At 49.2% G+C, this 64,318-nt stretch overlaps 1 long non-coding RNA gene across 1 annotated transcript; it reads right to left on the reverse strand.

Moving 5' to 3' along the window:
* Positions 1–24,832: 24,832 nt before the first annotated feature.
* Positions 24,833–51,991, reverse strand: LOC120638353. Its single transcript, XR_005659974.1, has 4 exons — positions 51,914–51,991; positions 51,566–51,682; positions 32,859–33,013; positions 24,833–25,331 (listed from the first exon to the last, which is right to left on the reverse strand). It is a non-coding gene; the product is annotated as an uncharacterized LOC120638353 (long non-coding RNA).
* Between the last annotated feature and the right edge of the window lie 12,327 nt (positions 51,992–64,318).

Raw genomic sequence — 64,318 nt, forward strand, 5'->3', positions numbered from 1 at the left:
GCAGCTAGAGCAACAGCTGCGGGGAGGAAAATACAAAAAAAAAAAAATCAAAACAAAACATGTGAGCAGACTTTAGTGAACTGAAAAAGCAAGTCATCTGAAAGCAAGGTTTAACTGATTATCTAAATATTCATGTTTGGGTGAGTGACTAAACTTTTCCTTAAGAACCTAATTCTTCTCACTAATGGGATTAGTGGAGTTTTTCACATCATGCCCCAAAATGGAAATATTTATGTTCATTTAATGACAAACAGGCATTTAGCAGAGTGGGAATGGAGTTTTACTCGATCTGTAAGAAGTGCCCAGCAGAGCATCCTAGGCACAAGGGAGTTCTTGGAAGAATTTTTTTTAACAAATGGTATTTTTTTTAAGCACTTACTATGTATCAAACACTGTTCTAAACTCTAGGGCAGGAGCGAGTTCATTAGGTCCCTGTCCCCTGTGGAGCTCACAGTTTAAGAAGGATGGAGAATGGGCATTGAATCCCCATTTTAAAGCTGAGGTAGCGGAGGTCCAGGGAAGTGAAGTGGCTTGCCCAGGGGTGCCCTGCAAGCAAATAGCAGAGCCTGGATTAGAACCCAGGACCTTCTGACTCCCAGGCCCAAGCTCTATCCACTAGGCCTTGCTGCCTCTCCATTGATTCTTGATAATGGCAACCCATTCTATGACTTTAAAGCACCATTTCGATCACTAGTATCTATAGATACTAGTCATTAGTATCTTCTGAAGTTTTCTGGGTCGAGCATCAACTACCAGTGAGTAGCTTGACGCACAGTAAGCACTTAAACACCAGAACTATTATAATTATCGTCTCTCCACTGATGATTCCCAATTCTGCCTCTCCAGCCCTGCCCTCTCTCCGTCTCAGTAGTCATATTTTTCTCCCTGCCTTCAGGACCATCTCTACTCGGCTCTGTAGCCGACACTTCGATCAATCAATCAATTGATTGACATCATTAAAATCTGCTTTTTCCTCGCCAACCTGCTACCACCTTGATCCAAGCACTTATTCCATTTCACCTTGATTACGGCATCAGTCTCCTCGCTGATTTCTCTGCCTCCTGGCTCTTCCCAGCCACTTTTTAATAATAATAATAATAATGATGGTATTTGTTAAGCACTTACTATGTGCCAAACACTGTTCTAAACAATGGGGTAAATACCAGGTGATCAGGTTGTCCCCCGTGGGGCTCACAGTCTTCATCCCCATTTAGCAGAAGAGGGAACTGAGGCACAGAGAAGTGAAGCAACTTGTTCAAGATCACACAGGAAGCAAGTGGCTTCTAATCAATCCCTAGAAACAAGGTTTCTAATCCCGGCTCCACCACTTGTTTGCTGTGTGGTCTTGGGCAAGTCACTTCACTTCTCTGTGCCTCAGTTACCTCATCTGTAAAATGGAGATTAAAAACTGTGAGTCCCATGTGGGACAGGAACTGTGTCCAACCTGATTTGCTTGTATCTACCTCAGCTTTTAGTACAGTACCTGGCACATAATAAGCACTTAACAAATACCATTATTATTAAGTGGCAGAACCAGGATTAGAACCCAGGTCCTTTTGACTCTCAGGCCCGAACTCTAGCCATTAGACTATGCTGCTTCTACTAATAGCATATATTAAGCTCTTACAATATGCCAAACACTTTAAGTGCTGGAGTAGATACAAGGTTATCAGATTGGACACAGTCCCTTAATATTAATTATGGTATTTATTAAATGCTTACTATGTGTCAGATACTGTACTAATCACTGGAGTGGATACAAGCAAATCAGGCTGGACACGGTCCCCGCCTCACATGGGGCTCACAGTCTCAAGCCCCGTTTTACTCAGGAGGGAACTGAGGTCCAGAGAAGTGAAGTGACTTGCCTAAGATCACACAGTAGATAAGTGGAGGCCTCTCAGTCTAAAGAGGAGTATAATTTAATCCCCATTTTACAGATATGGAAGTTTACTCCCAGAGAAGTGAAGTGACTTACGCAAGGCCACACAGCAGATGTGTGCAGATGTGTGACCTTCTCCACTGATGGCCCAGCCTTATAAAAATTCCTCCTGCTTCTGGCTGCTGAGCCACCAATTACCTCAGTAAGCTGTGGTGCAGACTTGGGGGAAAGCATCTTGACTGAACAAACTAACAATATTATAATAATAATTGTGGTATTTGTTAAGCACTTACTATACACCAGACATTGGTGGTATAGTGGTTAGCATAGCTGCCTTCCAAACAGTTGACCCGGGTTTGATTCCTGGCCAACGCAGTTGAGGACCTTTCCCCCCCGTTCTAGACTGTGAGCCTGTAATAGGCAGAGATTGTCTCTCTTTGTTGCTGAATTGTACTTCCCAATCATTTAGTTCAGTGCTCTGCACACAGTAAGCGCTCAATAAATACAATGAATGAATCAGACACTGTTCTAATCGCTGGGGTGGATACAACCAAATCAGGTTGGACACAATCTTTATCCCACATGGGGCTCACAGTCTTAAAACCAACTCGACGGATGACGTAACCGAAACCCAGAGAAGTGAAGTGACTTGTGCACAGTCACACAGCAGACAAGTGGCCAAGCCGGAATTAGAACCCAGCTCCTTCTGACTCCCAGCCTGGGGTTCTAGCCACAAGGCCACATTGCTTCCCGACAAATTCCAGGGCCCATGTGAAGTAAGCTTGTTGTAGGTAGGGAATGTGTCTGTTTATTGTTCTATAGTACTCTCCCAAGTTCTTAGTTCAATGTTCCGCACACAGTAAGCGCTCAATAAATAAGACTGAATGAATGAGGACTGCAGCCCAGATTTTGGCCTTTGTCATTCAGAAAAGTACGCCAGGGGTCAAAAGTTCAGGTCTTGCTATATAACTGTCCTGCTTGAGTTACTATGCTTTTACAATAGAGTTTATTTAAATCCATGAAATTCAAGTTGGCCGGTACCTTGACAATGTGTATATTTTACAAACCTAATAATCTCATCTAAAAATAAGCTCACATGCTGGTGGTTGATTCCAAAAGGGTCTTTTTCCATTGCAAGGGTCAAAGGTTTTGGAATATTAAGCTCAGCCCCATCAGAATACAGGGCTCATCACCTCAATATTCACACCGTGAAATTACGGCCACCCACCAAAGCAAATTTTTCCAAATGAACACGATTGGCTAAGATCGAGGAATTTCCGTCGCACAAGCAACTCTGCAGTTCTAAAAATCTGCAAAGTCAAATCTCTATTTGTTCTTATTTCTGGTTGACTGTCCCCTCCTGTAGATGAAAAGCAGTTTTGTCACTTTATTTATTTAGGAAGGTCAAGGCTATAAGATCAGAGGTCTAAAGTGCGAGACAGAGTTCCAATCTGTCTCAACCATCATGGTTTTCAAACCAAAGGGTTTTCTTTCCTGTTCGCTCCATCACCATTTCTAAAAGCAGAAGCGGAGTGTGGGGGATGTTATAAAGGGATAAGAATCGAATACACTCTGTCAGTTGTGTAAATATAAACCCACAAAGCCTCACTTCATCTGTGTATAACTTGGAAGCTAGAGAAAACCTGATCGTGCAATAATTTTGCTAAGTTGGCAAAAGAAAGGCGGAAGATTTCTTCTACTGGAATTAATGGTATTCATTAAGCATCTACTGCATGCAAAAGGCTGCATAAAGTGCTTGGGGGAGGTGCAATAGAGAGGGAACCCCCCCCCCCCCCACAATGTGGCTTAGTGGAAAGAGTCAGATGAGCTGGGTTCTAAACCCGGCTCTGCCACATGCCTGCCATGTGACTTGGGGCAAGTCGCTTCTCTTGGCCTCGGTTCCCTCATCTGCAAAATGGGGACTAAGACTGTGAGCCCTGTGTGGGATAGGAACTGTATCCAACCCAATTATCTTGGATCTACAAGCTGGCAAATATTAAATGCTTAAATACCACAAATATTATTATTATTATCATCATCATGACCTTCCCTTTCCTCTTCATCCGAACTGCTACTATGCTGATCCAAGCACTTATCCTACCCCGCCTTTTTTACGGCATCTGCCTCCTCGATGACTTCGATGATGAAGGTATTTGTTAAGTGCCCTACTATGTGCCAAGCACCGCTCTAAGCCCTGGGGTAGATACAAGTCAGATTGGACGCAGTCCCTGTCCCATGCGAGGCTCTTACAGTTTTACAGAGGAGGAAACTGAGACCCAGAGAAGTGGAGTGACTTGTCCAAGATCACCCGGCAGAAAAGTGGTGGAACCGGGATAAGAACCCAGGTCCTTCGGGCTCCCAGGCCCGGGCTCCATCCACAGCACCACGCTGCCTCTCTCGAGCTGCCTCAGAGCCTTGCTGGAAAGCGGCGAGAGGAATTCTTGCTGGCAGTCACCCAGAGCCTTAATGTAACAGAGCCTTTTTCTAAGCACGAAACTCTATTCTGCAGGACCCGAGGAGCGTACCGACTCTCCCCACTCCCGTCCATACTTCAGTAAGCCTGCTGTGGGCAGGGGTTGTCTCTCTTTATGGCTGAATTGTACTTTCCAAGCGCTTAGTACAGTGCTCTGCACACGGTAAGCGCTCAATAAATACGATTGAATGAATGATTTCAGCTGACCAGTTGGTTTTTCTACAAAACGTTCAGTCCATGTCATCCCCCCTCCTCATCAAAAACAAACTCCTCACAATTAGCTTTAAAGCAGTCCCTCACCTCGCCTCCTCATTCATTCATTAATTCGTTTCTATTCATTGAGCACTTACTGTGTTCAGAGCACTGTACTAAGCACTTGGAAAATACAATTCGGTAATAAATGGAGACAATCCCTACTCAACAGGCTCTCTCTTTCTACATCCCAGCCCGCACACTCTGCTCCTCCAATGCCAACCTTCTCACTAGGCCTCTATTTTGTCTATCTCATCACCAGCCTCTCACTCACATCCTGCAGGTCCCTTCCCTCTTCATTATTATTATTACTGTGGTATTTAAGCACTTACTATGTGCCAATCCCTGGAGTAGACACAAGATAATCAGGTTGTCCCACATGGGGTTCGCAATCTTAATCCCCATTTTACAGATGAGGTAACTGAGGCACAGAGAAGTTAAGTGGCTTGCCCAAGGTCTCACAGCAGTCAAGTGGCAGAGCTGATATTAGAACCCGTCAAACGGCAGGGACCGTCTCTATCTGTTGCCAACTTGTTCATCCCAAGTGCTAAGTACAGTGCTCTGCACATAGTAAGCGCTCAATAAATACTATTGAATGAATGAACCCATGTCCTCTGACTCCCAAGCCCGTGCTTTTTCCACTAAACCACGCTGCTTCTCCATATAACGTGAGCCGTCATTGGGCAGGGATTGTCGCTATCTGTTGCCGAACTGTACGTTCCAAGCACTTAGTACAGTGTCTCTGCACATAGTAAGCGCTCAATAAATACTGTTGAATGATTGAATCTCTTCATATCTGACAGATCATTCTCTCCACCTTCAAAGCCTTACTAGAAGCCCACCTTGATTAAAGTTCTCATTTCCCCTACTCCCTCTCTTTGCTGCAGCTAGATTTACACTCTTAATTCGCCCCAACTTTAGCCTCACAAGACTTTTGCACATATCCATAATTTCATATGTCTGTCTTTCAAGACTGTATTCTTCGTGTAGGCAGAGAACATGTTTACCCACTCGGTTATAATGTATTCTCTCAAGAGCTTAGTACAGTTCTTTGTACGTAGTAAGCGCTCAATGAATAATCGATTGATTAATGGCATCTGCAAGCTCTAATGGTTAGTAATAAGAATAATAATGTTGGCATTTGTTAAGCACTTACTATGTGCCGAGCACCGTTCTAAGTGCTGGGGTAGACACAGGGGAATCAGGTTGTCCCACGTGGGGCTCACAGTCTTAATCCCCATTTTACAGATGAGGTAACTGAGGCCCAGAGAAGTGAAGTGACTTGCCCACAGTCACACAGCTGAAAAGTGGCAGAGCTGGAGTTCGAACCATGGAGAAGCAGTGTGGCTCAGTGGAAAGAGCACGGGCTTGAGAATCAGAGGTCATGAGTTCAAATCCCAGCTCTACCACTTGTCAGCTGTGTGACTGTGGGCAAGTCACTTAACTTCTCTGGGCCTCAGTTCCCTCATCTGTAAAATGGGGATTAACTGTGAGCCTCACGTGGGACAACCTGATTACCCTGTATCTACCCCAGCGCTTAGAACAGTGCTCGGCACATAGTAAGCGCTTAACAAATACCAACATCATTATTATTATTACCCATGACCTCTGAGTCCCAAGCCCGGGCTATTTCCACTGAGCCACTCTGCTTCCCATTCAACCCGAATTTGTGTAAATTCTTTGAGGCAGATATCAGTCAATCATATTTATTGAGTACCTGCTGTGCTCAGGGCACTGTTTTAAGTACTTGGGAGAGTAATAATCATGATACTTGTTAACAAGCACTGTTCTAAACGCTGGGGTGGATACAAGTTAATCAGATTGGACAGAGTTGCTGTCCCACATGGAACTCATACTCTTAATTCCCATTTTGCCATTAAAGTACCTGGGGCCCAGAGGAGTGAAGTGAGTAGCCCAAGGTAACACAGCAGATGTGATAGAACTGGGCTCTAGCCACTGTGCCATACTGCTTTTCACTACAATATAGCAACTGAGTTGAAAATGATCATAATACTAATGATGGCATTTGTTAAGCACTTACTATGTGCCAAGCACTGGGGTAGATGAAAGGTTAGCAGGTTGTTGCACGTGGGGCTCACAGACTTAATCCCTATTTTACAGATGAGGTCACTGAGGTACAGAGAAGTGAAGCGACTGGCCCAAAGTCACACAGCAGACAAGTGGTGGGGCCGGGATTAGAACCCACGATCTCTGACTCCCAAACCCACAATCCCTGCCCACAGGAGTTTACAGTCTACTGGGGGAGACAGACAATAAATTAGAGGGGAAATGGCAGTGGATAAGGATATGGACAAAAATGCTGTGAGTCTAGAGGGGTATATCGAAGTGACATGGGTCCCTGTCCCTCAGGGGGCTTCACAATCTAAAACAACAACATTCCATCCCATCTAAGAGGGAGGGACTGCAGGAATTTTATTCCATTTTACACAGGAGGAAACTGATGGCTTTGTATATAGAGCCTGGGCCTGAGTGTCAGAAGGACCTGGGTTCTAATTCCGGCTCCACCACTGTCTGCTGGGAGACCTTGGGAAAGTCACTTCACTAGTCCTCAGTTACCTCACCTGTAAAATGGAGATTAAGACTAGGAGACTCATGTGGGTCAGGAACTATTGTCCAACCTGATTAGCTTATATCTACCCCAGTGCTTAGAACAGTGCTTGAAACATAATAAGTGCTTAACAGATACTGTTATTGCTATTAAGTGACTCACCTACAGTCACCCAAACAGCAAGTGGCAAAGCTAAGATTAGAGAAGCAGCGTGGCTCAGTGGCAAGAGCCCAGGTTTGGGAGTCAGAGGTCATGGGTTCTAATCCCAGCTCCGCCACTTGTCTGCTGTGTGACTTTGGGAAAGACTTCACTTCTCTGTGCCTCAGTGATCTCATCTATTCAGTGGGGATGAAGACTGTGAGCCCCATGTGGGACAACCTGATTACTCTGTATCTACTCCAGTGCTTAGAACAGTGCTTGGCACATAGTAATAATAATAATAATGTTGGTATTTGTTAAGCGCTTACTATGTGCCGAGCACTGTTCTAAGCGCTGGGGTAGACACAGGGGAATCAGGATGTCCCACGTGGGGCTCACAGTCTTCATCCCCATTTTACAGATGAGGGAACTGAGGCCCAGAGAAGTGAAGTGACTTGCCCACAGTCACACAGCTGACAAGTGGCAGAGCTGGGATTCGAACTCATGAGCCCTGACTCCAAAGCCCGTGCTCTTTCCACTGAGCCACGCTGCTTCTCCAAGTGCTCAACAAATGCCATCATTATTAAATCCGATCTTCAGTCGCTGTATATTATCTCAGTACAATTCATTCATTCATTAGTATTTATTGAGAGCTTACTACGTGCAGAGCACTGTACTAAGTGCTTGGAATGGACAATTGGGCAACAGATAGAGATAATCCCTGCCCAATGACGGGCTCATAGTCTAATCGAGGGAGACAGACGGTAGAGCCAAACAGAACGAAACAAAAACAAGACAACATTATCACCACAAATAGAATCAAGGGGATGTACACCTCATTACCCAAATAAATAGGGTAATAAATAATATATACAAATGAGCACAGTGTTGAGGGGAGGATCAGAGGGTGGGATGGGGAGGAGAGGGGAAGGGAGTAAGGGGAGGAGGAGAGGGTGGAGGAGGAGCAGAGGGAAAAGGGGAGAGCTCAGTCTGGGAAGGTCTCCTGGAGGAGGTGAGCTCTCAGTAGGGCTTTGAAGAGGGGAAGAGAGTTAGTTTGGTGGAGGTGAGGAGGGAGGGCGTTCCGGGACAGCGGTAGGACGTGGGCCGGAAGTCGACGGTGTGACAGATGAGAAGGAGGCTCAGTGAGGAGGTGAGCGGCGGCAGGGGAGCGGAGTTTGTGGGCTGGGATGGAGAAAGAAAGAAGGGAGGTGAGGTAGGAGGGAGCAAGGGGATGAACAGCTTTGAAGCCAAGAGTGAGGAGTTTTTGTTCCGTGTGGAAGTTGATAGCAACCACTGCAGGGTTTTGAGGGGAGTGACAGGCCCAGAGCCTTTTTGTAGCAAGATGATCCGGGCAGTGGAATGAAGAATAGACTGAAGTGGGGAGAGACAGGAGGAAAGGAGATCAGAGAGAAGGTTGACACAATAATCCAGTCAGGATATTATGAGAGCTTGTACCAGCATGATAGCCGTTTGGGTAGAGAGGAAAGGGCGGATCTTGGTGATATTGTGCAGGTGAGACCGGCAGGCAGGTGACAGATTGGAGGTGTGGGGTGAATGAGAGACAAGAATGACACCAAGGTTGTGGGCCTGAGAGACGGGAAGGATGGTCGTAAAGTCCATACTGGTAGGGAAGTCAGAAAGAGGACAGGGCTTGGGAGGGAAGATAAGGAGCTCAGTTTTGGACATTTTGAGTTTTCAGGTGGCGGGCAGACATCCAGGTGGGGACATCCCGGAGGCAGGAGGAGATACGAGCCTGGAGGGAGGAGGAGAGAACGGGGGAGGAGATGGAGATTTGGGTGTCATCTGCATAGAGATGACAGTTGAAGCCATGAGAGCGAATGAGTTCACCAAGGGAGTGAGTGTAGATGGAGAACAGAAGAGGGCCAAGAACTGACCCTTGAGGAACCCCTACAGTTAGTGGATGGGAGGGGGAGGAGGAGCCCGCGAAGGAGACCGAGAATGAGCGGCCAGAGAGATGAGAGAAGAACCGGGAGAGGATGGAGTCCGTGAAGCCAAGGTGTGGAGGAGAAGGATATGGTCAACAGTGTCAAAGACAGCTGAGGGGTCAAGGAGGATTAGGATAGAGTAGGAGCCATTGGATTTGGCAAGAAGGAGGTCGTGGGTGACCTTTGAGAGGGCGGTTTCGATGGAGTGGAGGGGACGGAAGCCAGATCGGAGGGGGTCCAGGAGAGAATTGGAGTTGAGGAATTCAAGGCAGTGAGTGTAGACAATTCATTCCAGGAGTTTGGAAAGGAAGGGTAGGAGGGAGATGGGGTGATAATTGGAAGGGGAAATGGGGTCGAGAGAGGAGTTTTTTTAGGATGGGGGAGACATGGGCACGTTTGAAGGCAGAGGGGAAGAAGCCATTGGGGAGTGAGCGGTTAAAGATAGAAGTTAAGGAGGGGAGGAGGGCAGAGGTGATGGTTTTTATAAGGCAAGGGGGAATGGGATCCAACACATAGATGGAGGGGGTGGCACTTGAGAGGAGGGAGGACATCTCCTCTGAGGATACTGCAGCGAAGGATGGGAAAGTAAGGGAGAGGGTTGGGGTGGAGGGGAGGGGAGGAGAAGAGGGAGGGGTGACTTTGGGGAGCTCGGACCTGATTGTGTTAATTTTCGTGATGAAGTAGGTGGTCAGATCGTTGGCGGGGGAGGGATGGGGGTGGGGAGGAACAATAATGAGCACTTACTGTACGCAGAGCACTGAACTAAGTTCTTGGGAGTGTACAATTCAACAATAAACAGACACATTCCCTGCTCACAATGAGCTTACAATTCAACTAGTCCAATAAATACCATTGATGATGATAAACCCAATTACTGTTATGCTGTTCCTAGTATAGTATTTTAGGACTTACCAAGACATTAATAGTGGAAGCAGTGTGACCTATCAATTAATAGTATTTCTTGAACACTTCCTGTGTGCAGAACACTGTACTAAACACTTGGGAGAGTATAACAGAGTTAGTAGACACATTCCCTGCCCACAAGTAGCTTACTAGTGGAAAGAGTATGGCTCTGTGAGTCAGAGGACCTGGGAATCACAGCTCTGCCATTTGCCTGCTGTTTGACTTTAGGCAAGTCATTTCACTTTTCTGTGCCTCAGTTTCTTCATCTGTAAGAGATTGGGGGCCATAGTTAACACCTGTTCTTCCTCCTGCTCAGACTCTGAGTTCCTTATAGTAAAGGGACTGTGTCTCACTTGATTATCTTGTCTCTACCCCTGGGTTTGGGGCAAAGTTCATACTTCACAAATACCACAGTCATTATCGTCATTAATATATAATAATAATAATAATGTGGCCTTTCTTAAGTGCTTACTATGTGCAAATCACTGTTCTAAGCTCTGGGGAGGATACCAGGTGATCAGGTTGTCCCACATTGGGCTCACAGCCTTAATCCCCATTTTACAGATGCGGTAACTGAGGCACAGAGAAATTAAATGACTTGCCCAAAGTCACACAGTTGACAAGTGACTGAGCGGGGATTTGAACCCATGAGCTCTGACTCCCAAGCCCGTGCTCTTTCCACTGAGCCACGCTGCTTCCAATAATAATGTTGGTATTTGTTATGTACTTGCTATGTGCAGAGCACTGTTCTAAGAGCTGGGGTAGATACAGGGTCATCAGGTTGTCCCACATGAGGCTCACAGTATTAATCCCCATTTTACAGATGAAGTAACTGAGACACAGAGAAGTGAAGTGACTTGCCCACAGTCACACAGCTGACAAGTAATGTTGGTATTTGTTAAGCGCTTACTATGTGCAGAGCACTGTTCTAAGCGCTAGGGTAGATACAGAGTAATCAGGTTGCCCCACGTGAGGCTCACAGTTAATCCCCATTTTACAGATGAGGTAACTGAGGCACAGAGAAGTTAATGACTGGCCCACAGTCACACAGCTGACAAGCGGCAGAGCCGGGAGTCAAACTCATGACCTCTGACTCCGAAGCCCAGGCTCTTTCCACTGAGCCACGCTGCTTCCCAAGTGGCAGAGCCGGGATTTGAACCCATGATCTTTGACTCCCTAGCCCAGGCTCTTTCCACTGAGCCACGCTACTTCTCACTCTGAGTACCATGCAACAGGGTTGGTATGATAGCCAGAACTACTCTAAACCAATATGAAATTATTTTAATTACATATATAAAGAGGATCAGAGTCCTTGAGAATGTAAGCTCGCGGTGGCCAGGGAAAGTATCTGCTGATTCTGTTCTGTTGTGGTCTCCCAAGCACTCAGTACAGTGTTCTGCACACAGTAAGGGCTCAATAAATACCACTGATTGATTAAACTCACAACGTCGTTTTTCTGGTTAGTTCAAAATGAGTGAGTAGGCTTGGTAGAGATTTAAAATTTTCTATGCGATTTCCTCCCTACCCCCCAAAAATCCATTTCTGCCTAGGGAGACCTACAGGAGTTCATTTTTGTCTTTAGTTCAAGTGCAGGGGTTTCTCAGAATTTTTCTCTAAAAGATGTAAACGGGGTAGGCGTCAACCTACAGGTAATTTATGGGTCGTGAGGAGAGCAGGCCAAAAACCAAAGCAAAATCAGTCACTCTTTTTTTTAAAAAAAATCTATAAACAACAGCTCAGAACAATGACACACCTGACTTAGCACAGCAACCATCTTTCATCAATGTTCCTCTCACTCCTCCCGCCCATGACCACCTTTTTATTTCATGTGAGGAGAAAGCAGATTTTTCCAAGGGAAAAATAGTAGTGGGGAATCAGAAGAAGAGCACACCATATTGTCCTTTCCCAAGTGCTTAGCACAGTGCTCTGCACACTAAGTGCTCAATCAATACAATTGAATAAACCAATCAATACAATTGAATGAACAAATCAATAAATTTTAAGTCAGTGGTATATATTACACAAATTTTCAGCATCCTAGAAGTGAATATAAAACATCCACCTCCATTCATTCAATTGTATTTATTGAGTGCTTATTGTGTGCAGAGCACTGTACTAAGAGCTTGGAATGGACAATTCGGCAACAGATAGAGACAATCTCTGCCCAGTGACAGGCTCATGTATAGGTAGCCTGGTGGTCTTCAGTCAAATACGATAATCGTCTTCGGCAAAGGGAAATCTTAAATCCTGCCAATGAAATAACTAGTCAGCTAACAGAAACGTTGAAGAAGAGTTCTGGAGGGTTTTTTGTTTGTTTGTTTAATGGTACTTGTTAAGTGTTTACAATGTGTCAACACTGCCCTAAGCACTAGGGCAGGTAAAAGTAACTAGGTTGGACACAGTCCCTAATCCACATGGGGGCTCACAGTCTTAAGTAGGAGTAAGAAACAGATATTAAATCCCCGTTTTACAGTTGAGGGAACCGAAGCCCAGAGAAGTTAAGTGACTTACCTAAAGTCACACAGCAAGCAAATAGTAGGACCGGGATTAGAACCCAGATCCTCTGACTCCCAGGCCCATGTTGTGTTATTTATTCATTCAATCATATTTATTGAGCACTTACTGTGTGCAAGATCACTGGAGTAAGCATTTGGAAAGTACAATACAGCAATAGAGAGAGAGAGAATCCCTGCCCACCCCGGGCTTACATTCTAGAATGGGGAGGACCCAGATATCAAGACAAGTAAACAGGCATCAGTAGAAATAGAATTATAGATGTATACATATATACACACACACGTTTTTTCCACTAAACCACGCTGCTTGAGTGTTGTAGTTATATAGCTCAAGAGCTAAGACAGCACTGCAATAAACAGGTCCTGCTTCTACGCTGGGTAGTTTACATTAGGCAAGGATGGCTTGTTAACAGCCTCCCCACATTCTCTGCTGCGCCTCTGAAATTTTCCTTTGAAGTAGGGAGTCCTCCTAATGTTCTGTCCAAAATTCAAAAATCAAGCAGCCCTACTGATCCACACCAAAGGTCTAAAAATATCCTGAGGGCTTCAGTTCCTCAATCATTACCCCCCCGGCTCTTCCTCCCACCCTTGACAATCTATAATCGCGAACGTGGCTGGGCCGCCGTAGTGGGTGTGGAGGATGTCACTGGTTTTATCCTTTTTTTGGTATTTGTTAGGGGCTTACTATGTTCCAGGGCACTGAACTAAGCACTGGGATAGATGCAAGCTAATCGTGTAGGACACAGTCCAAGTCCAACAGGGCGCTCAGTCTTCATCCCAATTTTACAGATGAGGTCACTGAAGCTCAGAGAAGAGAAGTGACTTGCCCGAGGTCACACAGCAGCAAGCGGCAGAGCAGGAATTAGAACACATGACCTTCTGACGCCCAGGCCCGGGCTCTAGCCACTACACCAGGCTGCTTCTCTACTTGGGTTCTAATCCCAGCTCTGCAACCACGAACAATTCAATTCAGTGCGGTCAATGTGTTCTCTGCTCAAGAGTCCCAAAATTTGTGAAAATTTCTCCTTAGAAACATCTTCCCCATAAACTGGAAGTTTGGGGCCATTTAATCCAGCCCTGGATCACTGAGGAACCAAGGAAGCTGAGGAGTAATCTCTTTAGGCAGTGATCAACTGCTATACTTGGGGTTTTTTTAGATTGTTTTTATAGTTTTAAAATGCCAGCTCTATTAAATTTGTACTCTCCCACTTTGGCCAGCGCTCAGCAATAAGTGCTCCAGAAGTACCACTGCTTGACTACGTCAAAAGAATAAATGACAATTAGTGTGATTAAAAATTAAGCACTTACAATGACTAAGCGTAGACATGGATTACGATCTTAAAAACGAGTTCTCGTACACAGGTAGAGCTCGCAATCTATTTTTCTCCATTTTACATATGAGGAAACTATGGCCCAGAGAGGTTATATGACTTACCCAAGGCCACAGAGCGAATGGAGTAGATGCTAGAACTTGGATGGTCTGCCCTCCCACTCCTGTGTTCTTTCCACTAGACCACACTGTTCATGGATAATAATATTTATGGTATTTTTTAAGCGCTATGTGCCAGGTACTGTACTAAGCGCTGGGGTGAAATCAAGAAAATGGGGTTGGACACAGTCCCTGTCCCATATGGGGCTCACAGTCCCAATCCCCATTTTCCAGATGAGGGAACTGAGGCCCAGGAAAGCAAAGTGACTTGTCCAAGGGCACGCAGCAGACACGTGGCAGATTCGAGATTAGAACCTTTGACCTTCTGACTCCCAAGCCTGCGTGCTATCCACTTCACCAAGCTGCTTCCCTAGTGATTCAAACAATGATGACGTTGGTATTTGTTAAGCGCTTACTATGTGCAGAGCACTGTTCTAAGCGCTGGGGTAGACATAGGGGAATCAGGTTGTCCCACATGGGGCTCACAGTCTTAATCCCCATTTTACAGATGAGGTCACTGAGGCCCAGAGAAGTTAAGTGACTTGCCCACAGTCACACGGCTGACAAGTGGCAGAGCCGGGATTCAAACTCATGACCTCTGACTCCAAAGCCCGTGCTCTTTCCACTGAGCCACGCTGCTTCTTATTGAGCCCTTACTGTGTGCAGAGCATTGTACTAAGCACTTGGGAGAGTACAATATAACAAAGTTGATAGACACGACCCCTAGCTCACAGTCTGGAGGGGGAAACAGACAATATAAATGTAAAGAAAGACTAGTCAAATATGTGGGTTGAGAGATGCTCGTGAACTGCTCAGGTTTGAGCGTGGACAAATGATTAACTAAGCCAGGTGCAAACCATTCAATTGCTCGGTTCATTTGAACCCAAATCCTTTGCACAAAATACCTTCTTGCCATATTTGGAGAAGAGAGGTCAATCCTAGACTTTGGTTCAAATTAACTATCTTCCTTTGAAAGCAGAGATCAGGGAGGATTTTGCAAAATGTGTAAGTTTCTTCAAAATATAAACTTTTTTGATGACTTCTTATTTCTCCGTTTCCACCCCCAAGTGTAACCATCCTAAATTCCTCCTCAATCAAACTTGCAGGAGACATTTTAAAGGCTGTTTGGAAAAGGTTTCTTTTCTTTTTTTTTGACACAACCGCATAGAGGATAATCCATCCACTGAACTCATTTTCAGAAAATCAGATTTTTGGAACAGCTTGCCAAACGTATACACCAGTGAAAGTTTCCTTAGAAAGGTTCTTTTTAAGAGTGAATTAGCAGGCAGAAGATTCAGGAGCTGGCTCTCCACCCAAAACCTATCTCCCTCATTCCCACATGCCTTCTCCTCCACAAATCCAGGAGCAGGGAAAAGCCTTGCCTTTCCACAGACAATTCAAACTGCTGAACCCCAGCAGAAACCAAAGAAAACAAAGAACTAAAAGCCAGGTTTGGGTTCATAGTGGTTAAACCCTGGGCCTGGGAGTCAGAAGGATCTGGGTTCTAATCCCAGCTCCAAAACTTGTCTGCTCTGTGACCTTGGAAAAGTCACTTTCCTTCTCTGGACCTCAGCTTCCTCCTCTTTAAAATGAGGATGGGGACTGTGAACCCACGTGGGACAGGGACTGTATCCACCCCTATTTGCTTGTATCCACCCCACTGCTTAGTACAGTCCCTGGCACATACTAAGCACTTAAATATCACAATCATTATTATTATTGAATCTTGGAACTCACCTCTCTGTCCACAATTCTTGTGGTGTGGTTGCTTTTGTCAGCTGATTCTTGGAGGGGTGGAGAAGAACCATTTTTCCTGGTACACATCCAACTAGGCACTGCAACAAGTTTGGTTCAGTACCCATCTTCAGGAAACCCTCCTTTCCCAGAGCTTGAAGGAGGAATTTGTGGAAGACTGTGACCTTCCTGGAAGTCATAGGAAGAGCCGATCTGGCAGCTGGGTGGAGCTTTTAAAGGGGGTGGGAGGGGTTTGACAGGTGCTAGGATGTCTTCAGTGATGAGCTGTTAGTGGTAGTAACATTAAGCATTTACTGGGCAACAAATGTGTCTTCCAACTCTGTTGTACTGTCCTCTCCCAAATGTTTATTAATAATAATAATAATAATTGTGGTATTTGTTAAGCGCTTACTATGTGCCAGGCACTATACTAAGCACTGGGTGGATACAAGCAAATCGATTTGGACACAGTCCCTGTCCCACGTGGGGCTCTCAGTCTCAATCCCCATTTTACAGATGAGATAACTGAGGCCCAGAGAAGCGAAGTGACTTGCCCAAGGCCACGCAGCAGGCAAGTGGCGGAGCTGAGATTAGAACCCATGACCTTCTGACTCCCAGGCCCGTGCACTAGCCAATCTGCCACCTCAGTACAGTGCTCTGCGTAAAGTGTTCAGTAAATACCATTGATTGATTGTGTGCAGAGCACTGTTCTAAATACTGGGAAAGAATACACCAGGGAGAGTCAGCGCTTAGAACAGAGCCAGTGCTTAGAACAGTGCCAGGATTTAGAACAATGCTCAGTACTTAGAACAGTGCTTGGCACATAGTAAGCACTTAAGTACTGGACTAAACTTCTTGCAGTACCGAGATGGATGTGTATCAGGAAAAACGGTTCTCCACCACTCCAAGAATCAGCTCACAAGTAAGAAAGGATCTGGGTTCTAATTCCAGTTCCAACACTTGACTGCTGTGTGACCTGGGGCAAGTCACTTCCCTTCTCTGGACCAATAGAGCTTAATAGTAAGAAATACCATTATAATCATGATTATTATTATTCTCCTACTTCTTTCTGCATCACCTTGAATTGCTCCCTTTATTCATCCCCCTGTCCCAGTCCAGCAGCACTTCTATACATATCTGCCATTTTATTTCTATTAATGTCTCTCTCCCCTTCTAGATTGTCAGCTCCTTGTGGGCAGGGAATATGTCTGTTATATTGTTCTATTGTATGCTCCTAAGTGTTTAGTACAGTGATCTGCACACCGTAAGTGCCCAGTAAATACGACTGACCGACTGACTGAGTTAGATGCGTTCCCGGTGCTTCAAGGGGCTGACGATCTAAAAATATGATTGAGGAGCGGAGAGTAATGACAGACAAATCAGAGATGAAACAGGAGAAACAGCCTGGCGTAGTGGCTAGAGCCTGGAAGTCAAAAAGGACGTGAGTTCTAATCCTGACTCCGCCCCTTGTCTGCTGTGCGACCTTGGGCAAGTCACTTCACTTCTCTGGGCCTCAGTTCCCTCATTTGTAAAGTGGGGATTGAGACCTTGAGCTCCCCATGGGCCAGGGACTGTGTCCAACCCGATTTGCTTGAATCCACTCCCAAGCAGCATGGCATAGTGGATAGAGCCCGGGCCTGGTATTGAGAAGGACCTGAGTTCTAATTCCAGCTCGGCCACTTGTCTGCTGTGTGACCTTGGGCAAGTCACTTCACTTCTCTGTGCATCAGTTCCCTCCTCTCTAAAATGGGATGGAGACTATGAGCCCCCCATGGGACAGGCAACCTGTCCAACTTGATTTGGTTGTATCCCCCTCAGCGCTTAGTACAGTGCCTGGCTCATAGAAAGCACTTAACAAATACCATTATCATTATTATTATTATTATCATTACAATGCCTGGCATATAGTAAGCAATTAACAAATACTACAGTTATTATTAGATGAAAGAAAACACTAAGAAGGAAGAAAGACATGGACAAATACATAAAATTAGACCCAATTCAGTAGGGGATGTGTAAGGAGGAGCAGAGTTTCAGGCTCCTTGTGACGTAGAGTCCAAAGTCACCGGATTATACATTCCAAGCGCTTAGTACAGTGCTCTGCACACAGTAAGCGCTCAATAAATACTACTGAATGAATGAAGTCACCGCGTGGCCACGGCCACAGCGATTGCTCCGGGAGGAGCCCGCCCAGTCTCCCGAAGGTTTAGAGGCGGCTGCTTCTCCCCACCCTCCGGGGTGGTGGGAGGTGGGTGAGGAAGGGGGCTCCTCAGTGATACAATCAATTAATCAATCAATTGTATTCACTGAGCGCATACTGTGTGCAGAGAACTGTACTAAGCACTTGGGAGAGTATAATAGAATAATAAATAATAATGTTAAGCGCTTTCTATGTGCCAGACACTGTTCTAAGCGTTGAGGTGGATGCAAGCGAATAGGGATGGACACGGTCCCTGTGTCATGTGGGGAGAAGCAATGGAGCCGGGAATAGAACCCATGACCTTCTGACTCTCAAACCCTTGTTCTATCCACTACACCATGCTGCTTCTCATAGACCCATTCCCTGACCACAATAAACAGACACTTCCCTGCACGACGAATTTACCGTCTAGCCGGGGAGACAGACATTATAGAAATAAATAAATGACGGATGTGGACATAAGTGGTGTGGGGCTGGAAGGGGGGATGAGTAAAGGGAGCGAGTCAGGGTGACGCAGAGGGAGCAGGAGAAGAGGAAAGGGGGGGATTAGACCGGGAAGGCCTCTTGGAGGAGATGGGCCTTCAACTGGGATCTCATTGAGCAGCTATAGGGTCTCAGGCTCCCGGAGCCTCTTTGTCACGGAATGCTAGGAACTCGCCTAGTTGGTTTCAATTTCAGGTAAAATCGGGGGTGTAAGACTTCGTCGGCAGTTGGAAACAAATGGAGACGTGTCCAAGGTCCACTTCTCTGTCATATAATGCACTCTTCACTTTTATTTATTAATAATAATAATAACAGTGATGGCATATGTTAAGCACTTACTATGTGCAAAGCACTGATCTAAGCACTGGGAGGATACATGGTGATCAGGTGGTCCCACGTGGGGCTCATAGTCTTAATCCCCATTTTACAGATGAGGTCACCGAGGCACAGAGAAGTGAAGTGACTTGCTCAAGTCACCCAGCTGACAAGCGGCGGAGCCAGGATTAGAACCCATGACCTATGACTCCCAAGCCTGGGCTCTTTCCACTGAGCCACGCTGCTCATTCAGTTGTATTTATTGAGTGCTTACTCTGTGCAGAGCACTGTACTAAGGGTTTGGGAGAGGACAATACAACACTAACCAGTCATATTCCCTGCCCACAGCGAGCTTGGGCGGGGTCGACTTCCCAGCTGATCCGCGTGGCTTGGTAGAAAGAGCTCAGGCCTGGGAGTCAGAGCACCTGGGTCTAATCCCAGCTCTGCCACTTGTCTGCTGTGTGACCTTGGGCAAGTCACTTCACTTCTCTGGGCCTCAGTTTCCTTATCTGCAAAATGGGGATTCAATAGCTGTTCTCCCTCCTACTTGGACTCTGAGCCCCATGGGGGACCTATCTTGTATCTACCCCAGCGCTTAGTCTGGTGTGTGGCACCTAGTAAGAACTTGAAAATTAAGCAATCAATCAGTCATATTTATTGAGCCCTTACATATTCCCTGTCCACAATGAGCTCAGCGTTTAGAAGGGAGACAGATATTATAATTATATCAAGTTATAATAATTGGGGATGAAGACTGTGAGCCTGATGTGGGGCAGGGATTGTGTCCAACCTAATAATAATAATGTTGGTATTTGTTAAGCGCTTACTATGTGCAGAGCACTGTTCTAAGCGCTGGTGTAGACACAGGGGAATCAGGTTGTCCCACGTGGGGTTCACAGTCTTCATCCCCATTTTACAGATGAGGGAACTGAGGCACAGAGAAGTGAAGCGACTTGCCCACAGTCCCACAGCTGACAAGGGGCAGAGCTGGGATTCGAACTCATGACCTCTGACTCCAAAGCCCATGCTCTTTCCACTGAACCACGCCAACCTGAAATGCTTGTATCCACCCCAGGGCTTGGGACACCCCATCCACCTCTACATCAAACAAAAACTCCTGACCATTGGCTTCAAATCCGATCATCCCCTGGCCCCCTCCTCCCTCCCCTCCTCTCTCTCCTTCTCCATCGCAGCCCGCAACGCTCCGCTCCTCTGCTGCCGCTCACCTCCTCGCTGAGCCTCCTTCTTACCTGTTCCACCATCGACTCCTGGCCCACGTCCCGCCTCTGGCCCGGAAGGCCCTCCCTCCTCAAATCCCACAGACAATGACTCTCCGCCCCTTCGAAGCCTTACTGAAGGCCCATCGCCTCCAAGAGGCCTTCCCTGCCTAAGCCCCACTTTTCCTCATCCCCCACTCCCTTCTGCATCACCCTGACTCACTCCCTTTGCTCTTCCCCCCTCCCAGTACCACAGCATTTACGTCCACGTTTGTCATTTTATTGATTTGGATTGATGTCCGTCTCTCCCCTTTTAGACTGTAAGCTTGCTGTGGGCAGGGAATGTCACTGCTTATCGTTGTGTTGTACTTTCCAAGAGCTTAGTTCAGTGCTCTACATTCAGAAAGTGCCCAATTAATACGACTAACTGAATGAATGAATACAGTGACTGGCACATAGTAAGCACTTCACAGATACCACTATTGTCTTTAAAAATAATAATCATTAGTATTATCGTTAGTGTTATTGTCTGTCCCCTGCCCAGTGTGGATTTACCACCGGATATGCACATGCCCAGAGCCTTTATTTAGCCACCCAACCCCCTTCCCTCTCCATGCCCCAGTTACGGAGCTTTACAACCCTGAATAATTATAATAATGATTATGGTATTTGTTAGGTGCTTACTATGTGCCAGACATTGTAGCAAGCACCAGGGTGGATATTAGCAAACCAGGTTGGACATCGAGTTAATAATAATCGTGGTATTTTTGAAACACTCTGTGCCAAGCACTGTTCTAAGAGTAGGGGGAGATCCAAGTTAATCGGGTTGGGCACAGTCCCTGTCCCACATGGGGCTCACACTTTTAAACCCCATTTGAGTCCCCTTTCCTTCTCTCCCCCTGCCTGAACGCCGCTCAGCGTGGCTCAGTGGAAAGAGCATGGGCTTGAGAGTCGGAAGTCATGGGTTCAAATTTTGGCTCAGCTGCTTATCAGCTGTGTGACTTTGGGCAAGTCACTTAGCTTCTCTGTGCCTCAGTCACCTCATCTGTCAAATGGGGATTAAGACTGTGAGCCCCACGTGGGACAAGCTGATCACCTTTTATCCTCTCCAGCACTTAGAACAGTGCTTTGCACATAGCAAGCGCTTAACAAATACCATCACTATTATTATTATTTCTGGGTTGAGTCATTTTGTTTAGTCTGGAGGATGTAAACTGCGTGGGATTGGGGTGAGCAGCAGCCGTGACAAACAATGACTCGGAGACACGGGATTACAATCATGCTCATTGTGGTATTTGCTAATCAAACAGTCCATGGCGCTTTGTGAGTGATCACTGTGTGAGGAGCATTGAACTCAGCACTTGGGAGGGCATAATACAGTAGAGTTGGTAGACAAGTTCCCTGCCTCAAAAAGAGCTTCTGGTCTAGAGGGGGAGACAGACACTAATGTAAATAAATACGTTTCTTAAGCGTTTACTATGTGCCAAGCACTGTATAATAATGTACTAATAATGTTGGTATTTGTTAAGCGCTTACTATGTGCTTACTTACTAAGCACATAGTAAGCGCTTAACAAATACCAACATTATTATTACTATGTGCAGAACACTGTTCTCAGCGCTGGGGTCATCAGGTTGTCCCACGTGAGGCTCACAGTCTTCATCCCCATTTTACAGATGAGGTCACTGAGGCACAGAGAAGTGAAGTGACTTGCCCAAGGTCCCACAGCTGACAAGTGGCAGAGCGGAGATTTGAACCCACGACCTCTGACTCCCAAGCCCGTGCTCTTTCCACTGAGCCATGCTGCTTCTCTGTATGAGGAGCTGGGGGTAACAACACTAGAGTCAGATTAGAAACAGCCTAAGGTCTGTCTCCCCATAATAGTAATAATAATAATGGTATTTGTTAAGCGGTCACTATGTTCTAGGCACTGTACTGAGCGCTGGGGATGGATACAAGCAAATCGGGTTGGACACAGTCCAATGCGGGCTCGCAGTTTCAATCCCCATTTTACAGGTGAAGTTTCTGAGGCTCGGAGAAGTGAAGGGATTTGCCCAAGGTCACACAGCAGACAAGAGGCGGAACTGGGATTAGAACCCATGACCTTCTTATTCCCAGACCTGTGCTCTATCCTCTACGTTATGCTACCTCCCCCTCTAGACTGTAAGCTCACTGTGGGTAGGGAATGCATCTGTAATAATGACATATCGTACTCTCCCAAGTGCTTAGCACAGTGCACTCAGTAAATACGACTGATTGCAATAAATACAACTGACTGATTGACTGAAGGGGAGAGAGAACAGGTATTTCAACACCATTTTACAGATGGGAAACCGAGGAACAGAGAAGAAATATGACTTGGCTAAGGTCATACAGAGCGGACAAGTGACAGACCTGGAATTAGAAAGGAAGTTTCATTCATTCAGTAGCGTTTATTTCATTCAAGCGTATTTACTGAGGGCTTACTGTGTGCAGAGCACTGTACTAAGCGCTTGGAATGTCCATTTCAGCAACAGATAGAGACAATCCCAGCCCAACAACGGGCTCACAGTCTAAAAGTCTTCCCGCTGCCATAGTCCTATGTACGTATCTGTAATTTATTTTTTTATATCAATAAAATAGAGCTCCCCCTCTAGACTGGCAACTCGTCGTGGGCACGGAATGTGTCTGTTCTGCTGTTCTGCTGTCCTCTCCCAAACGTCTCACACAGTGCTCGGCACAGAGGAAGCACTCAGTAAATACGATCGAATGAATGAAAGGCGTGAGAAAGGGGACAACGAGAAGAGAGGAGAGAGGGATTGGTGTTAGAGGATTTTCAGTGAGTATTCATTCGTTCATTCGATTATATTTATTAACCGCTTACTGTGTGCAAAGCACTTGGGAAAGTACAATAAAACAATAAACAGACACATTCCCTGCCCACAGAGAGCTCACAGTCTAGAAGCGGGGAGACAGACGTCAATACGGATAAATAAATGACAGACATGGGCATAAGTGGGGTGGGGTTGGGAGGGGGGAAGAGCAAAAGGAGCGAGTCGGGCTGACGTAGAAGGGAGTGGGAAGATGAGGAAAAGTGGGGCTTAGTCTGGGAAGGCCATTAAATCTTGAAGGTCGTAGGGTCAAGGGAGTCCGAGAGCCTGGGTTCTAATCCTGGCTCTGGGGTCCAGGTCAGAGGCCGGATGGGGGCAAGGGGATAGATGGATAGACTGAGGACACTGAGGTGCAGTGTCAAACACTGTTCTAAGCACTGGGGGAGGTACAAGCCCTCAGAGGAGTGAAGTGTGTGGGCTGGGCTGAATTAGGAGATCTGAGGTAATGGAAGAGGGGGCAAGCTGGTGTAGCGGATGGAGTCCGGGCCTAGGAGTCCGAGGTCATGGGTTCTAATCCCGTCTCTGCCACTTGCCTGCTGTGTGACCTTGGGCAAGTCACTTGACTTCTCTGGGCCTCAGTTCCCTCATCTGTAGAATGGGGAATGAGACTGTGAGCCTCATGCGGGACAGGGACCATGTCCAACCCGATTTGCTTGTATCCACTCCAGCGCTTAGTGCTTAGTACCGTGCCTGGCACATAGTAAGCACTTAACAAATAGCACAGTTATTATTGTGGGGGTTATTATTATTATCACCATGTGCTTCCAAACTGATGGTAGGGAGCTTCTGTTTGAGGCAGAGGTGGCTGGACAAAGGGACAGAATTAGGTCTCCCTATGGGACAGGAACTGTGTCCGACCCGATAGCCTCCGATCTCCCCCAAGGCTTAGCACGGTGCTTGACACATAGGAAGAGCTCAATCAATACTATTATTTTTATGATCGTCATTATGATTATATCATTGCCATTAGTATTCTACTCCTATTTCCACTCCTTAAGGGTGAAGACAAGATGCTCTTCGGTCTGTAGCGTCTTTGAGAACGTTCCCTGCCCAGCCTTGCTCTCAAACCTCAGATCTGAAAATCTGATCTGGATATCCTGTATCCACCCTATCTAGGTTCTAATCCCTGCTCCTCCATTTCCCTGCTATGAGACCTTGGGCAAGTCAGTAGACTCTTCAGTGCCTCAGTTTCCTCATCTGTAAAATGGGGATCAAGCCTTATGTGGGACGGGGCTGCCTATGATAGGATTACAGCGTATCTTCTTGGGCACCTAGCTTGGGCCTTGGCCACAATGCACGTTATTAGTATTATCATTAATAATAGCATCGTATTATTCTCATCATCATCAATAATACTAGTATTGCTTAATAATAACAACTGTGGCATTTGTTACGCACTTACTATGTGACCGACACTGTACTAAGCACTGGGGTGGATACAGGCAAATCGAGCTGGACAGAGACCCTTTCCCACGTGGGGCTCTCGGTCTCAGTCTCCATTTTACAGATGAGGGAACTGAGGCCCAGAGAAGTGAAGTGACTTGTCCAAGGTCACACAGCAGACAAATGGAGGAGCCGGGATTAGACCCCATGACCTTCTGCCTCCCAGTCTCGTGCCCTATCCACTACTCCATGCTGCTTCTCCCCACGCAGCTGAGTTCATCAGGTTGAACACCATCCCTGTCTCACATGGGGCTCACTGTCTTAATCCCCATTTTTCAGATGTGATAACTGAGGCACAGAGAAGTGAAATGACTTACCCAGGGTCACCCAGCAGACAACATGCCACAAATCAGTGGATCTCCTGCCACTCATTCTTTAGCACCTGTGTATATATGTACATATTTATTATTCTATTTGTTTCATTAATGATGTGCGCATATCTATAATTCTATTTATTCATATTAATGCTACTCATGCCTGTTTATTTGTTTTGTTGCCTGTCTTTCCGCTTCTATACCATGAGCCCATTGGTGGGGGGGGGGGTTGTCTCTATTTACTGCCGAATTGTAATTTCCAAGCGCCTAGTACAGCGCTCTGCACACAGAAAGCGCTCAACAAATACGATTGAATGAATGAATAGGAAATCAGAGGGAGATCAGCTGCCAGGTCTTAATAAGACTCTCGAAATTAAAGCCACATGTCCTGGACTGTGTTTCACGCTTCCTCTCCAAACACTTAGCCTGTTTACCGAGCAAAAATATTTGCAGCCTTCTCCTCGGGTTGCAGGATCAATACCCTGTGCATTTGTCGGTGCCAGGAACTGGAAGAAGATGATAAGGTTTTCCCCGAAAAGCCATGATGGGAATCTAACTCAGGCACCAGATGGAAACCATGTGAAGTCTTCAGGGCTCAGGCAACTTAGATAAACGATGACGAAGGCAGGGTGGGTGTGGGGAGATGAGATCTAGGGAAGAAAAACCAAAGAATGCAGTGATAGTTCAGGGAAATTGCAAAATGGCAGCAGTTGGAAAGGCTATCCTACTGCTGTATTCCCATCCTCTATACTCTCACATATACATACTCACCTACATACATATATCGATCGATGTTGTTTATCGAGCATTCACTTCGGGCAGAGCACTGTACTCCGTGCTTGGGAGAGTACAGTGTGATGGAGTTGGTAGACATGATTCCTGCCCTCAAAGAGCTTAAAATCTATTGAATATGTGTATCTATGGGTAGGTGATGGGGGGGGTACATAGGTAGCTGGTGATGCATATGCACAAACATGTCTATTTATTAGAAATACTTATATATGTATTTGAATGTAAATAATAAAATACATATATGAAGTCACTGTGTTCAAGGAGGAGAGGAGGGAGAAGAAAAGGAGGAAGGAGAAGGAAAAGGAGGAGGAGAAGGAGGAGAAGGAGGGGGAGGAGGAAGGGAAGGAAGTGGAAGGGGGAGAAGAGGAGGAGGAGGAAAGAAAGGAAGAGGAGGACAAGGAGGAAGAGGGGCGAAAAGGAGGAGGAGGAGAAAAAGGAGGAGGAGGAGAAAGAGGAGGAGGAGGAGAAGAAAAAGGAGGACAAGGAGGAGAAGAAAGAGGAGGAGGATGAGAAGAAAAAGGAGGAGGAGGAGAAGAAAGAGGAGGAGGAGGAGGAGAGAAGGAGAAACGGGACAAGAGGAGGGGGGAGAAGGGGGAAAAGAGGGGGGAAGAAGGGAACAGGAGGAGGAAAAGGGATAGGAGGAGGAAGAGGAGGAGAAGGTGGTGGTGGAGGTTTGCGCAGGCAGCCGCGGTGGGAGGAGAACCGGGCTGTGTTCAGTAGGTGAGCTCCACTGGCCTCTCGTCCTCCGGCTTGAGGGTGTCAAAGGGACAGTTGAGTCTAAACTGCTTCTTGTCAGACAGGATTAAAATCCAACCCGAGCGGATAAGAAATGTTTTTCGCACAAATGCTGCTCCGGGCAGTTTTAATCTCTAGGGAAGGTATGCATTTTAGGCTTGCCCTGTTTTCTGTTCTTCTCCTCCTCCTCCTCCTCCTCCCTGAGGGCTGTGGGCTGATCCTCCCGGCCTTCCCACCAACACCCCCCCCCATTGGGGGTCAGCCTCCGTCCACTGACCCTAGAAGCATGGCCTAATACAAAGAGCCCTGGCCTGGGGGGGCAGAAGGTCATGGGTTCTAATCCCAGCTCTGCCACATGTCTGCTGTCTGACCTTGGGTCAGTCACATCCCTTCTCTGGGCCTCAGTTCCCTCATCTGGAAAATGGGGATTGAGGCTGTGAGCCCCACGTGGGGCAGGGACTGTGTCCAACCGCATTGGCCTGTATCCACTCCAGTGTTTAGTATGGTGCCTGGCACATAATGTAAAATGGGGATTTCCTTCTCAGGATGGCAGCTGGGGAGTTTCCAGTCCTCTACCAGTCTCGACTATGGGAGGGAGAGTGAAGCAGAGGCCTATCCTGTCCATTCTGAGTTTGGCCGGTGGCTAGCGAGTATCAGGGCATCGGCTACAAGGCAAAACTTCCCCGCAACGGGCAACGGCAGCACGGGAGAGAGTCCAGGGTGGAGATTCAAGTTGGCCATGCGGAAGGCGGAGATGGTCAGCCACGGCCGGATTTTTCCCAAGAAAACTCTGTGGATCCACTACTGGAATGATGGCAGATGGAAGTGGGACCTTCTGGGAGAGTTGCGTCCGTGGAGTCGCTATGGGCCGGAAATAGCTCGACAGCGTAAGACAAGAGAAAATGGGAATTCGATACCCATTCTCATGCATTTATTCAATAGTATTTATTGAGCGTTTACTATGAGCAGAGTACTGTACTAAGCGCTTGGGAGAGTATACAGAACAATAACCACATTCCCTGTCCATAACTCCCTCAGACTTAGTTTGGGAGTCCCAGACAAGATTGTGTCCCACCTAAGTAACTTGTATTCATTCATTCATTCAATAGTATTTATTGAGCGCTTACTATATGCAGAGCACTGTACCAAGCGCTTGGAATATACAAATTGGTAACAGATAGAGACAGTCCCTGCCCTTTGACGGGCTCACGGTCTAATCGGGGGAGACGGACGGACAAGAACAATAGCAATAAATAGAATCGAGGGGATGAATATCTCATTAAAACAATAGCAAATAAATAGAATGAAGGTGATGCACCTTGTACAGTCCCCAGCACTTAGGAGAGAGTTTGACACATAATAAGTGCTTACCAGGTACCACGAAACAAACACTTGTGCCTCGGGCCCCAAAACCCAGGTGGGCAATCTGGCTACAGGGTCCTGGGAGAGGGACAAGCTCAGAGAGTAGTCCAGAAGAAAGGACCCGGGCCCGACACCACGAGTCATTTTCCTCATCTGTAAAATGGGGATGAAATCTTTTCATTTACATATTTTTTTCAGGGTGTTCGGTAAGCATTTACCGTGTGTCAGACGTTGTTCTAAGCACTGGGGAAGGTACGAGTGCCTTAGGTATGACCCAGCCCCTGTCCCGCATGGGGCTCACAGTTTAAGTAGGAGAGAGAACAGGAGAACTGAGGCACAGAGAAGTTAAGTGATTTGCTCCAGGCCACACAGCAAACAACGGCAGAGCCAGAAATCGAACCCAGGTCCTCTAATTCCCAGCCCCAAGCTCTTTCCACTAGGCCACATTGTTCCTCTTAGACTATGAGACCCATGGGGGACCAAGACTGTGTCAGATCTGATTAAGACACAACATCCCCAATGCTTAGCACATTATTTAAATACCATCATCCATCGACGGTATTTATTGAGCCCTTACTGTGTGCAGACTGATGATGATGATGACGATGATATTTGTTAAGCGCTTACTATGTGCCAAGCACCGTTCTAAGCACTAGGGTAGATATAAAGCAATCAGGTTGTCCCACATGGGGCTCACAGTCTTAATCCTCATTTTACAGATGAGGAAACCGAGGCACAGAGAAGTGAAGTGGCTTGACCAAGGTCACACAGCAGACAAGTGGCGGAGCCGGGATTAGAACCCACGTCCTCTGACTCCCAAGCCCGGGCTCTTTTCACTAAGCCAGCGGTTAGACGTCTTCCCTGCCCACAACAAGCTTACAGTCTAGAAGGGGAGGCAGACATTGATATAAATAATATGTAATATATTATTTCTAGAAATGGATGTATATATTTTTGGCTAGGGTCATTATTCCATTAATCTGGGTTTGGCCAGTGACGCTCCTTCTTCTCAGAAGGAATCCAACCAATGAGGGCTCTGACCGCCTACCTCTAGCCTGGGCATGGGACCAAGCTCAGTGGACCAACCAGGTCAGCGGGAGCGAGCCACATAATCAGTCGATCGCTGGACTGTACTGAACACTTAATGGGTACAGATCACTGTCCTGAGTGTTTATCCCTGTGCTCCCAACCCCTCTGGTCCATAAGTTCACAAGTCCCCCGCCCGTTCTTCACTGAGCCATGGAGAAGCAGTGTGGCCTGATGGCTAGAACCCAAGCTTGGGCGTCAGAAGGACCTGGGTTCTATTCCCGGCTCCGTCACTTGTCTGCTATGTGACCTTGGAAAACTCGAACTGTGTTGGCACACAGTAAGTGCTTAACAAATTCACTCATTCATTCATTCAATCGTATTTATTGAGTGAATACTGTGTGTACCAAGCGCTTGGAAAGAACAATTCGGCAGCAGATAGAGACAATCCCTACCCAAATACCATCATTATTCATTTTCTGGGCCTCGGTTCCCTCATCTGTCAAATGGGGATTAAGACTTTGAGCCCCAAGTGGGACAGGGACTGTGTCCAACCCGATTATCTTGTATCTACCCCAGGGCTAAATACAGTGGCTGGGACATAGTAAGCGCTCAGCAAATACCACAACAAATAGAGAAGTGGTGTGTCTTAGTGGAAAGATCCCGAGGTTGGTAGTCAGAGGTCGTGGATCCTAATCCCGGCTCCGCCACTTATCAGCTGTGTGACTTTGGGCAACTCATTTCACTTCTCTGGGCCTCAGGTACCTCATCTGTAAAATGGGGATTAAGACTGTGAGCCCCACGTGGGACCACCTGATGACCTTTTATCTATCCCAGGGTTTAGAACAGTGCTCGGCACATAGTAAACGCTTAACAAATGTCATCATTATTATTATAATTATTATTATTACCCGACAGTAGGCACTTAGTTCCATGATCTGCTTGCAGTGGGAGCTCAGTAAATACCCCTGAAAGTGCAGAAGAGCGGAGCCGAACGGAGAAGGCCGGCGGTGCGCGTCTCCTCCGTGGCAAAGGGTGAGCTGGAAATGTGTGTCCCAAGACTGGAGTGGACACTTTCTCTCCAAGGAAAAAAATCCTTCCCTCTCAGAGAGCGTTGGAGCATTTATTCATTCAGTCGTATTTATCGAGCTCTTACCGTGTGCAGAGCCCAGGGCTCCTGACGACGGGACAAGAGCGAGGTGTCTTTGGACACGAGGCGGGGGGTGGTTGACAGGCTTAATGGAAACCAGAGAAAGCCCAGGGAGGCCAAGTTGGCTTCCCTAAATCATCTCGTCTGACCAAACAAGAGGTGATTGTAAGTCACACGAGTCCGAGCCAATTTGGGGTGGGATTTGGTCCAGGTTTGGGATGGTCGTGGGACATCGGGGCTCCTGCCCTTTCTAAAAAAGCCTCAAACATGGCAGTTCTCCGGGCAGCCTCTTCACCCTCGGAAAGCCCTTAATTCATGCCTAAATTCATCCAGTTGTCTCCTAATGATGACGATGATGGTAATTTTTAAGCATATACTATGTGCCAAGCACTGTTCTAAGCGCTGGGGAGATACAAGGTGATCAGGTTGTTCCACGTGGGGCTCACAGTCTTGATCCCCATTCGACAGATGAGGGAACTGAGGCACAGAGAAGTGAAGCGTCTTGCCTAAAGTCACCCAGCTGACAAGCGGCGGAGCCAGAATTAGAACCCATGACCTCTGACTCCTAAGCCCAGGCTCTTTCCACTGAGCTACGCTGCTTTTAAGGCAGGGTAGCCTAGTGGAAAGACTCCAGGACTGAGAGTCAGAATAATGATGGCATTTGTGAAGCGCTTACTATGTGTCGAGCACTGCACTAATCTGCTTGTATTCATTCATTCATTCAATAGTATCTATTGAGCGCTTACTATGTGCAGAGCACCGGACTAAGCGCTTGGAATGGACAAATCGGCAACAGATAGAGACGGTCCCCGCCCTTTGACGGGCTCACGGTCTGATCGGGGGAGACGGGCAGCCGAGAACAATGGCGATAAATAGAGTCAAGGGGAAAGAACATCTCATTAAAACAATGGCAAATAAATAGAATCAGGATCGGGTAATAGAATCAGCTATGAAACCCGGCTCTTAGTAAGGTGCGTGGCACATAGTCAAGGGCTTAACAAATATCACAGTTATTATTACTAAGTGCTTGGTAGAGTTCAACAGTAAACAGACACATTCTCTGCCACTATTCCAAGCACTGAGGTAGCTATAAGTTCACCAGGTTGGACTCAGTCCCTGTCCCACGTGGAGCTCACAGTCTTAATCCCCATTTTTCAGCTAAAGTAACTGAGGCCCAGAGAAGTGAAGTGACTTGCCCAAGGTCACACAGCAGTCAAGTGGCTTAGAACTCAGGCCCTTCTGACTCCCAGGCGTGGGCTCTTATCCACTAGGTCATGGTACCTAGGTTCCAGTCCTGGCTCTGCCCCTTGCCTGCTGTGTGACTTTGGGCAAGTCATTTCATCTCTCTGGGCCTCAGTTTCCTCATCTGTCAAATGGGGGCTCAATACCTGTCCCCCCTCCTATCATGTGCGAGGCACTGTTCTAAGCGATGGGGTAGATATGATGAGGACGACGGCATTTGTTAAGTGCTTACTATGTGTAAAACACTGTTCTGAACGCAGGGGAGGAAACAAGGTGATGAGGTTGTCCCACGTGGGGCTCACGGTCTTAATCCCCATTTGACAGAAGAGGTAACTGAGGCACAGAGAAGCTAAGTGACTTGCCCAAAATCACACTGCTGACAAGCGGCTGAGCGGGGATTTGAACCCATAACCTCTGACTCCCAAGCCTGTGCTCTTTCCACTGAGCCACGCTGCTTCTCAATATGATATAGAAATGAGATAATAGGGTTGTCATAGTCCCTGTCCCCCGTGGGGCTCACAGTCTCAATCCCCATTTTACAGATGAAGGAACTGAGGCCCAGAGAAGCGGGGTGACTCGGCCAAGGTCTCCAAGCAGACAAGAGGCAGAGCCGGAATTAAAACCCAGGCCCGGGCTCTGTCCACTCGGCCGCGCCGCTTCTCAACACCGTTCACCATGTTTAAAGATTAGGGACTTCTGCTTATTTTATCTTAAAATGTTCACCACTAACATTTGACAACCTAATTAAAAGTCAACTTTTAAAAAAGAACTCTGCTTTTGCACTTTTTAACAAGGGGGAAGGGTGATTTGGAAATCAAAATGGCCTCTCCATTCGAGTTCTTTGGCTCGCTTCACCTGTTACAGCTTAATGTCCATAAGGGTCCTTCCGCTCTGAACCGCATTTTCTGCGGAACTTTGGCAAGTTCAAAATGCTTCTGACAGCTGTTAATGCTTTCATTTGAACGTCTGAAATTCTTTAGCCTTATTCACTCATAAATCTTCCCAACCTCGGGCTTCTTCTAGGTCGATCCGAACATGGAAAATGCATTATGTGAGAGGAACGTTTAAATACCGGACCATGATTTAGAGCTAAGTGAGCCCGTACAAATCTGGAATGAGTAGTAGTAGTGGCTAGAGCCCGGGCCTGGGAGTCAGAAGGTCACGGGTTCTAATCCCGGCTCCGACACTTGTCTACTGTGTGACCCGGGGCTTCACTTCTCTGGGCCTCGGTTCCCTCATCTGTAAAATGGGGTTGGAGACTGTGAGCCCCACGTGGCACAGGGACTGTGTCCAACCCAACTTGTTTGTATCTGCGACAGCTCTTACTACAGAGCCTGGCACCTAGAAGGTGCTCAACAAATATAATAATAATGTTGGTATTTGTTAAGCGCTTACTATGTGCAGAGCACTGTTCTAAACACTGGGGTAGACACGGGGGAATCAGGTTGTCCCACATGAGGCTCACAGTCTTAATCCCCATTTTACAGATGAGGGAACTGAGGCACAGAGAAGTGAAGTGACTTGCCCACGGTCACACAGCTGACGAGTGGCAGAGCTGGGATCCGAACTCACGACCTCTGACTCCAGAGCCCGGGCTCTTTCCACTGAGCCACGCTGCTTCTAAATAAGAGTGAAAGAAGTAGAAATAGCAGTCAGCCGATCAGTCATATTTACTGAGCGCTTACCGTGTGCAGAGCGCTTGGGAGGGCACGGCAGAACAGTAAACAGACAAATTCCCTGCCCACAACGAGCTTTAAATACCTATTTGGTGCAGTTTTCTAGGCACCTGAGAAGTACAGAATAAATGACACATTCCCTGGCCACAAGGAGCTTACATACTCACACTGAAGAAAAACACAAAGATATTTACCGTTAGAGGAGTCAAAACAAGCTGGAAGAATCTTCATCATCATCACTGATACTTATTGAGCACTTACTGTGTCCCAAACGCCATACCCAGAGCTTCAGAGAGTATTACTTCATGCATTCGATCATATTTGTTGAGTGTTTATTGTTTGCGAAGCACTGTAAAAATAATAATTATGGTATTTGTTAAGTGCTTCCTATGGGGCAGGCACTGTACTAAGCACTGGGGTGAATCCAAACAAAGGGGGTTCATTCATTCATTCAGTAGTATTTATTGAGCGCTTACTATGTGCAGAGCACTGGACTAAGCGCTTGGAATGTACAAATCGGCAACAGATAGAGACGGTCCCTGCCCACTGACGGGCTCACGGTCTAATCGGGGGAGACGGAAAGACAAAAATAATAGCGATAAATAGAATCGAGGGGATGGACATCTCATTGAAACAATAGCAACAAATAGAATCAAGAGGATGTACGTCTCATTAAACAAAATAAACAAAATAAATAGGGTGATGAAGATACATACATACATACAGTTGGACACAGTCCCTGGCCCATGTAGGGCTCACAGTCTCCATCCCCATTTTACAGATGAGGGAACTGAGGCCCAGAGAAGTGAAGTGACTTGCCCAAGATCAGACGGCAGACAAGCGGTGGAGCCGGAATTAGAACCCATGAGAAGCAGCACTGCTTAGCGGAAAGAGCCCGGACTTGGGAGTCGGCCGTCATGGGTTGAAATCCCGGCTCCGCCGCTTGTCACCTGTGTGACCTTGGGCAAGTCACTTCACCTACCTGGGCCTCAGTTCCCTCACCTGTAAAATGGGGATTGAGACTGTGAGCCCCCCGTGGGACAACCTGATTACCTTGTATCTCCCCCAGCGCTTAGAACGGTGCTTGGCACATAGTAAGCACTTAACAAATACCATCATGATTTTTTTATTATTATTATGACCTTCTGACTCTCAGGCCGGTGCTCTACCCGCTACGCCATGCTATTTCTCTGTAATAATTATCTTTTCTATAATTGATTGAGGAGACACCTCAAACAATCACATTCACTGGGCCCTTACCGTGTGCAGAGCACTGAACTAAATGCTTGGGAGAGTATAATATTAGAGAGTTGGTAGACATGTTCCCTGCCCACAAGGAGTTTACAATCTCAAACACGTTTAATAAATAATAATAATAATGTTGGTATTTGTTAAGCGCTTACTATGTGCAGAGCACTGTTCTAAGCGCTGGGGTAGATAGAGGGTCATCAGATTGTCCCACGTGAGGCTCACAGTTAATCCTCATTGTACAGATGAGGTCACTGAGGCCCAGAGAAGTGAAGTGACTTGCCCACGGTCACCCAGCTGACGAGTGGCAGAGCTGGGAGTCGAACTCATGACCTCTGACTCCCAAGCCCAAGCTCTTTCCACTGAGCCACGCTGCTTCCCTTGAAATAAGGGAAATAAATGATTTCCCTTGAAACGTGTAACATCTAAAAACCACAGAGGAAAAAGCTGTCTTTTCGATACGACATAAACAATTCTGCCTTGGCTTTTTATGGCAGAGACTTCTCATTAGTGATAACGATGATGAGGTCACCATTTGCTCAGCGCTCACGATGTGTCAAGCACTGTTCAAAACGCTGGAGTAGATACAGAGTCATCAGGTTGGACCCACTGTCCGTCCAACATAGAGCTCTCAGTCTCAATCCCCATTTTACAGACGAGGGAACTGAGGCTCCGAGAAGGGAAGTGACTTTGCCCAAGGTCACACGGCAGACGAGTGGCAGAACCGGGATTAAAACCCTGGTCCTCCTGAATCCTGGACCCGCACCCGTGACGGGAAAGAGTGTGGCCGCGTGGAAAGAACCTGGGGCTGGGAGTCAGAGGAACTGAGTTCTAATCCCAGCTCTGCCCCTTGTCTGCTGTGTGACCTTGAGCAAGTCACTTCACTTCTCTGTGCCTCAGTTGCCTTAGCTGTAAAATGGAGATTAAATGTCTGTTCTCCTTCTGACTTGGACTGTCAACCTCTTGTGGGACAGGGACTGTGTCCAATCTGATTAACCTGCATAATAATAATAATAATGATGATGGTATTTGTAAAGTGCTTACTATGTGCCAAGCACTGTTCTAAGCACTGGGCTAAGTTCAAGGCTATCAGGTTGTCCTATGTGGGCCTCACAGTCATAATTCCCATTTTACAGATGAGGTAACGGGCACAGAGGAGTGAAGTGACTTGCCCAAAGTCACACGGTTGACAAGTGGCAGAGCCAGGATTGGAACCCATGACCTCTGACTCCTAAATCCATGCCCTTTCCAGTAAGCACGCTCCTTGTATCCAGCCCAGTGCTTAGAACAATGCTTGGCACATAGTAAGCGCTTTCCAAATCCCATTAAAAAAAAAAAGTGGCAGTAAGTGCATTTTTTGAAGCAGCGCGGCTCAGTGGAAAGAGCCCAGACTTGGGAGTCAAAGGTCATGGGTTCGAATCCTAGCTCTACCACTTGTCAGCTGTGTGACTGTGGACAAGCCACTTCACTTCTCCGTGCCTCAGTGACCTCATCTGTAAAATGGGGATGAAGACTGAGCCTCACGTGGGACGACCTGATTACCCAGGATCCACCTCAGCGCTTAGAACAGTGCTCTGCACATAGTAAGCGCTTAACAAGTACCAACATTATTAATACTATTATTATTTTTTTGGTTTGTGTGTGTGTGAGAATGATATTCATTCAATTGCATTTATTGAGTGCTTACTGTGTGCAGAACACTGTGCTTAGCACTTGGGAAGTACAATTCAGCAACAGATAGAGACAATCCCTGCCCAACAACGGGCTCACGGTCTCGAAGGGGGCAATGATATGCTCACAAACAAACTGAGAGAAAATGGTCTTTGGGTCTTCCATTCATTCATTCATGCATTCATTCAATCCTATTTATTGAGTGCTTACCGTGTGCAGAGCGCTTGGGAGAGTACAGTGCAACAATATACAGATACATTCATTCAACAGGATTTTCATTCAATAGCATTTATTGAGCGCTTACCATGTGCAGAGCACTGGACTAAGCGCTTGGAATGGACAAATGGGTAACAGATAGAGACGGTCCCCGCCCTCTGACGGGCTCACGGTCTAATCGGGGGAGACGGACGGACGAGAACGACACATGCCCTGCGCACGACAAGCTTTACAGTCTAGAGGCGGGGAGACAGATATTAATAGAAATAAATAAATGATGGATATGGACATACGGGGGGTGGGGCTGGGATGGGGGGGGATGAATGAAGGGAGCGAGTCAGGGTGAGGCAGAAGGGAAGGGGAGAAGAGGAAAATGGGGGGCTCAGTCAGGGAAGGCCTCCTGGAGGAGATGGGACTTGAAGAAAGCTTTGAAGGTGGGGGAAAGTCATTGTCAGTGGGATTTGAGGAGGGAGGACGTTCCGGGCCAGAGGCGGGACGTGGGCCGGGGGTCGTCTTCCCTCCTCCTCGTGGGCCGCGCCGACTGCCAGGTTCAGAGTGGCGGAGGGCGAGGTGGGAGCGACTACTAGGCGACCCCGTTTTCATTTTGCAACTGTTTGGAAACAGAGCGCCCAGAGTTGGCGGCTCCCTCCCGTTGCCTTAGTTACCCAATGACTAACATCGCCACAATAGAGCTGTTCTTCCCGCTGCGGCCAACTGCTAATGTCACAGCTCACACTCAGAGAAATCCGGGACCCCGAGGTGAATACTTTCCGGCCCTCATAAGAATAGTCGTCGTATGTGTTGGGGGCTTACCATGTGCCGGGCACTGTACTAAGCGCTGGGGTAGATCCCAGATGATCGCGTGGGATGGACACGGGCCCTGTCCCCCAGGGGGCTCACAGTTTCATCCCCATTTTGCAGATGAGGGACCAGAGAAGGTACGTCACTTGCCCAAGGTCCCACAGCAGGCGAGTGGCAGAGTTGGGATTAGAACCCAGATCCTTCTGACTCCCAGACCCGGGCTCTAGCCACTAGGCCCCGCTGTTTCCCATTGTTTAGTACTTACTGAAAGCTAGGCACTGTGCTAAGCACTGGGATAGATCCAAACTAATCACCCTGGACGTATTCCCTATCCCACGTGGGGCTCGCAGTCTTCATCCCCATTTTACAGCTGAGGGAACGGAGGCGCAGAGTAGGTGAGTGACTTGCCCAAGGTCACCCAGCAGATGGGTGGCAGAGCCACCGTTAGAACCCAGGTCCTTCTGACTCCCGGGCCCAGGCTCGCTGGGTTCTCATCCCAGCCCCGCCACTTATCTGCTGTGTGACCCTGGGGAAGTCACTTCGCTTTGTGCCTCAGTTACCTCAGCCGTAAAATGGGGATTGAGATTGGGAGCCCCCATGCGGGACAGGGACTGCGTCCAACCTGATTTCATTAGATTCACCCCGGCGCTTGGTACAGTGCCTGCCACATAGTAAGCACTTAACAAATACCATAATTATTTTTATTACCATTACTAGCCCAAGCCGCTTCAAAGAGAGACCGACAGACAGAAGCAGCGTGGCTCGGCGGAAAGAGTGCGGGCTTTGGAGTCAGAGGTCACGGGTTCGAATCCCAGCTCGGCCACTTGTCAGCTGTGTGACTTTGGGCAAGTCACTTCACTTCTCGATGCCTCGGTTACCTCATCTGTCAGATGGAGATTAAGACTGTGAGCCCCACGTGGGACAACCTGATTCCCCTGTGTCAACCCCGGCGCTTAGAACAGTGCTCGGCACATAGTAAGCGCTTAACAAATACCAACATTATTATTATTATGATGATCAGATAGACATTTTTCAGTTCCCCAGATGTGCAGTGAGAAGTGGGAGAATCGAGTGGATCTTAGAGCCGTCTGTGGCATTAACGGCAAGAAGCTTCTGGAAGGTCAGGGGGATGAAGCCCTGCCTTAGGCATGGGTCCTAATCCCGGCTCCGCCACTTTTCAGCTGTGTGACTTTGGGCAAGTCACCTAACTTTCTGTGCCTCAGTTACCTCATCTGTAAAATGGGGATAAAGACTGGGAGCCTCATGTGGGACAACCTCATCACCTTATATCCCTCCCCCAGTGCTTCCTTTGCATACAGTAAGTGCTTAACAAATGCCATTATTATAATTATTATCATTTAACATATCACCCCAAAAGATCAGAATGACCACAGTATTTCCTAAGCACCTATTATCTGCCAAGTCCCCTACTGAGTGCTGGTGCTAGACACAAGTTACTCAACTGGGCAACAATCCTCGTCCCACACGGGGCTCACGATCCAAGACGGAGAGAATACAGGTATTGAATCCCCATTTTCGAGATGAGGAAACTGAGGCCCAGAGAAGTGAAGTGTTTTGCTCAAGATGGCACAGCAGGCAAGCGGCGGGGTCGAAGTTTGAACCCAGGGCCTGTGGCCCCCAGGATGGGGCGATTTCCACCAGGCCGGAATCCATTCGGTGCATTCCTCTTAACTGTCAATTTCAACTCTCTCCAGTTGTCTTTACACTGGGCCTCCATCTTGTCTTCTCTGGCCACTGACCACTAGCCCGTGTCCCGCCTCTGGCCTGGAACACCCTCCCTCCTCAAATCCCTCAGATCATTCCTCTCCCCTGCTTCCAAGCTCTACTGGCGGCCCACCTCCTCCGAGAGGCCTTCCCTGACTAAGCCCTCCTTTCCTCTTCTCCCACTCCCCTCTGCGTCGCCCCGACTCGCTCCCTCCTAGCCCCAAAGCCCTTATGTCTACAACTCTCATTTATTTATTTCTATTAATGTCTGTCTCCCCCTCTAGACTGTAAGCTCATTGTGGCCAGGGGATGTGTCTATTTATTGTTATGTTGTACTCTCCCCAGAGCTTAGTACAGTGTTCTGCACAGAGTAAGTGCTCAGTAAATATGACTGAATGAATGAATGTGATTTTAGGAGGGTTTTGAAAGTGGGGAGAGGGGTGATATGTTTGATGTAATAATAACGGTGATTACGGTATCAGCGTGGCTTAGCGGAAAGAGCCCGGGCTTGGAAGTCAGAGGGCATGGGTTCTAATCCCTACTCCGCCACTTGTCTGCTGTGTGACCTTGGACGAGTCACTAAACTTCTCTGGGCCTCAGTTACCTTCATCTGTAAAAATGGGGATTAAAAAATATGAGCCCCACGTGGCACGGTCTAATTACCCTGTATCTACCCCAGCGCTTAGAACAGTGCCCTACAAATAGTAAGCACTTAACAAATACCATAATAATTATTATTATTTTTATTAATAATAATTTGCCAAGCGCTTAGTATGTGCCCGGCACTACACTAAGCAAATCGGTGGCTACAAGCAAATCGGGTTGGACGCAGTCCCTGTCCCACGTGGGGCTCGCGGTCTCAATCCCCATTTTACAGATGAGGAAAATGAGGCCCAGAGGAGTGAAGCGACTGGCCCCAGATCACATAGTAGACAAGTGGAGGAGCCGGGATTAGAACCCACGACCTTCTGTCTTCCAGGCCCGGGCTCTAGCCACTATGCCAGGCTGCTTCCCATATGAAATGGTTTATTGTCCAAGCCTGTACCCACCCCATCGCTTCGTACAGTGCCTGGCACATAGTAAGCGCTCAAAATTACCACAAAAGAAGGTGCCCAGGGTGAGAGTGTGGGTTCTGCAATCTACTACAGACGGCATGGTTGGCTCAAAAGACAATCAGTCTGTCAATTTTTCACTGGAATTGACCGTGTGCTCAAGACGCAGTGTGGTCTAATAATAATAATAATAGTAATTATGGTACTTGTAAGTGCTGAGCACTATTCTAAGCGCTGAGGTAGATACCAGTTAATCGGATTGGACCCAGTCCCTGCCCCACATGGGACTCCCAGTCTTAACCCTCATTTTTCACAGATGAAGTAACTGAGGCCCAGAGAAGCAAAGTGACTTGCCCAAGGTCACACAGCAGACAAGTGGTGGACCTGAGATTAGAACCCATGGCTTTCTAACTCCCAGGCCTGGGCTCTTTCCACTACGCCATGCTCCTTGTCATGGTAGAATGAACTAAGAGTCAGAGGAGCAGGGGTCTATTCTCCACTCTCGATTCCACGCTGTGTGCCGTTGGACGTATAACTGAACTTCCCTATGCCTCAGTTTCCCTATTTATAAAATGGGATTTCAATTCAATTCCATTCTCCAACTTCGACTTTGGGCAGCTCGTGGGACAGGATCTGATTGTCCTGTAATAATGTTGGTATTCGTTAAGCGCTTACTAGGTGCAGAGCACTGTTCTAAGCGCTGGGGTAGATACAGGGTACCCACCCCAGTGCTTAGTACACTGCTTGGCACATAGTAAACGCTTAAAGAAATTCCATAATGATTATCATAGGGATTATCACTGGATGCCAAGCACATAGTAAGCAATTGGTTAAGTTCAGAAGATGGATTACAGTAGGTGGGGTGTTTTTTATGGGGAAGATAAAATTGAACTGTCATCTGTGCATATCAGTAAGCGACTGCGATAAAATGCCCCCAGTTTAGTAGAATGACTTTGATTGCTCAAAAGGAGAAGCAGAAACACATACAAAAACACAGAAAAGAAGTGGAAGACTCCGCCACGGATAACTCCACTTTGTAAGTGTGTGTTCGGAGATACCTGTCTGGGTGTGTGGCAAAAACTCACCTGGACAAACCCACAGCCAAATAGTCCAGACATCTGAGGTTTAAAATTTAACTAAATTTTGAAGTACATAAATTGGGTCCAAAACACTCTTGCCCTTGAAATGACCTCGTAGTTCATAATCATAAAATCCCTTTTTTAGACCTGAATACTAGCTACTTTCACGTCCAGACACACGGACACGTATTCATTCCCGCACGTTCCCAGACATCCCAAACACGTTTAAAAGAAAATCCAGACCCTATCTCCACTCTAATTCCAGGATGGCAGGATGGGTGGAGCCATCACTTTCCCATCACTGTAGACGGCACCGCCAACCTTCCCGTCTCACAAGCCCGTGACCTTGGCGTTATCCTTGCTTCATCTCTCTCGTTCGACCCACGCATCCAATCCGTCACTAAACCCCGTCGGTCCCACCTCGACGACGTCGCTAGGATCTGCCCTTTCCTCTCCGTCCAGATGGCTACCACAGTAATACGGTCACTCATCCTCTCCCTCCTGGATGACCGCATCAGCCTCTTGGCTGACCTCCCAGCCTCCTGTCTCTCCCCACTCCAGTCCAGACTTCACTCTGCTGCCCGGAACATCTTTCTATAGAAACCTTCAGGACCTGTCACCCCCCTCCTCACGAATCTCCAGGGGTTGCCCATCCACCTCCGCATCAGAGAGAAACTCTTCACTCTCGGCTTCCAAGCCGTCCATCCCCTGGCCCCCCTCCCTGACCTCACCTCCCTCCTCTCCTTCTCCATCCCAGCCGCACGCTCGGCTCCATCTCCCCGGGGCTCCGTCTCATCTATCTCACCACCGACCTCTCGCCCACATTCTGCCTCTGGCCCGGAAGGCCCTCCCTCCTCAGATCCCACAGACAATGACTCTCCCAGATTTCAAAGACTTATTGAAGACCCATCTCCTCCGAGAGGGCTTCCCTGACTGCACCCTCCTCCCCTCTTCTCCCACTCCCTTCTGCGTCGTCCTGATTGCTCCCTTTATTCGTCCCCCCCATCCCAGCCCCACGTCACTTATGTCCACAGCTGTCATTTCTTTATTTCTGTTTATGTCCGTCTCCCCCTCTTGACTGTAAGCTCGTTGTGGGCGATGAACGTGTCTGTTGTCCCAAGTGCTTAGTACAGTGTCCTGCACGCAGTAAGTACTCAATAAATATGACCAAATGAATGAATGTACATAGTAAGCACTTAACCAATACTGTTAAAAGAAAATAGGTTTTATCTACCCTAGTGCCCTCCCTCCCCTTCAGGGTCTTAGTAATCATTAATAATAATGTTGGTATCTGTTAAGCGCTTACTATGTGCAGAGCACTGTTCTAAGCGCTGGGGTAGACACGGGGGAATCAGGTTGTCCCACGTGGGGCTCGCAGTCTTAATCCCCATTTTATAGACGAGGTAACTGAGGCACAGAGAAGTGAAGTGACTTGCCCGCAGTCACACAGCTGACGAGTGGCAGAGCCGGGATTCGAACCCATGACCTCTGACTCCAAAGCCCATGCTCTTTCCACTGAGCCACGCTGCTTAACCATGGTATTTGATAAGCACTTACTATATGCCAAACACCGTTCTAAGCCCCGGGACGGATACAAGCAGATTCGATCGGCATAGTCCCTGTCCCGCATGGGGCTCATAGTCTCAATCCCCATTTTACAGATGAGTAACTGAGGCATGGAGAAGTGAAGTGACTTGTTCACGGTCACCCAGCGGACACGTGGCAGAGCCGGAATTAGAACCCATGACCTTCTGACTCCCAGGCCCGGGCTCTAGCCACTATGCCATGTTGGACTTATTTTCTGCTTAATATGTGCAGAGCACTGAACTAAACATTTGGAAGGATAAATTCAACAGATTTTACAGATACTTTCCCTGCCCACGACGAGCTTACAGTCTAGCACTCGGTACAGTGCCTGGCACATGATAAGCACTTAACAAATGCCATAAAAAAGGGTCCGGGGGTAGCTGCAGAGACAAACCCAGGGATCTTCTGGATCTAGGCTCTCCTTCCCTTTAATTAAGCAATCATATGTACCGAGCACTTCTTTTGTGCAGAGCACTGTACTAAACGCTTGGGAGAGGCCAATAGGATAGACTTGGTAGACACGTTCCCTGAAGTCGATGAGCTTGCAGCCTAGAGATCAATCAGTGGTATTTACTGAGCGCTAACTGTGTGCAGAGCACTGTACTAAGAGCTTGGGAGAGTACAAGAGAAGCAGCACGGCGCAGCGGATAGAGCACGGACTTGGGATTCAGTAGGAGATGGGTTCCAATCCCGGGACCGCCACTTGTCTGCTGCATGACCTTGGGCAAGTCACTTCACTTCTCTGTGCCTGTTACCTCATTCATTCATTCATTCATTCATTCAATTGTATTTATTGAGCACTTACTAGGTGCAGAGCACTGTACTAAGCACTTGGAAAGTACAATTCCGCAATAAAGAGAGACAATCCATGCCCACAGTGGGCTCGCAGTCTAGAAGGAGGGGGAGACAGACAGCAATACAAGTAAAACAGGCATCACTACATAGAGAAGCAGTGTGGCTCAATGGAAAGAGCCCGGGCTTGGGAGTAAGAGGTCATGGGTTCAAATCCCGGCTCTGCCACTTGTCAGCTGTGTGACTGTGGGCAAATCACTTCACTTCTGTGAGCCTCAGTTCCCTCATCTGTAAAATGGGGATTAACTGGGAGCCTCACGTGGGACAACCTGATGACCCTGTATCTACCCCAGCGCTTAGAACAGTGCTCTGCGCATAGGAAGTGCTTAACAAATACCGACATTATTATTATTATTATAAATAGAATTATGGGTAAATACATATATACAGAAGTGCTGTAGGAGGGGAGGGGGAAAGAGCAAGGGGAGCGAGTCGTGGAGCTGCAGAAGGGAGGGGGAGCTGAGGAAAAGCGGGGCTAAGTCTGGGAAGGCCTCTTGGAGGAGGGGACCCTTCAGTAGGGCTTTGAAGGGGGAGAGGGTTATCATCTCTCAGATTAGAGGAGGGAGAGCGTTCCGATCCAGAGGTGGGACGTGGGCCAGGGGTCGGTGGCGGGACGGGCGAGAAGGAGGCCCAGGGAGGAGGCGAGCGGCGGCAGAAGAGCGGAGCGTGCGGGCTGCGCTGGAGAAGGAGAGAAGGGAGGGGAGGGAGGAGGGGGCCGGGGGATGAACAGCTTGGAAGCCGAGAGTGAGGAGTTTTTGTTTGACGCGGAGGTGGATGGGCAACCACTGGAGGTTGTTGAGGGGGGGGTGACATGCCCTGAACGTTTCTCTAGAAAGATAATCCGGGCAGCAGAGTGAAGTATAGACTGAAGTGGGGAGAGACAGGAGGTTGGGAGGTCAGAAAGGAGGCTGATGCCGTCATCCAGGAGGGAGGGGAGGAGCGATTGGACTAAAATGTTGGCGGTTTGGATGGAGAAGAAAGAGCAGATTTTGGCGACGTCGTGAAGGTGAGAACGGCAGGATTTGGTGACGGATTGCATGTGTGCGGTGAATGAGAGAGCGGAGCCGAGGAAGACACCGAGGTTGCGGGCTTCGGTATAGGCCGAAGAGGGGAGAGACAGAAGGTCGGGAGGTCAGAAAGGGGGCTGATGCAGTAACCTAGGAAAATGGGAAAGTCTAGGCAATCTAGGAAAATCTGGAAAATGGGGAACAAGACTGTGAGCCCCACGTGGGACAGGGATTACGTTCAACCCACTCTGCTTGTATCCGCTCCAGTGGTTACCACAGTGCCTGGCACACAGTAGGCGCTTGACAAAGACCATAATTATTACGATCGTTATTACGATAGAACTGAGTCGGTAGACACCTTCCCCGCCCACCACAAACAACGAGCGGCCAGTGAGGCCGGGGTCGAGAGACAGACCCACCCACGCAGCTGCACTGAGATGTTTATCCCCTCGATTCGATTTATCGCCATCGTTCTCGTCCGTCCGTCTCCCCCGATTAGACCGTGAGCCCGTCAGAGGGCGGGGACCGTCTCTATCTGTTACCGATTTGTCCATTCCAAGCGCTTAGTCCAGTGCTCTGCACATAGTAAGCTCTCAATAAATAGTATCGAATGAATAAATGAATAATCAAAGGGGCCGCTCACACGTTGCCCACGTCAATTCGGCTCTGGGAGCAGGGGATTCCGGGAGCGGTCGTTGAAGGAGTTGACAGCGAACCAAACGTTGGTCAAAGGGTCGTTCTTGGGGAAACGTTCGCGCCTGGCTCTGGCATTTTCTAAGTGCCAGAAAAAGCAGCACGGTGGAGTGGGTAGAGGCCGGGCCTGGGAGTCAGAAGGCCCTGGGTTCTAATCCCGGCTCTGCTACTTCTCTGCTATGTGACCTTGGCCAAGTCGCTTCATTTAGAGAAGCAGCGTGGCTCAGTGGAAAGAGCCCGGGTTTAGGAGTCAGAGATCATGGGTTCTAATCCCGGCTCCGCCACCTGTCAGCCGTGTGACTCTGGGCAAGTGGCTTCACTTTTCGGTGCCTCAGTTACCTCATCTGTAAAATGGGGATTAAGACCGTGAGCCTCCCGTGGGACAACCTGATGACCCTCTATCTACCCCAGCGCTTAGAACAGTGCTCGGCACATTGTAAGCGCTTAACAGATACCAACATTGTTGTTGTTATTTTCTGTCTCTCAGTCACCTCATCTGTAAAATGGGGATTGAGACAACTGTGAGCCCCATGTGGGACAAGGACTGTGTCCAACCTGATAACCTGCCATCTACACCAGTACTTAGAATAGTGCTTGGCACACAGTAAGTGCTTAATACATACCATGATTATTATTATCATTATCACTATAGTAAACACTTAACAAATACCACAGTTATTCTTATTCTTATTATCATCATAGACTATAAGCTTGTTGTGGGCAGGGAATGTGTCTGCTTATTAATAATAATAGTAATAATAATTATAATGATGGTATTTGTTAAGCACTTACTGTGTGCCAACCACTGTTCTAAGTGATGGGGGAGATACAAGACAATCGGGCTGTCCCTTGTGAGGGTCACAGTCTTAATCCCCATTTTACAGATGAGGGAACTGAGTCACAGAGAAGTGAAGTGACTTGCCCAAAGTCACACAGCTGGCAAGTGGAGGAGCGGGTTTCGAACCCACGACCTCTATCCCCCAAGCCCGGGCTCTTTCCACTGAGCCAGGCGGGAGGCTATATTGTTATAGTGTTCTCTCCCAAGCGCTTAGCACAGTGCTCTGCACACAGAAGGTGCTCAATAAATACAACTGAATGACTGAATTCATCAATTAATAAAAATCGCCACCCCCGGGGCCCAGTGCAAGCAGCTCCTCCCTCTCGCCGGAGGCCTCGTCTTGTTTTTAAACCCGACCGATGACTACCAGATCCCGGGTGATTTCACCGAGTGAGTTAGCTGGACAAGGAGCCGGTGTGATGTGTGTTTCTGATATCCAGACATCTGGGACTTATCAAACTACACTCGATCACACGCTCTGTTCGGAACCGTACTTTCTCCTTGGATGACTTGGGCGATAAGCGAATGGAGGAGGTAAGTGCTTTCGAACACGCTCACTTCTCCCTACCCTAAAAAACCCCTCCCTTGACCCCACGGCTCCCTCCGGTCATCTCCCCCCTCCCTCCTACCCTTCCTCTCCAGACTCCTCCAGCGAGTCGCCTACGCCGGCTGCCTCCGCGTCCTCTCCTTCGATTCTGTCCTTTAACACCTTGAATTCTGGCTTCCGCCCCCTTCCTTCCATAGAAACTGCCCTCTCTCAGGTCGCCAGTGACCTTCTTTTTTAAAAAAAAAATCAAACGGTATCTACTCCATCCCAACGCTCGACCACTCGGCTGCCTTCGACACTGTCGACCTGCTCCTGGAAACGCGATCCAACCTTGGCTTCCCTGACACCGTCCTCTCCCCGTTCTCTTATCTCTCCGGACGCTCATTCTCCGTCTCTTTCGCGGGCTCCTCCTCTGCCTCCCGCTCCCTAACCGTGGGGGTCCCTCAAGGTTGAGTTCTGGGTCCCCTTCCGGTCTCCATCTCCACCCACTCCCTTGGAGAACTCATTCTCCCCCACGGCTTCAACTCCCACCTGCATGCGGATGACACCCCAAATCTCCCTCTCCGGCCCTGATCTCCCTCCCCCTCGGCAGTCTTGCGTTTCCTCTTGCCTTCGAGACATCACTTCTTGGACGTCCCACCGACACCTCAGACTTCACATGTCCAAGAGAGAACTTCTTCTCTTCCCACCCAAATCCCGTCCTCTCCCATCTTTCCCACCACTGTCGACGGCACCACCATCCTTCCTGTCTGCTATCCTTGACTCCTCTCTCTCATTCAACCCACATAATCGATCCATCCCGTCGGTCCCTCCTTCACAACATCGCTAAAATCTGCCCAGTCCCCTCCATCTAAACTGCTACTATAACGATAACGACGTTGGTATTCGTTAAGCGCTTACTATGTGCCGAGCACCGTTCTAAGCGCTGGGGGAGATGCGGGGGAATCGGGTTGTCTCACGCGAGGCTCACGGTCTTAACCCCCATTTTAAAGATGAAGTCAACTGATGAAGTGAGGCACAGAGAAGTTAAGGGACTTGCCCAAAGTCACACAGCTGACAATGTGTTAATCCAAGCACTCATCCTCTCCCACCTTGATGACTGTCTCGGCCTCCTCGCCGGCCTCCCAGCCTCCCGTCTCTCCCCACTCCAGTCCATATTTTGCTTTTCTGCCTGGATCGTTTTTCTCATTCATTCATTCGATGGTATTTATTGAGCGCTTACTATGTGCAGAGCTCTGTACTAAGCTCTTGGAATGGACAATTTGGCAACAGATAGAGACCATCCCTGCCCAATGATGGGCTCCCGGTCTAATCGGGGGAGACAGACAATAATAATCTTGGTATTTGTTAAGCGCTTACTATGTGCAGAGCACTGTTCTAAGCCCTGGGGTAGATACGGGGGATACAGGTTGCCCCACGTGAGGCTCACAGTTAATCCCCATTTTACAGATGAGGTCACTGAGGCCCAGAGAAGTGAAGCGACTCGCCCACAGTCACACGGCTGACGAGCGGCAGAGCCGGGAGTCGAAATCATGACCTCTGACTCCGAAGCCCGGGCTCTTTCCACCGAGCCACGCTGCTTCTCGGATGGCAGAGCAAAACGGAACAAAACAAAAACAAGACAACATCATCAAGATAAATAGAATCAAGGGGATGTGAACCTCATTAACAAAATAAATAGGGTAATGAATAACACACACAAATGAGCACAGTGCCGAGGGGTGGGGAAGGGGGAAGACGGAGGAGCAGAGGGTTGTGGAGGAGGGAAGGTAAGGGGGAGCAGAGGGAAAGGGGGGCTCAGTGTGGGAAGGCCTCTTGGAGGAGGTGAGCTCTCAGTAGGGCTCTGAAGAGGGGAACTGAGTCAGTTTGGCGGAGGTGAGGAGGGAGGGCGTTCCGGGACCGCGGGAGGACGCGGCCCGGGGGTCGACGGCGGGACGGGCGAGAACTGGGGAGGACGAGGAGGCGGGCGGCGGAGGAGCGGAGCGTGCGGGGTGGGCGGTGGAAAGAGAGAAGGGAGGAGAGGTAGGAAGGGGCGAGGGGATGGACGGCTTGGAAGCCAAGAGTGAGGAGTTTCTGTTTCGTGTGGAGGTCGACGGGCAACCACTGGAGGTTTTTGAGGAGGGGAGTGACGGGCCCAGAGCGTTTCTGCAGGAAGATGAGCCGGGCGGCGGAATGAAGAATGGACTGGAGCCGGGGGAGAGACGGGAGGAAGGGAGATCAGAGAGCAGGCTGACACAATAATCCAGCCGGGATATTATGTTTTTCTACAGAAATGTTCAAGCCACGTTTCTGCACTCCTCATAAAACTCCAGTGTTTGCCCTTCCAACTCCGCATCAAACAGAAACTCCTCACCATCGGCTTTAAGGAACTTAATCAGCTCTCCTATCTCACCTCGCTGATCTCCTACTCCAACTCAGTCCAGACGCTCTGCTCCTCTAATGACCGACTTAGTCTTGCTACTTCCATCTCATCTCTTTCCCCGCCGACCCCTCGCCCACATTCTCCTTCAGGCCTGGATTCTATTTATGGTGATTACGTTGTCTTGTTTTCGTCCGTCCGTCTCCCCCGATTAGACTGTGAGCCCCTCGTTTGGGCAGGGATCGTCTCTATCCGATGCCGAATCGTCCATTCCAAGCGCTTAGTACAGTGCTCTGCACATAGTAAGCGCTCAGTAAATACTATTGAATGAATTGAATGAAGGCAGGTCCCTCCCCCTTCATATCTGACAGACCACCACTCTCCCTAGCTTCAAAATCATATTAAAATCTCATCTCCTCCCTCCACGAGGACTTCCCTGAATTAGCCCTCATTTCTCCTTCTCCGCTCCCCTCTGGGTTGACTGCGCCTTGATCGCTTTGGTAATGATAATAATGGTATCTGTTAAGCGCTTACTATGCGCCAGGCACCGTACTAAGAGCTGAGGAGAATATAGGCAAATTGGGCCGGACACTGCTCCTCTTCCGTGTGGGGCTCACAGTCTCAATCCCCCCAACCCCACAGCACACAAGAGAAGCAGAGTGGCCTAATGGAGAGAGCCTGGGACTGGGAGTCAGAAGGACCTGGGTTCTAATCCTGGCTCTGCTACACGTCTGCTGTGTGACCTTAAGCGAGTCACTTCACTTCTCTACGGCTCCGTTCCCTCATCTGTAAAATGAGAAGCAGCGTGGCTCAGTGGCAAGAGCCCGGGCTTGGGAGTCAGAGGTCATGCGTTCGAATCCCGGCTCTGCCACTTAGCTGTGTGACTGGGGCAAGTCACTTCACTTCTCTGTGCTTCAGTGACCTCATCTGTAAAATGGGGATGAAGACCGGGAGCCAACCTGATGACCCTGCATCTCCCCCGACGCTTAGAACGGTGCTCTGCACATAGTAAGCGCTTAACAAATACCTATATTATTATTATTATTATTCAAATGGGGATGAAGACTGTGAGCCCCATGTGGGACAGGGGCTGTGTCCAACCCGATTACTTTGTATCCACCCCAGTGCTTAGAACACTGCCTGGTACGTAGAGAGTATTTAACAAATATCACAGCTTGTATTAATAATAACAACAATGTTGGTATTTGTGAAGCGCTTACTATGTGCCGAGCACTGTTCTAAGCGCTGGGGTAGACACAGGGGAATCGGGTCGTCCCACGTGGGGCTCACAGTCTTCATCCCCATTTTACAGATGAGGTCATTGAGGCCCAGAGAAGTGAAGTGACTCGCCCACAGTCACACAGCTGACGAGTGGCAGAGCCGGGATTCGAACTCATGACCTCTGACTCCAAAGCCCGGGCTCTTTCCACTGAGCCACGCTGCTTCTCTATGCCTCTGCTGCTTCGGATACGGGGTATTCACCCCACCGTCAACCCCAAAGCGCTTATGTACATATCTATAAATTAAATGTGATCGCTTATTGATTTATATCGACATCTGTGTCCCCCTGCAGACTGTAAACTCGTTGTGGGCAGGGAGTGTGTCTACCAACTCTCTTGTACTAGACTCTTGCAAACGTTTACTACAGCGCCCTGCAAGTAGAAAGCGCTCAGTAGATGACAATGATGGTGACTTCCCCGACCACTTAGTACAATGCTCTGCACACAGTAAGCACTCAGTACGTACCACTGATTCATTCATTCATTCAATAGTATTTATTGAGCGCTTACTGTGTGCAGAGCACTGTACTAAACGCTTGGAATGGACAAATCGGCAACAGATAGAGACGGTCCCTGCCCATTGACGGGCTCACGGTCTAATCGGGGGAGACGGACGGACGAGAACGATGGCAGTAGATAGAATCGAGGGGATGGACATCTCATTAAAACAATAGCCATAAATAGAATCAAGGAGATGTACAGCTCATTAACAAAATAAACAGGGTAATAAAATTATATACAATTGAGTGGACGAGCACAGTGCTTGCGGGAGGGGAAGGGGGAGGGGAAAGAGCAGAGGGAAAGGGGGGAAAAGAGGGCTTAGCTGCGGAGAGGTGAAGCGGGGGTAGAGGGGGAGCAGAGGGAGCGGAGGGGAAAGGGGAGCTCCGTGTGGGAAGGCCTCTCGGAGGAGGTGACCTCTCAGTAGGGCTTTGAAGAGGGGAAGAGGATGAGTCTGGCGGAGGTGAGGAGGGAGGCCGTTCCGGGACCGCGGGAGGACGCGGCCCGGGGGTCGACGGCGGGACGGGCGAGACCGGGGGACGGCGAGGAGGTAGGTGGGCGGCGGAGGAGCGGAGCGTGCGGGGCGGGCGGTGGAAAGAGAGAAGGGAGGAGAGGTGGGACGGGGCGAGGGGATGGACGGCCTCGAAGCCCAGAGTGAGAAGTTTTTGTTCCGTGCGGAGGTCGATAGGCAACCACTGGAGGTTTTTAAGAAGGGGAGCGACAGGCCCAGAGCCTTTCTGCGGGATTGATTGATCGGGAGGGTTCAGCTGAAGCAAAGCATACATTCCTTCCTGCGAGTGGGCTGGCAGTTTAAACCAATCTCAACGGAATAGATCGGTGCCCTCTGATCCATAATCCACCACTTGTCTGCCATATGACCTTGGGCAAGTCACTTCCCTTCCCTGGGCCTCAGTTCCCTCATCTGCAAAATGGGGATGGAGACCGTGAGCCCCACGTGGGACGGGGATTGTGTCCAATCCAATTTGCAGGGATCCACCCCAGTGCTTAGTACAGTGCCTGGCACCGAGTAAGTGCTTAATAAATATTACTATTAGGGAGTAAAAGAGAGGTTTTTTTCCCAACATCGGGATGGGTAAAGAACATCTATACTGTAAACAAGGAATGTCGCCGTTTACTGTTGTGCTGTATCTTCCCAAGTGCTCAGTACGGGGCTCTGCACACCGTAAGTGCTCAATAAACGCGACTGAATAAATGAGACACTATTCCAAGGTAACCCTGCATAAACAGCACGAGGCAACCCTCTCCCACGGAAACAGAAAAATCCATTTCATTTCAAGGAATCCTTCTAGGACAGTTTAGCCATTTTCTCCCTCGTGTGCGGTTTAAGGGGAAGAGAAGCAAGTCGGACACTTAAGCACACGACATTTATGATCTAAACAGGCAGTCAGCAATTCTGGGCCCGCTTTCGATAGCCTGGAGAGTCTCACCCTGAAACGTGCACCACCTCCTCCTTAAATCTTTTCTTCGTTAAAACTTGCTTTTGGCACCGAAGAAAGCGGCGGTTCTTCAACCCTGTCAGCTTTTCCACTTGATCGATTCGGTCTCTGGAGTAGAGTTCAAGAAAATAGCGTATGAAAAGGTACGATTGCCGATTATTTTGAATTTACCGGGGTGAGAGTGAGGAGGGCGAGAGCGGGGCAGAGACGTGAGACGGAGACAAAGTCGCTTCCTCCAGAAGACTGTGCCCTAAAATGGCAAAGGGGCCTCGGGCGTGGACATAAATCGGTCCGTATTATGTCCAAAACGTGTCGACGGTTCAGGCGAGGAGAACTTACTTTGTTCTTTTTGTTCCACACTGGAAAACTTGGAAATTTTGATCTCTTCCGCACGTTTCTTTGCCTAAACGGGTTTTCTTGAAGATCAAGGAGGAGAAATATTCATTCATTCATTCATTCGTATTTATTGAGCGCTTACGATGTGCAGAGCACTGTACTAAGTGCTTGGAACGTACAATTCGGCAACAGATAGAGACAATCCCTGCCCATTTGTTAATTAAGCATTTACTATGTGGCTGGCACTGTTCTAAACGTTGGGGGAGATACATACAAGGTCATCAGCTTGTGGTTGATGATGATGATGGTATTTGTTAAGCGCTTAACTATGTGCCAGGCACTCTACTAAGCGCTGGGGTAGATACAAGCAAATCGGGTTGGACACAATCCCTGTCCCATGTGGGGCTCACAGTCTCAGTCCCCATTTTACAGGTGAAGTAATAATAATACTGTTGGCATCCGTTAAGCGCTTACTAGGTGCCGAGCACCGTTCTAAGCGCTGGGGTAGACACAGGGGAATCAGGATGTCCCACGTGGGGCTCACAGTCTTCATCCCCACTGTACAGATGAGGTAACTGAGGCACAGAGAAGTTAAGTGACTTGCCCACGGTCACACAGCTGACAAGTGGCCGAGCTGGGATTCGAACTCACGACCTCTGCCTCCAAAGCCCATGCTCTTTCCACTGAGCCACGCTGCTTCTGGGCAGAGCACTGTTCTAAGCGCTGGGGGAGATACAGGGTCATCGGGTGGTCCCACGTGAGACTCACAGTCTTCCTCCCCATTTTACAGATGAGGGAACCGAGGCCCAGAGAAGTGAAGTGACTTGCCCAAGGTCACACGGCAGACAGGTGGCCAAGCCGGGATTAGAACCCATGATCTTCTGACTCCCAGGCTTGTGCCCTAGCCACGACGCTATGCTGCTTCTCGGTTACGGGATGTCACCGCACATTGTTTTATTGCCCTTTCCCAAGCGCCTAGCACAGTGCTCCGCACACAGTAAGCGCTTACTAAATACGATTGAATGAATAATAATCGCGATACTTGCAAAGCGTTTAATATCCGCCAGGCATCGTACTGAGCGCGGAGATGGATACAAGCAAATCGAGCGAGACACAGTCCCTGCCCCACGTGGGGCTCGCAGTCTTAATCCCCGTTTGACAGATGAGGGAACTGAGGCCCAGAGAAATGAAGTGACTTGCCCAGGGTCACACAGCTGAGAAGTGGCAGAGCGGGGATTAGAACCCGTGACTTCTGACACCCCAGCCCGGGCTCTTTCCGCTATGCCACACGGCTTTAAGCCCTGGGTCAGATACGAGGTAATCAGGTTGAGAAGCAGCACGGCCTAGTGGATAGAGCAGGGGCCTGGAAGTCAGAAGGGCCTGGGTTCTAATCCCGGTGCTGTCACTTGTCTGCTGCTTGACCTTGGGCAACTCACTGATCTTCTCTGGGCCTCAGTCCCCTCCTCTGGAAAATGGAGCCCCAGGTGGGACAGGGACTGTGTCCCACCTCATCGGGAAGCAGCGCGGCTCAGTGGCGAGAGCCCGGGCTTGGGAGTCAGAGGTCGTAGGTTCGAATCCCGGCTCTGCCACTCGTCAGCTGTGCGACTGTGGGCAAGTCACTTCGCTTCGCGGTGTCTCAGTTCCCTCATCTGTCAAACGGGGATGAAGACCGTGAACCACCCGTGGCACGACCCGATGACCCCGTATCTCCCCCAGCGCTTAGAAGGGTGCTCTGCACCTAGTAAGCGCTTAACAAATACCAACGTTATTATCATTTATCCCGGTGCTTAGTACGGTGTGTGGTGCATAGAAAACGCTTAACAAATACCATCTGAAAAATTTTCCTGTTCCACGTCCATTGCCTAATGCTGTAAGAAGGAAATGGGGTTCTCCGGAAATAACAATAATAAGGATGACGGTTAAGCCCCCTCTCGGGGCGGCACCTGGAGAGTTTCCCGTCCTCTACCCGTCTCGGCCGCGGGACGGAGAGTGTGGCAGAGGCCCGTCCAGGCCATCCCTAGGTTGGCCAGTGGCTCGCGAGCGGCAGGCCGTCGGCTACGAGTCAAAACTGGGGCACGGGCTTTGGAGTCAGAGGTCATGGGTTCGAATCCCGACTCGGCCACTGGTCAGCTGTGTGACTTTGGGCAAGTCACTTCACTTCTCGGTGCCTCGGTTCCCTCATCTGTAAAATGGGGATGAAGACCGTGAGCCCCGCTGGGGCAACCTGATTCCCCTGTGTCTACCCCAGCGCTTAGAACAGCGCTGGGCACATAGTGAGCGCTTCACGAATACCGACATTATTAAAACTCCCCCGTGCCGGGCGGCGGCGGCCCGGGAGAGAGTCGAGGGCGGAGACCCGAGTTGACCGTGCGGAAGGAGACGACGGTCACCCACGGCCGGATTTTTCCCAAGGAAACCCTTTGGATCCACCGCCGGAACGATGGCAGATGGAGGTGGGGCGTTCAGGGAAAGCCGCGGCCATGGTGTCGCTGGGGCTCGGACACGACGGCATAAGACAAGACTTGTTGAGCGCTCACTATGTGCCCGGCACTGGGGTAGGTACAAGCAAATCGGGTCGGACACGGTCCTCGTCCCACGTGGGGCTCACGCTCTCAATCCCCATTTTCCAGACGAGGGAGCTGAGGCCCAGAGGAGGGAAGCGACTCGCCCAAGGTCACACGGCGGACAAGCGGCGGAGCCGGCATCAGAACCCGGGTCCTTCCAGCGTGGCTCAGCGGGAAGGGCCCGGGCTTCGGAGTCAGAGGTCGTGGGTTCGACTCCCGGCTCTGCCACCTGTCGGCTGTGGGACCGTGGGCGAGTCGCTTCGCTTCTCTGGGCCTCGGTTACCGCATCTGGAAAATGGGGATTAACCGTGAGCCTCACGTGGGACGACCCGATTCCCCCGTATCTCCCCCGGCGCTTAGAACGGTGCTCTGCACGTAGTGAGCGCTTAACGAGTCCCAACGTTATTATTATTCCCGACTCCCAGGCCCGGGTTCTGGCCACCGGGCCCACGCCGCTTCTTACGAACCTCATACGCCCTCTGATCTTTGGAACGAAAAATCTGAACACCTGTGACTTGAGGCGGCTCAGGCTGTCCGGGCCGGATGACATTTCCTCTACAGGTTCTACGGCAGCCCCACAGAGGGGAAAATGGATTGATTTTTCTTCTTGAAATTGAAATGAAACAAACCCCAAACCACAAAACTAAGGGTGTGGGAATGCCAATTCTCCGGCAAAATCTTTTCCCGCCTCCCTATTTCCCTGCGTGGTGGAGCCCGCGACCATTCCTAACCTTTGAGATCCCCGTCACTGCCAGCAAAAGTTTTAGCCCAAGTAAATGGTTTTGTTTTCTAGGTCAGCAGTGAAGAAGGAGTCGGTAGCCTTACCCGGGGTGAAAGACTTGGCGAAACAGCTGAGAAAGCGGCGTGATCTAGTGGCTAGAGGCCGGGCCCGGGAGTCAGAAGGATCTGGGTTCCGATCCCGGCTCCGCCACGGGTCTGCTGTGTGACCTTAGCCAAGTCATTTGACTTCTCTGGGCCTCAGTTCCCTCATCTGGAAAATGGGATTTAAGACCGTGAGCCTCACGTGGGGCCGGGACCGTGTCCGGCTCAGTTACCTTGTATCGACTCCCGGCCCTGCCACTCGTCAGCTGCGTGACTGCGGGCGAGTCACTTCACTTCTCTGGGCCTCAGTTCCCTCATCCGTCAAATGGGGATGAAGACCGGGAGCCTCACGTGGGACACCCTGATGGCCCTGTATCTCCCCCAGCGCTTAGAACGGTGCTCTGCACGGAGTAAGCGCTTACCGGATACCAACATCATTATCCACCCCAGTGCGTAGTACAGTGCCTGGCACACAGTAAGCGCTTAACTGATCTCGCCATTCGGCTTCAGGTCTGGAACCGAACTTACTGTCAGAGTGGAGGTGCGAGGAAAATTCAGAATCGCCATCTCTTCATCCTTCTGGAAATCATTCATTCATTCCACCGTATTTATTGAGCGCTTACCGTGTAGCGTGGCTCAGTGGCAAGAGCCCGGGCTTGGGGGTCAGAGGTCATGGGTTCGAATCCCGGCTCCGCCTCTTGTCGGCCGTGTGACCGTGGGCGAGTCACTTCACTTCTCTGGGCCTCGGTCCCCTCATCTGGAAAATGGGGATGAAGACTGGGAGCCTCGCGTGGGACAACCTGATGACCCTCTATTTCCCCCGGCGCTTAGAACAGTGCTCTGCACCTAGTAAGTGCTTAACAAATACCGTCATTATCATTGTTATTATCACGCGCTTGGAATGTACAATTCGGCCACAAGGAGAGACAATCCCTGCAAAAATCAAATCTGGGCTGGTAAACGGAGGGAGTCGCTTCGTTTAATATCACGTAACATCACGATGCGGTGTTTCAAACCTTCCGACAGGAGTTTTGAACCCACGGGGGTGTTTTTACGGTCACGATCTCAGAGGGAATTAGAAAGCTTAAACGTGATTTCAAATAACAGTGGGGAATTGCTTTTAATCCAATCCCCAGGCTGGGGTGGGTATTTCTTAATCGCTTGGAGCGGGGCAACGGAAAGGCTTCTAAATGCGGCGGTTTGATCGTCCGCTATCTCGTCAGGGAGAAGCCCACGGAGTAAATAAGAATGGGACGTCACAGCGCTCTGTACGCGGTGAGTGCTCCGTAAAAATCACTGATCGATTGACAACAGACGGTAAGCAAACCGTCTGGGGGAGAAGGAAGGGCGGCTACAACCAGACTCTTTAAAAACACACATTTCTTTTTCAGCTAAAAAAAAAAAGAAGCTTCTGATTTTAGGCAGAAAATTTAAAAAAGACCGGTTAGTTGCTTTCCAAGATCCTCCCTGCGGGACGTCAAATCGAAACAAGGCGTCGCAGGGTCAGGCAGGATTTAATCACCGACTTCAACGACGGGGGAGTCGGGGGTCATGGGTTCGAATCCCGGCTCTGCCACTCGTCAGCTGCGTGACTGTGGGCGAGTCACTTCACTTCTCTGGGCCTCGGTTCCCTCATCTGTCAAATGGGGATTTACCGCGAGCTTCACGTGGGACGACCTGATGACCCTGTATCTCTCCCAGCGCTTAGAACGGTGCTCTGCACATAGTAAGCGCTGAACGAATACCAACATCGTTATTATTATTTTTCACTCTACCCTTCGGTAGTCTTTATGAAGCACCCGCTGGGTTCAGAGCAGTGCACCAAGCACACGGGGCAGTAGAGAAGCAGCGTGGCCTAGTGGCTGCAGCCCGGGTCTGGGAGTCCGAAGGACCTGGGTTCTAATCTCGCTCTGCCACTTGTCCGCTGGGTGACCTTGGGCGAGTCGCTTCGTTTCTCTGGCCCTCAGCTCCTTCCTCCGCAAATTAGGGATGAAGACCGTGAGCCCCCCGCGTGGGGCAGGGACTGCGTCCGACCCGATTTGCCTGTACCCGCCCCAGCGTTCACTACAGTACCTGGCATACCGTAAGCGTTTAACAAGTACCATTATGATTACTAAACCAGAGTTGGTAGAAATGCTGCTGCTGCTGCTGGTAGCAATAATAACGCTAAGCATAATTGTGATATCTATTAAGTGCTTACTGTGGGTTCCGAGCATAGGGTCATTATTATTACGGTGTTCGTTAAGCGTTTACTATGTGCCAGGCACTGTTCTAAGCGCCGGGGTGGATACCAGCAAATCGGGTTGGGCGCAGCCCCGTAGATAGAAGCTAATCAGGTCTGACACAGGGAAGCGGCGTGGTCGAATAATAATCGTAATAACGATGATGGTATCTGTTACGTGCTCACTACGTGTGAAGCACTGTTCTAAGCGCTGGGGTAGATACAGAGTAATCGAGTTGTCCCCCGTGGGGCTCACAGTCTCAATCCCTATTTTTGCAGAGACGGTGACTGAGGCATCGAGAAGTGAAATGACTTGCCCAAGATCACACGGCAGACAATAATGATACTAATAATAGTGGTGGTATTTGTTAAGCGCTTACTATGTGCAAAGCACTGTTCTAAGCGCTGGGGGGATACAATGCGATCAAGTCGTGGGGCTCACCGTTTTAGCCCCCATTTGACAGATGAGGTAACTGAGGCACAGCGAAGTGAAGTGACTCGCCCAGAGTCACACAGCTGGCAAGCGGCAGAGCCGGGATTAGAACCCATGACCTCTGACTCCCAGGTCCGGGCTCTTTCCACTGAGCCACGCTGCTTCCCTAGTGGAAAGAGCTCAAGGTTAGAAGTCAAAAGGCCTGGGTTCTAATCCCGGCTCTGCCAAGTACCTGCTGTGTGACCTTGGGCCAGTCACTTACCTCTTCTGGGCCCCAGTTTCCTCATCTGTCAAAACGGGGATTCAATCCCTGCTCTCCCTCTTCCTGAGATTGTGAGCCCCATGTGGGACAAGGACTGTGTCCAACACTAGAGAAGCAGCGTGGCTCAGCGGAAAGAGCCCGGGCTTCGGAGTCAGGGGTCACGGGTTCGACTCCCGGCTCTGCCACTCGTCAGCTGTGGGACCGTGGGCGAGTCGCTTCGCTTCTCTGGGCCTCGGTGACCTCATCTGGAAAATGGGGATTAACCGGGAGCCTCCCCGTGGGACGACCCGATGACCCCGTATCTCCCCCAGCGCTTAGAACGGTGCTCTGCACGTAGTAAGCGCTTAACAAATACAATAACGAGAATAATAATAACTGGGACACGTGTTAAGCGCCCGCTGTGTGCCCAGCACTGTTCTAAGCACTGGAGTACCGGTTCTTAAAACAGCGTATGGCCCACAGTAAGCGCTCAACGAGTACAATAACAAGAATAATGCTAATTGGGGTATTCGTTAAGCGCTTGCTGTGCGGTCAGCACCGGGCTTAGCAGTGGGTAGATATAAGCCGATCAGCTCTCACGTGGCGGTTCACGGTCTTAATAACGGGGGGGATAATTAAGTAATAGGGCCCGGGGGTTAATGCGGGCAGAAGGCGGCCAGATGGTTGCGAGCTCGCAGTGAGTAGCTGCCTCAGAAATGTCGGGCGTGGGAAGAGGAGAGAAAGAGGAGGCTACGATCCTGGGAGAAGGGAAATTCATTCATTCGTATCTATGGTGCGCTTACTGGGTGCAGAGCACTGTACTAAGCGCTTGGAATGCACAACTGGGCCCCAGATAGAGACAATCCCTGCCCGACGACGGGCTCACAGTCAAAGAATGAGACGGGGAAGGCCTCCTGGAGGAGAGTGGCGGTCTGCCTGTGCTCATCTCCTCCGAGAAGCCTTCCCAGACTAAGCCCCACTTCTCCTCACCTCCCACCCCCTTCTGCGTCACCCTGACGTGCTCCCTTCCCTTTATTCATCCCCCGTCCCCGCCCCACACCGCCGCCGACCGTATCCGTCATTTATTTATTTCTATCGATGTCTGTCTCCCCCCCCCCCCCCAGGCTGTAAGCACATCGTGGATGGGGAATGTCACCGTTTATTGCTGCACTGTACTTTCCTAAGCGCTCTGTACGGTGCTCCGCACTTAGTATATGCTCGATAAATGAGCGAATTAATGAGTTGATGGCAGTTTTTGTTTTTTTAATGGCATTCATTAATATTAATGTTAGTATTTGTTAAGCGCTTACTATGTGCAAGCACTCTTCTGAGCGCTGGGATAGATGCAAGGTTATTAAGCTGTTCCACGCGGGGCTCACGGTCTTGATCCTCATTTTACAGATGAGGGAACTGAGGCCCAGAGAAGTGAAGCGACTCGCCCAAAGTCACACAGCTGCTAAGTGGCGGAGCCGGGATTAGAACCGACGACCTCTGACTCTCGAGCCCGGCCTCTTTCCGCTGGGCCGCGTTGCTCCTCTTACTATGTGCCGGGAACTGCACTAAGCACTGAAATCGATAGAAGCTACTCGGGTTGGACACGGTCCCCGTCCGACACCGCGCTCACGGTCTCAATCCCCATTTTGCGGTTGAGGGAACTGAGGACCAGAGAAGCGAAGTGACTTGCTCGAGGCCACACAGCAGAAAAACGGAGGAACCGGAATGAGAACCCAGGTCCCTCTGACTTCCCGGCCCTGGCTGCTTCCACTAGGCCACGCTGCTTCTGGACCTGGAGCCTGTCGTTGGGTAGGAATCATCCAGATCTTCCCTTTCTTTCCTAGAGAAGCAGCGTGGCTCAGTGGAAAGAGCCCGGGTTTGGGAGTCAGAGGTCACGGGTTCTAATCCCGGCTCTGTCACTCGTCAGCTGTGTGACTGTGGGCGAGTCACTTCACTTCTCTGGGCCTCACTTCCCTCATCTGTAAAATGGGGATTAAGACCGGGAGCCTCACGTGGGACGACCCGATTATCCCGTATCTGCCCCAGCGCTTAGAACGGTGCTCTGCACATAGTAAGCGCTTAACAAATACCAACATTATTATTAGAGAAGCAGCGCGGCTCAGTGGAAAGAGCCCGGGCTTCTGAGTCAGAGGTCACGGGTTCGACTCCCGGCTCTGCCACTCGTCAGCTGTGTGACCGTGGGCGAGTCGCTTCGCTTCTCTGGGCCTCGGTGACCACATCTGGAAAATGGGGATTAACTGTGAGCCTCACCCGGGACATCCTGATGACCCTGTATCTCCCCCAGCGCTCAGGACCGTGCTCTGCACATAGTAAGCGCTTAACGAATACCAACATTATTATGATATCGTCTCTATCTGCTGCCGGATTGTACTTTCCCAGCCCTTAGTACGGTGCTCGGCCCGCGGGAAGCGCTCAAGAAATACGGTCGGATGTGTGAAGGAATGCTTCCCGATTTTTCAACCAAACTGCTAGCATCTGCTTCGGATGGACCAAACCGCAGGCGGTGTTCTCTCCCCCGATAGGAGCCCATTTTAAGTCCCGTTTCTCTTGTCAACAGACTCCGTTGTTTGCGTGGGAGGCTATTTTTGTCCATCGTTCCCCCTTCCTTCTTGCACATGCCTTGTTTTTCCCTCTTTCATGTGGCTTAAAAAGAGCACATTTTCCTTATTTAGCTACATACTTGGCATCCGCGCCCCAAAGAGAGCGGTCCTGGAAATAGCCCCGCTGAATTTAATCCCGCAGCAGAAGCCCCAGGTCCATTTGCTCCTTTCCCCTTTGAAGGAGGCAATTGATGGCTCTAATTCCTTGGCGCCGGGGGGACGCCTTCTATTTTTGAAAAAATCGGAGTTGGCCCACCCTCAGGCAACTGGAATTTTCCGTCGATAAACCAAGTCCAAGCTGCATTTAGGTCATGAGATAGAGTAATGGGTTTCTCCTTAAGTCCTAGAGTGAAGGGTACTACGCCTCTCGTGGCTCAGCGGAAAGAGCCCGGGCTTGGGAGTCCGGGGTCACGGGTTTGAATCCCGGCTCCGCCGCTCGTCGGCTGGGTGACTGCGGACGAGTCACTTCACTTCTCTGGGCCTCAGTTCCCTCATCTGTCAAATGGGGATGAAGACCGTGAGCCTCACGTGGGACGACCCGAGGACCCCGTATCTCCCCCAGCGCTTAGAACGGTGCTCTGCACATAGTAAGCGCTTAACAAATACCAACGTTATTATCATTATAACAACGGTACTTGTGAAGCGTTTACGGTGGGCCAAGCACCCTACTAAGCGCTGGGGTAGACGCAAGCAAATCGGGGCGGACACGGTCCCCGTCCCACGTGGGGTTCAAAGTCTCCATCCCCATTTCACAGATGAGGTCAACGGAGGCGGAGGGGAGTGAAGTGACTGGCTCAAAGTCACGTAGCGACCGAGTGAGAGAGCCGGGATTAGAACCCGGGTCCTTCTCACTCCCAGGCCGGGGCTCTGTCCACTAGGCCACGCTGCTTCTCTTTGTGAATATAATAATGATGTTATTTATTAAGTGCTTACTATGTGCCAAGCACTGGAGAGGAAACAAGGTCATCAGGTTGTCCCACGGGGGGGCTCACAGTCTCCATCCCCATTTGACAGATGAGGTAACTGAGGCACAGAGAAGTGAAGCGACTTGCCCAAAGTCACACAGCTGACACGTGGCAGAGCCGGGATTAGAACTCGTGATCTCTGACTCCCAAGCCCGTGTCCTTAATATGAGCACGGTCCCCTTGCATTTTAAATACTATAGGAGTGTATTTACAATCACGATAACGTGCAGAGCACTGTACTAAGCACCTGGGAGCGTATAAGACAACAATAAACAGTGACATTCCCTGCCCACAACGAGTTCACAGTCCATGGTGGGGAGACAGGCATCAACAGAAATAAAAAAACTAAAAATAGGAATGAATAGAAATAAATACAATGAGAGATCTGGACATAAGGTGGCGCAGGGCTGGGAGCGGGCAAAGAGCAAAGGGAGCAAATCAGGATGACACAGAAGGAAGAGGGAGATGAGGAAAATAATATAATAATAATAATAATGTTGGTATTTATTAAACACTTAGTATATGCAGAGCACTGTTCTAAGCACTGGGGTAGATACAGGGTCATCAGGTTGTCCCACATGGGGCTCACGGTCTTCATCCCCATTTTACAGATGAGGGAACTGAGGCCCTGAGAAGTGAAGTGACTCGCCCACAGTCACGCAGCTGACAAGTGGCAGAGCAGGGATTCGAACCCATGACCGCTGACTCCCAAGCTTAGGCTCTTTCCGCTGAGCCACGCTGCTTCTAGTGGGGATTAGTCTGGGAAGGCCATTAAGCCTTGAAGGTCATAGGGTCAAAGGAGTCTGAGGACCTGGGTTCTAATCCCGGCTCTGTCACCTGGCTGCTGTGTGACCTTGGGCAAGTCACTTCACTTCTCTGGGCCTCAGTGACCTCATCTGGAAAAAGGGGATTCATTTTCTCCCTCCTATTTAGACTGGGAGCAAGAACTGTGTCCAACCTGATCATCTACCCCAACACTTAGAATGGTGCTGGGCAAATATAATGATAATAACAATAATAATAATAACAATAATAGTAACAAGCCCATGAATGATTATTAAAGAGAAGAGGGATATGAATTAGCTGTAACATCTCAATCAGAGAACCGTGTTTTCTAAGCCACAGTCTGGCACACAATTCTGAGGTCTCTGAACCTCCGGTCTGACCCCAAACTGTTCCCCTGTGAATATCCTCGAACTCTTCGAGATGAGCACGTTATGATTTTTATACACAGCTCCTGGCAAAAAAAAAAAATAAATAAAGTTCACTAGCAAGGCAAGATTTCATCTTCTGACAAGAATAATTTAAAAAAAACCCAAAACCGGGAAGCAGAGTGGCCTAGAGGACAGAACACGGGCCTCGGAGTCGGAAGGACCTGAATTCTGATCCCGGCTCCGCCACTTGTCTGCTGCGTGACCTTGGGCAAATCATTTCATTTCCCTGAGCCTGTTACCTCATCTGTAAAATGGGGAAGAAGACCCGGAGCCACATGGGGAAACCTGACCCGAGATGCGAACGGATAGAGACGAAGCTTCAAAAATTGGAATTCTTAAAATTTTCCATCTGGGATTATTTTGACCCTAAATCTTTATCTTCCTTTGAACCATAATCCTGAATTCCACACTTTCTGTCGTAGAATACTCCCCCTTTCCTCTCCTCCTCCGGCCCGTCTTATTCTTCCCTTTCTCCATTTCCGCTCCGTTCCTTCGTCTCTTCTTGCGTCCTTAAAAGGCGTTCTCTTTTCTTCCTCTTCCAAACCCTGTTCCCAAAAGTCCTGTTCTCCAAGCCTCCGCGGAGGCCCCGATCGACTGTAACTTTCAGAGAAACGGTCCTCGCGAGGCTCGTTTAGACCGAACGATTCTAACCCGCTCTGCCTGTCCCGCACGGGGTCTCCGGCTCTTAAGCCTCTTCTCCCCCCTCTCCCTCTGCTCCTCCCCCTCTCCCGTCCCACCCCCTCGGCACCGTACTCGTCCGCTCGACCGCATAGATCTTCATCCCCCGATTTATTTTGTTTAATGAGATGGACATCACCCTGATTCTATTTATTTGCCATCGGTTTTTCCGAGACGTCCTTCCCCTCGCCTCTATCTATCGCCATCGTTCTCGTCCGTCCGTCTCCCCCGATCGGACCGTGAGCCCGTCAGAGGGCGGGGACCGTCTCTATCTGTCGCCGATTTGTACCTTCCAAGCGCTTAGTACCGTGCTCTGCACATAGTAAGCGCTCAATGAATACTATTGAATGAATGAATGAACGAATCCCCGTTTTCCAGATGAGAGAACCGAGGCCCGGAGAAGTCACTTGCCCAAGGTCACGCAGCAGGCACGCGGCGGAGTCGAGATTAGAACCCAGGTCCTTCTGACTTCCAGGACCGGGCTCTATCCGCTAGGCCCACGGGGCTTCTCAGTGCACAACGCTGGAGAGACCCAGATTAGCCCAACTGAACCCATCGGCGCAGAGGAATCAGGACAGTCTTTCACGGCTACGACCGGAGTGCGGACCCGCGGACCTTCTGTCTCCAAAGCCTCGTTCTCTCGATCGATCGATCG

The sequence above is a fragment of the Ornithorhynchus anatinus genome, chromosome 4 (genome assembly GCF_004115215.2).
Source record: "Ornithorhynchus anatinus isolate Pmale09 chromosome 4, mOrnAna1.pri.v4, whole genome shotgun sequence".
NCBI classification, from domain to species: domain Eukaryota; kingdom Metazoa; phylum Chordata; class Mammalia; order Monotremata; family Ornithorhynchidae; genus Ornithorhynchus; species Ornithorhynchus anatinus.